The sequence below is a fragment of the Capricornis sumatraensis genome, chromosome 8 (genome assembly GCF_032405125.1).
Source record: "Capricornis sumatraensis isolate serow.1 chromosome 8, serow.2, whole genome shotgun sequence".
Classification (NCBI taxonomy): Eukaryota; Metazoa; Chordata; class Mammalia; order Artiodactyla; family Bovidae; genus Capricornis; species Capricornis sumatraensis.
Genome location: NC_091076.1, coordinates 64,557,961 through 64,622,930, shown reverse-complemented (window position 1 = coordinate 64,622,930; position 64,970 = coordinate 64,557,961). Strand labels below are relative to the sequence as shown.

Below are 64,970 nucleotides of genomic sequence, written 5' to 3'. Positions count from 1 at the left end.
CCTGCTTGGGACTTGAACCCACATGACTGGGACTCAAACCCAGCCAAAACCCCACCTTGTTCCTGGTTTCAGGAGCTAAAGAAGCTCAGGTACTTGATGTCTCATTGCAGAAAGAATTCAGTGAGAGACAAAGTCATAAGTAAGTAGTTGATTTATTCAGATTTAGAGAGGAGCACACTCCACGGACAGATTGTGGGTCATCGCAAAGGGTGAGTGTGGCAGGTTAGTTTTTATAGGCTGGGTAATTTCATATGCTAATGAGTGGGAGATTACCCCAGCTATTTTTGGGATTTCCAGGAATTGGGCCACTGCCCACTACTTGGCCTTTTGACAGTGCCTTGGAACTGTCATGGTGCCTCCGGGTGTGTCATGTAGCTTGCTGATTGAGAATCAAGGTCTAACCAAAGTCCACTTGTCTGCCATTTTGGACCCATTTGATTCTAATAGGTGGATGTTGTGTCCTTCAGTCAGTTCAGTTCAGTCACTCAGTCGTGTCTGACTTTTTGCAACCCCATGGGCTGCAGCATGCCAGGTTTCCCTGTCCATCACTAATCCCCAAGCTTGCCCAAACTCATGTCCATTGAGTTGGTGATGCTATCCAATCAACTCAGCCTCGTCATCCCTTTCTCCTCCCGCCTTCAATCGTTCCCAGGATCAGGGTCTTTTCCAATGAGTCAGTTCTTGGCATCAAGTGGCCAAAATATTGGAGTTTCAGCTTCAGCATCAGTTCTTCCAATGAATATTCAGGACTGATTTCTTTTAGGATTGACAGTTTGATCTCTTTGAAGTCCAAAGCATTCTCAAGAGTCTTCTCCAACACCACAGTTCAAAAGCATCAATTCTTCTGCACTCAGCCTTCTTTATGGTCCAATTCTCACATTCATACATGACTACCAGAAAAACCATAGCTTTGACTAGACAGACCTTTGCCAGCAAAGCAATGTCTCTGCTTTTTAGTACGCTGTCTAGGTTTGTCATAACTTTTCTTCCAAGGAGCAAGCGTCTTTTAATTTCATGGCTGCAATCACCATCTGCAGTGATTTTGGAGCCCCCCAAAATAAAGTCTGTCACTGTTTCCACTGTTTCCCCATCTATTTGCCATGAAGTGATGGGACCAGATGCCATGATCTTCGTTTTCTGAATGTTGAGTTTTAAGCCAACTTTTTCACTCTCCTCTTTCACTTTCATCAAGAGGCTCTTTAGTTCTTCTTCCCTTTCTGCCATAAGGATGGTGTCATCTGCGTATCTGAGGTTATTGATATTTCTCTTGGCAATCTTGATTCCAGCTTGTGCTTCATCCAGCCTGGTATTTCGCATGAAGAACTCTGTAGATAAGTTAAATAAGCAGGGTGACAATATACAGCCTTGATGTACTCCTTTCCCAATTTGGAACCAGTTTCTTGCTCCATGTCCAGTTCTAATTGTTGCTTCTTCACCTGCATACAGATTTCTCAGGAGGCAGGTAAGTTGGGCTGGTATTTCCATCTCTTTCAGAATTTTCCACATTTTGTTGTGATCCACACAAAGGCCTTGGTGTAGTCAATAAAGCAGAAGTTGATGTTTTCCTAGAACTCTCTTGCTTTTTCTATGATCCAACAATGTTGGCAATTTGATCTCTGGTTCCTCTGCCTTTTCTAAATCCAGCTTGAACATCTGGAAGTTCTTGGTTTATGTACTGTTGAAACCTAGCTTTGAGAATTTCTAGCCTATGAGATGTGTGCAATTGTGCAGTAGTTTGAGCATTCTTTGGCCTTGCCTTTCTTTGGGATTGGAATAAAAACTGACTTTTTCCAGTCCTGTGGCCACAGCTGAGCTTTCCAAAGTTGCTGGCATATTGAGTGCAGCACTTTAACATCATTGTCTTTTAGGATTTGAAATAGCGTAACTGGAATTCCATCACCTTCACTAGCTTTGTTCTTAGTGATGCTTTCTAAGGCCCACTTGACATCACATTTCAGGATGTCTGGCTCTAGGTGAGTGATCACACTATTGTGGCTCTCTGAGTCATGAAGATCTTTTTTTGTATAGTTCTTCTGTGTTTTCTTGCCATCTCTTCTTAATATCTTCTGCTTCTGTAGGTCCATACCAATTCTGTCCTTTATTGTGCCTGTCTTTGCATGAAATGTTCCCTTGGTATCTCTAATTTTATTGAAGAGATCTCTAGTCTTTCCCATTCTGTTGTTTTCCTCTATTTCTTTGCATTGATCACTGAGGAAGGCTTTCTTATCTCTCCTCACTATTCTTTGGAACTCTGCATTCAAATGGGTATATCTTTCCTTTTTTCCTTTGCCTTTCACTTCTCTTCTTTTCTCAGCTATTTCTAAGACCTCCTTAGAAAACCTTTTGCCTTTTGGCATTTCTTTTTCTTGGGGATGGTTTTGATCACTGCCTCCTGTACAATGTCACAAACCTCCACCTATAGTTCTTCAGGCACTCTGTCTATCAGATCTAATATCTTGAATCTATTTGTCACTTCCACCGTATAAGCATAAGGGATTTGATTTAGCCCACACCTGAATGATCTAGTGGTTTTCCCTACTTTCTTCAATTAAGTCTGAATTTGGCCATAAGGAGTTCATGATCTGAGCCACAGTTAGCTCCCGGTCTTGTTTTCGCTGACTGTATACAGCTTCTCCATCTTTGGCTGCAAAGAATATAATCAATTTAATTTCAGTTTTGACCATCTGGTGATGTCCATGTGTAGAGTTGTCTCTTATGTTGTTGGAAGGGAGTTGCTATGGTTGCTATGACCAGCGCGTTCTCTTGGCAAAACTCTGTTAGCCTTTGCCCTGCTTCATTTTGTACTCCAAGGCCAAACTTGCCTATTACTCCTACTTTTGCACTCCAGTCCCCTGTGATGAAAAGGACATCTTTTTTTGGTATTATTTCTAGATGGTCTTGTAGGTCTGCATAGAACCATTCAACTTCAGCTTCTTCAGCATTAGTGCTTGGGGCACTGACTTGGATTACTGTGATATTGAATGGTTTGCCTTGGAAACAGAGATTGTTCTGTCGTTTTTGAGATTATACCCAAGTACTGCATTTTGGACTCTTTTGTTGACTATGAGAGCTACTCCATTTCTTCTAAGGGATTCTTGCCCACAGTAGTAGATGTAATGGTCATCTGAATTAAATTCACCCATTCCAGTTGATTTCAGTTCATTGATTCCTAGAATGTCAATGTTCCCTCTTGCTGTCTCCTGCTTGACCACTCCCAATTTACCTTGATTCATGGACCTAACATTGCAGGTTCCTATGCAATATTGTTCTTCACAATATTGGACTTTACTTCTATCACCAATCACATCCACAGCTGGGCGTTTTTTTAGCTTTGGCTCTGTCTCTTCATTCTTTCTGGAGTTATTTCTCCACTGATCTCCAGTAGCATATTGGGCACCTACCGACCTGGGGAGTTCATCTTTCAGTATCCTATCTTTTTGCCTTTTCATACTGTTGTGTTCTTGGGTTGTATCATTCTTTCAAAAGTTGTGCCATGCCCCTTTCCCTTCTCTTACAGCAGCAACTACCTATTACCATCAGGAGGAGGAAGTCAGGGACCCAGGACAAAGGCAAGAAGGGGAAAGAAGTGGGAAAATCAAGGGGCACATTGTATAGGAAGAAAAAGTGCAGGGGGGCATCTCAAGTGCCAGCTCTGTGCCTACTCACACTCTTGCCCTCCAAATGCACTCCTCACCCTTCCCGCAAGCCTCCTTTGCTGCTGCACACATCTGTATTCACCAAGCTGTCTTGCCGGGCACATAATGAATGCCCAATAATACCAATAATACAGAGTTCCTTTCATTTAAAGGAGAAGCATCCTTTAAAATGAAAAGCTGCTGGGGACTTCCCTGGTGGTCCAGCGGTTAAGAAGCCATGCTTCCAGTACAGGGGGTGCAGGTTTAATCCCTGATCAGGAACTAAGATCCCACATACCATGAGGCCAACATTGAAAAAATAAATGAAAAAATAAACAGAAAAGCTCTCACATCTGTGGAGGTTTAAACTAACAACCTTCTTAGACATGAGGAATCTTGAGCCCTAGAGAAGGCATGACTTAATCGAAGGTCACACAGTGGTGACTCTGACAATTAAGCCTGGGTTCCTTGAGTTACGAGCAAGATTCCTTTTTAAAATAAAACTCTCTTGAATCCTTGAAAACAGCAACATTTGATGGGTGTTTGCTATCTTCCAGGCACTGTTCTGAATATAATTATTCAATTGAATTCTCACTCAGATCTGGTATGTGGAACAGTCATTGCTGATTAGAAGCCGCTATTGTTGCTGATCATAATGTTATGAAAACTCTTATTGGGAGTGGGAACTCTTTGGGTGGGGACAAATCCTTCCAGACACTGGCCAGGCTCTTGAGCATCTTTTGGAAAAATGATGATTGTCTGTGACTTAACTGACCCTCCTCTAGCTAGTGACTCTTTAGACAGAAATTGGTCACCTGCTAAGCTTCCTGACCTCCATACCAGAATCATGAACTCACAGATAGTCACTGTGCTGACAGTAATACCAGCTTAAGCCCCGGAGTCTCTTCATGATTCAGTCTATAATTCCCAGCAGAATAAAATATGGAAAGATTCTGATTCCTCTTTCTTTAGTGGTATTTCCTTAATGAACTGATACACTTTGGCCTGAGTTGTCTGCAGGTGCCCTAATATAGGAAATAGAAAGGCATACATTCTCTTTCACAGAAATTAATAATAGTAGCTTCCAGTTCTGAGGACTGTATACATATAAATCCATACACATCAGTCTGTCCAACAACCCTATGAGGAGTTGTTGCCTATGCCTGCTTATCAGATGAGGAAGCAAAACCCAGAAAAGGAAGGCAATTTTCCCAAGGTAAAAACACAGCTAGCAGGTAGTGGAGCCACATGTAAATTGGATCTGTCATACTCTAGAGTCCTCTTTCTTACCTACACTACTGTATAAGCATTGGTCTTATTTTCACAACCTCAGAATGACCGAGTGAAGAGCCACGAATAAGGGCCATCTGTTGTTCCTTAACTCTCCTAAAATCAAAGTTACAGTTTTAGGTGGATGAACCCTCCCTTTGATCTGACTATGTGCTCAGAATCTTCCCTAGCTCAGAGCTGCAGTGCTCTGCTAATGAAAGCTTGATGATTATTCCCTACGAGGTGAAGTAGAATTCTGTGTCCTCAAAAGCTCATTTATCTGTGCCACATAGAGGAAATTTTCTAAGAATTTGGACTTAACCTGATGGTAATGAGTTCTAGAGAAGAGCACTATCTTTGAAGTTTAAGCTTGGTTCTGCATTAAAATGCTGTTTGGGGGATGTTAATAAACCTCTCCGTGACTTAGTTTGCTCATCTGTAAAATGGCAATAATCCTATCTGTATTGGAAACCATATTGTGTGTCTTCCTAATTATAATGTCTCCCTGAATCCCCCTCCAACACACACACACTCACACACACACACACACACACACACACACACACACACACACACACACACACAGTCCTCAGCAGCTTTGTTTGTGTTGTTAGTTTGAGGGAATGGAGGTGACACCTGACTCAAACCAGGCCAAGGAAATTCTCTCCCCTGGCATTTTAGATTTGGGATTAGGAAAAATCTAGCACTTTCTGGACTCATCTTGAACTTGAGGGCTCAGAGGAGGTCATATTCCCCCTACCAAATGGTTTGACAAACTGAGAAAGATGGTCAGCAGAGAAAAAATGATGAAATAGATGTGAAAGTGAAGCAGAGATGGCTCCTTTGCATTTTCACACTTAATTTCCTCTTTTAGCAATCGGACTCCTAACCAACAAACCCCCTCACAGCCTTGTTAGAATTAAATACGAAGAGGTCTTTAAGGAGCCAAGCCAGGAATAAAACCAGTGCTCACTAAATGTAGAAGTTGTTATGCCCTTTGCTCACATCTGCGGTGGGCTTCTATTCAGATACAGGTTTTGTTGACATTTTTTTGGTGACAAAGCAAAAAACTTTTTTGACTTTATAGACCTATAAGGCTTACATGTCTATTTAGCTCACAGCACCAAATACCTGCACGCCAAGGCAAATCCAGGGAAGACTAAGGCCTCGTTACCAAGGCTCCGAAGGCCCTGCTCAGCTCTAAGGAATCTAGAGGACAAGCTAAGCATGTACCTTCAGCACCAGCAAAACAAAGAACCCAAAATAAAATCAAAAAAGAGAACATCTAAAAGGAAATGAATTTAATTTCAACAATACTTTTTTCAGCTTAGGGCAGTTTTTAAAATTTTTTAGCCTTTTTTAAAAATTGAAATTGCATATAGAGTGATATTCTTTTCACTGTTTAGCATCTCTAAAAGTTTTTTGGCTCTGAACTATCACAGAAGTTAGACAGCAACCAATCTTACCTTTGGGATAGGTAGGATTGAGTTCAGGTAATTTGCCAAATTGCTTGATGAATAATCCATAAATGTAGCCCTTAACCCACCTAGGGGTATTCGCAATGAATGAGGTCAATGGTTTGCCCAAAGGACCTCTGACAGGTGTATTTCAAGAATTGTGACAAATGGAGCATAACAGGGCAGATCGCTTCCTGTAGCTGCAGAATTAGGGACCAGGGCCCCTGATGAAACGTCGAGTACTGCACTCTCTAAAGGGAAGTCAGCCATCTCGCCGAGGCCATACTAAGAGACTATAAACTGGTCCTGCCATTAGCAACCAGTCCAGTCATCCTCATCTCACATTACGATAGCGATCATACGGGACACAGTATTGATGACCAAGATTCATACATGCCTCCCCTCCATTCCCGCTAACACTGGGGAGGGAAGATGGCCCATTCCTCCAAAACCCAAGGGGAGTGTGTGTTTCAGATGAGGAGTGGGGAATGAAGTTCACTCCCTAGCTGGTTGGTTACTGTAGCCCTCCCTCAGTCCAGTGCTTCATGATGAGAGACACTCTGGAAGAGTTGAACACATGTATTGGGAATCTGCGTTCTCAGAAATGAAGGTGGACAGGATGAGGTGGAATGCCATGCCAGGAAAACGACACTGATCATCCAGGCAAAGGCTGCCATACCATACCACCTTTACTTAGGTCCCCAGCAGAAGAGAGAAGCAGACCCCACCCAAAGAAGACTGGAGTCACCTCCTTGCCACCAGCAGGTGGCCAAGCAGCACCCCTGTGGCTGTCTTACCGCTCCTCCCTGCCCTCAATTCCAGAAGTGCCAGGGCCCAGAGCAAGGCGGGGTGAAGAAGAGCAGGGTGTAGCTTCCCCAGCTAGCACCCCGCTCCTACGTTGTAATCACTGTCAGGACCTATCCCTCATGCCCAGCACCTGCCTGGCCCAGAGAAGACATCTGATACTTGTGTTCAAAAAAGGAGTGAATGAAAGTTCCCCTATTTCAGTTCACCCCCTTTCTTAGTCACTCACTGCTTTCCTGGTTTAGAAGTCTTATGTGTTGGTCAGAGGAGGGTGTTTCCTTGGCTCAGAGACTTAGGTAATAATGTGGCATTACCCAAGGTACACATGGGGTGTGTGTCACATTTCTCAGGAAATGTCAGCTTCTGGGCAGGGCTTAGTTCCTAGTCCCACCCCCAGCCTTTCATTCCAGCTCAGAGCGTGAAAGAGAATAAATTTCTGCTCTTCTGAGCCTTGTTGCATTTTTATCCGAAGACCTCCAGCAGCAGCATGAAGTTGGGAGGCTTCCTCCTGCTTGTGACCCTAGTCACCCTCAGCTCAGTGGTGCAAGAGCTTCAGGCTGCAGTGAGACCGTTTAGAGTTTTTGGTGAGTCCATGCAGAAGGCAGCCCTGTCTTTTTGCAACGAAGGAGCCAGAATGTAAGCCACTGGGGGCCAGTGGGTACAGGGGAAGGAGGGGAAGAAAAGAGAGAGGGGAAGGTATTCCAGGCAAGCAGTCACTGCAGGGGCCCACCTTGACTGCAGGGTCTCTGTGCTTCTGCTTTTACTTTCTCCTCTCCTTTCCTCTGATCATCCCTCCATCTGGACTCTCCAGAAGTGAAGCCTTTTGCCCTCTCATTGGCCTCCGTCCATTTCCCCAGCCTCTCTCTCTCTCCACCGGTTTGTTTGTCTCTTGCTACAAATAAGTTGGATTGCTTACAGAAAATATTTTCTTAAATACATGAAACATGATTCATCTTTTCCTTTTACTGCCAACATTCTCAAAGGAGTAATCTTCATTCTCTGCCTTTTCTTCCCCGTAACTCATCCCTTAATCCCCTGAAGGCTGACCGTAGTCTCTATTGCTGCCTCTACCACTCTCCCAGATTTTCTCCTTCTTCACCTTTTTTTTCTTAATTTTTTTTTTTTAATTTACTTATTTGGGCTTCCCAGGTGGCGCTAGAGGTAAAGAACCTGCCTGCCAATGCAGAAAACGTAAGAGACTCAGGTTCGATCCCTGGGTTGGGAAGATCCCCTGGAGGAGGGCACAGCAACCCACTCCAGTATTCTTCCCTGGAGAATCCCACAGACAGAGGAGCCTGGTGGGCTACATAGGGTCACAAAGAGTCAGACATGACTGACATGACTTAGCACACACAGGTTTACTTATTTACTTGGCTGTGCCAGGTCTTAGCTGCCGCACACAAGATCTTCCATCTTCGTTGCAACATGCAGCATCTTTAGTTGCACCATGTTAGATCTAGTTCCCTGACCAGGGATTGGACCCAGGCTCCCTGCAATGGGATCATACTGTCTTGGCCACTGGACCACAAGGGAAGTCCATCTCCCAGATCTTCTTAACAAACCTCACGACTGTCTTGAGGAACCAGTTAAAGGTTAAAAGTCTTTAAGCTCTGCAGCATCTTTTTGCTTGCCAGTCCGTCAATTCTCCAGCTTTTTTCTCTCTTAGATTATCTTCACTGTATCTTCTTCTCCCTAAGTGTCATTGGAAACTCTTGCCCCTCTCTTCTTTGTTCTCCTTCCCTTACATTGGTTGCCAAATACCAGTCATTCTTTGCAACTGGTTCTTACACGTGTTCCTTCCTTTCCGACCCTCATTGTCACACTGCCTTTTCAGCCCTGATTACTCCACGCCCGGCCCAGTGCGGTGGCTTCCTGACAGCCCTCCTTGCCCCTCTCTTTCTTCTGAAGGTTGCCTGCTTGGTGAATCCCGGTCCATGCTGTGCTCTCACACCATCACATCTCTCTCTTGACCTACCAAGTGAAATCTCAGTCCTAGGTCCCTCTATAACTTTGTCCTCTGCCTGCTGTGGGCTTGTCTAGAAGCTCAGACAGTAAAGAATCTGCCTACAATTCAGGAGACCTGGGTTCGATCCCTGGGTTGGGAAGATCCCCTGAAGAAGGAAATGACAACCCACTCCAGTATTCTTGCCTGGAGAATCCCATGGACAGAGGAGCCTGGCAGGCTACAGTCCATGGGGTTGCAAAGAGTCAGACATCACTGAATGGTGGGGAAGGGAGGTGCTGCAAACCTGTCTGCCTTGACTTCCAACTATTCCCTAGTACTTATCCAGCCTTCCGTTTGCTACTCTTCCTGTATTCCTTGTATTTCAGGGTGAAGAGTGAGGAGATGAGGCACCTAGGGTGCACAATTGAAGGAGGCGCTCACTCTCAGAGTTGTTCAAAGGCCTCCTTAAATGCTGTGTCCTGGGTGCCTCATGCACTTTTCTCTAGTCCCACCCTGTTGCATTTTCCTCTTGTGAAGTTTTCCTAGTAATTCTTTTCTCTTCTCCACCCTCCCTCTCAATTCTGCCTTTAAAAGATTCCCATACTTCAAGACTTACCTTTCCTGATTCATTGGAAGTGATGTCCTCTCTTTTGCAAGCCCCTTTAGTCCTTTGGATAAACCTCTCTCAGGACATGTGCCAAATACTGCTTTGCTTTTAGTACTTTAAACATAAACTTTATCGCCACTGTGAGGCTCTAAGCTGCTGGAAAGTAATAACCTAGTCTTACATCTCCATGGGCTTCGCAGCTGGCTCAGTGGTAAAGAATCTGCCTGCCAACACAGGAGACTCATATTCAATCCCTGGGTTGGGAAGATCCCCTGGAGAAGGAAACGGCAACCCACACCCGTATTCCTGCCCGGGAAATCCCCATGGACAGAGGAGCCTAGCAGGCTATAGTCTGTGAGGTTGCAAAGAGTTAGACATGACTTAGCAACTAAACAGACCAATTCAATCCACATATCCATACTTCCTGTATAACTTAACCTCTGTGCTTTGTACATAGTAAGAAATCAACAGGTATTAATGAGTGACCAAACTGCTGTGAGTGGAGACAAGAATTCTCCCATTCTCTCACCATAAATCAAAACAGCTAATAAAAGCATGGAGGGACTCTATTGATCTTCTCTGAGGTCAGCAAGTACATAGTAGACATCCCACCCTGCTCCCGTATTACATCATCAGACATTGCTAATCAATTATAGCACTCTTTCTCTTTGAGCCTTGACAAGGCAATCCAACCTTCTCCACACAGCATCAGAACAGTCACCTCCATTGACTGGAGCTGACACTGGAGAGTGAACTTCATCCAGCCCTCCTGGATCTAAGGACTTCATTTTACCTTTGAGAAAACAAAGGCCCAGAGAGGTTCAGAGAGAGAATCAGGTAGAGAATCTCCTGATCACAGCTGAGTCACCCACCCAAGCACAGCACATATTCATCCACAGCTCTGCACACATTTTGTTAGAAATGCTTGCAGGGTCTTAACCAGCTCTCTGGACCTATTTCATTGGTCCTCAAAGACTAACCTTGAGGCTCTGGGAGTGTGGGGAGTCTCCACTTGGGTCAGGAGTGACTCCTTGAAATCTGGAGATGGACTTTTCATGCCAGGGTCAGTTTCACCCTCTGGGATGGCAGAGGGAGGTTGGCCTAGGGGCCAGAGAGTCTGGGCTGGATCCGACTTCTGTACTGACTAGTGGGAAAGTCACCTCAGTGCACCCCAGCTGCCATGCCTGTAAAAAGGGGCCAGTCAGACTCATTGCACAGAGTGACTACAGGGCACCCTTGATGACATTCAGCTAAGTGTAAGTCTTCCCGTCTCTGCCCCTTTCCTTGCAGAGAGAAGAGAGGGCACTGAAGTGGGCTTCTCTGTACTTCCCCTCCACAGATGCAATTATCCTCCTTTTCAAAAAAATTTTTGAGTGTAGTTGATTTACAATGTTGTGTTAATTTCAAGTGTACAACAAAGTGAAATAATTATGCACGTACATATATACACTCTTTTCTTTTAGATTCTTTTCCCATATAGGCCATTACAGAGTATTGAGTAGAGTTCCCCGTGCTATAGAGCAGGTTCTTATTATCTATTTTCTACACAGCAGTGTGTATATGTGAATCCCAATCTCCCAATTTGTCCCTTCCCCCCTTATCCTCTGGTAACCGTAAGTTTGTTTTCTACATCCACGACTATACTTCTGTTTTGTAAATGAGTTCATTGGTACCCTTGTTTTTTTAGGTTCCACATATAAGCGATGTCATATGGTATTTGTCTTTCTGTGTCTGACTTACTTCACTCAGTATGACAATCTCAGTCCATCCATGTTGCTGCAAATGGCGTTCTTTTATTCTTTTTTATTGCTGAGTAGAATTCCATTGTATATGCGTGCCATAGCTTCTTTACCCATTCCTCTGTTGATGGACATTGAGATTTGGCTTCCATGTCCTGGCTATGGTAAACAGTGTGGCAATGAACACTGGGGTGCATGTATCTTTTTGAATCATGGTTTTCTCTGGGTTGGAGAAGGAAATGGCCACCCACCCACTCCAGTGCCCTTGCCTGGAAAATCCCATGGACAGAGGAGCCTGGTAGGCTACAGGCCATGAGGTCACAAAGAGTCAGACACAACTGAGAGACTTCACTTTTTTTCACTTTTCCTCTGGGTATATGCCAGGAGTAATTAATTATTCTGTTCTTTAAAGTAGATCTTGCTTTGTTGAGATTGTGTGAATGCCTTGCTTTTCACTGAAATACATAAGATGTTAATGAGTACTATTCTGTGATTAATCATTTATAAATTATATTATGTATTGAACTTGAAGATGGAATTGGCTCCTTAATCATGGGCTGGCCTCCCTAACACCTGTGTCTAGAGCATGGCACTTTTCAGCTGGTCTGTTCTAATGCAGGCACCTGTGTTGACCTCTGCAATGGCGACTGGGACTGTGGTCCAGAAGAGCGCTGTGTCAGCAATGGCTGTGGCCACGTCTGTGTTTCGAACTAAGGTACAAACGTCAGGTCCTTCCCTGCTTCCTCATTCCATGTTGGAGCCAGGCAGGCAGTACACTTGGCCCTAGTGGAACTTCCCAGAAGTAGATGAGACAGAAGCCTATCGCTTATGACTTCTCCCTCTTCACTCACCCTTCCTAAGGAAAAGAAGCACCTATCCCAAGATGGTGGTTTCCAAATAATTTCATTTAAAATAATTTCATTACCTGATATATCCTAGAGAAAAATCAGACTATTCATTTGAGAGGAAAAAAAAAAGATAAAAATCACCCACCCCCAAATGATGTTTGCTTAACACTTCAGTGCATATTTTAAACACATGACACACATGTATAATATCTATGTGGAAACAACATAATCGTGTACCTATTTTGATTTCTTGATTACTTCACTTAGAAATAGCTAGTGAGAGAATTCCCTGACAGTCCAGTGGTTAAGATTCCATGGTTCCAATGCAGAGGACACAGGTTCGATCCCTGGTTGGGGAATTAAGATCCCACATGTGATACATACAGCCATTTTAAAAAAAGAAGAAATAGCTAGTAAACAACTTTTAATATCAACACTGATGTTTCTATTCCATCATCTCTAATGCCCTTCATGTGTGCTTATACGTGTGTCTACCATGTATGCTCATATACTTAGCAAGCTCCATAAGACACATTAAACACATTTCTTATTTTTAATATCATTAAAATGGCTGTAGTGAATACTGATTGGTGTACACACTGTTATTAATTTATTTGGAATAAATTCTAAGGTGTACAATTGATGACCAAGGAGTACGCTTATTTTAAGCCTTGGATGACATTGCCATAGTAAATGATAAGAGCCTCTTTCCTATAAAATATTTCACAGGCTTCACATGATAAATCCTTTACTGTCAGTAGGATCGACTGAAAACAATGCAAAATAGAAAAGCTAACCAGGATTCAGTTTTGATTACAAATTGTGTTAAACACAACAGAATCAACACATACTTTTGAGATACTCTGCTTGTGTTCAGAATGTATTATTTGTCTTATCCACCAACAATGCCTAGGGCATTTATGGCCTTGTTGGTTCCTGGCAGGTTCTTATCTCGTCCCAGAACTGGAAAATCTTGTCTCTCAATTGTATTCTGTGGATCCAGGTCCCCAAACAGCAGTTCTCACGCATAATTGTTTTGTACATTTCACAAGATGAAGACTTACCCTAAGGGTCCCCTTTCTCTAGTAATTGTTCATTGCTTCCTAGAGTTCCTATTTCCGAAGATGTGATTATTCAAAGGTCCTTGCCCAGGAATACAGATGAAGACAGGGACCTATGGATGGAGTGGACAAACGATGCGGATGGGAAGAGAAAATACTTGTTTCTTTCAATAAATCATCATCATTAAAAGTACCCACAGTACCTGATTTGTTTGGTGAGGGATGATAAAGAAGAAGATGAGGCAATGGAGAATAGATGACATTTGTTGGGCAGTTGCTATTCAACAAGGACTGTGTTATACACCCCACAAGTATCATCTAATTTATCCTACAACAACCTTGTGACTATGCTTATTATCACTACCACTTTACATATAAGGACACTGAAGTCTGAAGAAATTAATTTGCTCAAAGTCATCAAACAGACAAGTGTCAGGGCTTTAAGAATATTTCCACATCAAACTTTAAGTCCTATACATTATGGCATAGTGGTTAGGATATCCAACTTGGAATTTCAAACCTAGGCCCACCATGCAACTGTGGGACCTTTAGCATATGTCCTAACCTTTCTGTACTTCAGTTTCCTCTACTATATAACAGTTTATACTTTATAGAGCTGCAAGGATAAAAGCAGCGAGTTTACATAAAGTGCACTGAATAGTGCCTACACATGGGACACATCCAATAACTGTTAACTAAATGATCATTATTATTATCAAATTGATGAGCTGATGACTCTTAGTCCTAATTTTTTAAGACTCTCGAACAGAACCCAAGGCTAATTCTCCTTCCTGGTCTCTCCTGCTGCTGCTGCTGCTAAGTTGCTTCAGTCATGTCCGACTCTGTGTGACCCCAGAGACAGCAGCCCACCAGGCTCCCCCGTCCCTGGGATTCTCCAGGCAAGAACACTGGAGTGGTTTGCCATTTCCTTCTCCAATGCATGAAAGTGAAATGTGAAAGTGAAGTTGCTCAATTGTGTCTGACTCCTAGCGACCCCATGGATTGCAGCCTACCAGGCTCCTCTGTCCATGGGATTTGCCAGGCAAGAGTACTGGAGTGGCTTGCCATTGCCTTCTCCACCTGGCATCTCCTAGTTTATCTCAATATTAAAAGCCAGCCCCCCCACCTCCTATTTTCCCAATTACAAAATGTGGGAGGTTAAAATCGACTTAAAATTTCTTATCTATGTTTTTCACAATCACAGAGTTAAGATTCAACTGGTCCTGGGACATTCCCGGCTATCCAGTGGCTAAGACTGTGCTCCCAATGCAGGGGGCCTGGGTTCAGTCCTGGTCAGGGAATGAGATCCCTCACATCACAACAAAGACAGAAGATCCCATGTGTTACAACTAACCTAGCACAGCCACGTCAATAAATAAATTAAAGTTAATATGAAAAAAAAAATGATTCAACTGGCCCAGGCTGTTTGTAGTCTGATGTTGACTTATTTACTGCCTTTGTAGCCCCTGACAAACCATTTAAATTTTCTTTCAAACCACTTAAACTTTCTTTAGCTGTAAAAGGGAGAAATAATAATATCCACCTCATTTGAATCCTAAGGTTTATAGAACTTTACAGTATACAGAGCATTTGATTTTCACATTAACCAAGAAATGGCAAATAGGGGCCCTGAATAAAATAGTGAATCCATTCATTCTGTCAACAGATATTGCGGGTTGCCTGTTACAACCCAGGTGCTACGCGAGCAATGAGGATACAGCAGTGAACCAGGCAGATGGTATCTGTGCTTTCATAAATCTTACATTCTAGAAGAAGAAACAGGTAATAAACAAGTAAATAAAGAAGATAATTACACATTATGGTCAATGTTCTGAAGGAAGTAAGGATGTGAATTAGAAATGGGGAAAGGGGGTAAAATAAAGCCTACTTCCATTAGAATGATCCAGACCCTAACGAGGTGATAAATGAAATTTTAACAGGGTTCCAAAACGTGAAACAAGTGAAGGACTTCCTTGGTAGTTCAGTGGCTAAAACTTCACCTTCCAATGCAGGGTGCAGACTCCATCCCTGGTTGGGGAGCTATGATCCTACATGCCTCTGAGTCAAAAAATAAAATAAAATAAACAGAAGCAATATTGTAGCAAATTCAATAAAGACTTTAAAAAATGGTCCACATCTGGATTTCCCTGGTGGTCCAGTTGTAAATAAATCTGCCTGCCAATACAGGGAACATGAGTTCAATCCCCAGTCGGGGAAGATTCCACATGCCTCAGAGCAAGTAAGCCCATGTGCCACAATTACTGAGCCTGCACTCTAAAGCCTGTGCTCTGCAATAAGAGAAGCCACTGCAATGAGAAGCCTGTGTACCATGACAAAGCGTAGCGCCTGCTCACCACAACGAGAGAGCCTGAATGCAGCAGTGAAGACTCAGTGCAGCCAAAACTAAAAAGAAGTACTTTTTAAAATGCTTTGGAAAAAAAAAGGTCTGCATAAAAAAAAAATCTTTAAATAAAAAAAAAAAAGCTAAATTCCAGAATAAGGCTCTAGATCACTTTATGCAGAATTTATGAAAGGAAATGTCTGTGAACTTAGCACCCATTAAAGGCTCACAGTCACTGCAGGTTTATAAAAATATTGAGGGTGAGGACAGGTGAGGATGTGTGAGATTTTCTAGGGAGGGCTTTTATCAAGCTGTGAGCGTGATAGTTTGGAGGTTACTGTGTAAATACAAGCCAATTCCAGGGGGTTTCAAAGCCCTCCCTGAGAGTTTGATATGTTTCCTTCAGTTGGTAATCACCGTGGAGTAGGAATGTTCATTTCCTTTGAGAAACCACACTGCCATCCACAAGGATATGTTCCATCAGAAATCAACAGACTGGTATGGTTTACAATATTTGAGTTGTTCAGTCCTGAATAACACGAATTGTAGGTCATCCCCGTGTCAACCTAACACGAGCCACATCAAACCTCGGTTCTTTCCATGGTTTCTTTCACTCCACCTTCACTATGGTGAAGACCAGGCCTCATCTCCTTCTAGCCCAGTGTGTTGGACATCTTTTATGCACTGCTTCAAATATTCTTGCCCTTTCAGTCTTATCCTAATTCTTGCTATGTGCTGTGCTTCGTCGCTCAGTCATGCCTGACTCTTTGTGACTACATGGACTGTAGTCTGCCAGACTCTTCTGTCCATGGGGATCCTCCAGGAAAGAACACCAGAGTGGGTTGCCATGCCCATCTCCAGGGGATCTTCCCAACCCAGGGATCACAATCAGCTTATTTGCTGCATCTACTTGCTCAGTTCAATTCAGTTCAGTCACTCAGTCGTGTCCGACTCGTTGCAATCCCATGAAACCCAGCACACCAGGCCTCCCTGTCCATCACCAACTCCCAGAGTTCACTCAGATTCACGTCCACCAAGTCGGTGATGCCATCCAGCCATCTCATCCTCTGTCGTCCCCTTCTCCTCCTGCCCTCAATCCCTCCCAGCATCACAGTTCTTTCCAATGAGTCAACTCTTTGCATGAGGTGGCCAAAGTACTGGAGTTTCAGCTTCAGCATCATTCCCTCCAAAGAAATCCCAGGGCCGATCTCCTTCAGAATGGCCTGGTTGGATCTCCTTGCAGTCCAAGGGACCCTCAAGAGTCTTCTCCAACGCCACAGTTCAAAAGCATCAATTCCTCAGTGCTCAGCATTCTTCACAGTCCAACTCTCATATCCATACACAAGCTAAATTGTCAGACTTCTGACCCTACTGGCTCACACTTCTCACTTTTGCCTCAGGACTTCGTCTATGCAAAGGCACACTCCTGCAGGAACTGCCACACACAGATGTATGCTCAACCCAGAAGCTCTGCAGAATTCATGTTTAGTGGGGAAACACTTGACAATAGAGGCCAAAGACTGGCAAACATAAGCTCCCCACTTCCATTCCTCAGGACAGGGTTTCTGAGAGGATTCCATAAAGCTTTTCATAAACATCCCAAAGATTCAGCAATCATTCACCCCTTGCAATAATCAGCTTCATAGCACATATATGTATAGATTCTCCTTTCCTGTTCATTCCTGAGGAAATCACTCACATATCAACCTCACTTGAGGCTCTGCTTTAGAATTCAAACTAAAACATCAGTGACTAGTTCTCAGCTCCTGTTCTCTGAGCAGATGTTTGAATATCATACATAATATGTATGTATGATACGTATTATCACACACATACATAAGTATACACACACCCCAAGAATAAACAGTAATAGACAAGCATAATGAAATCCAAATTCAAATGTAAAATAAGTATTTCTTCCCAAATAAACCCAGTCTTCAGATAACTAGCTTTTAAAATATATATATTTATTCCTTTGGCTGTACCAGGTCTTAGTTACAGCACTTGGGATCTTCAGTCTTCTTAGGGAGATGTAGGATTTTCTTCAGTTGTGGCATGTGGAAACTTTAGTTTCAACACGTGGGTATCTAGTTCCCTGACCAGGAATTGAACCCAGGCTTCAAGCGTTAGGAGTATGGAGTCTTAGCCACTGGGCCACCAAGGAAGTCCCACAACTACCCCTTCTAAAACACAGCCCCTATTTTCATTGCTAAACATGTGTTTTATAAAAACATGCATATTTAGCCGACTTCGAGGGTTTCTCTAAGAGTCATGGGTGAGAATTTGTTTTATATTTGCATAACTCAAATCCCTCGAGTTGTTTTTCCCAGTCGGCCCAAATGCAAATTTCAAGCCTCCACCTGTCCGGTGACTGAAAACTGTTAACCGCTTTTAAATGTTTATTTATTTTGTTCGCCTCTTTTTAAATGGCTATTTTCTTTTTCTTCCTTTCAACGTTTCAGGAAATCTTGGGGCGTCCAATCTCAACCAGGTCACCCTTAGGCAAGTTACATTTTACATGGTTCAGTTTGAACTCCCAGATTACTTTCGTGCGGTGAGGCTGCTTTAAGATCTACAGGATTCACGGTCAGCTGCAAAGAAGACTGGGGAACACAGTCTTAATTCAGAGTGCTTTTGTTTCTGGAGAAAAAAATTAGGGGCTCCAATACGATGTAAGAAGAGAAGAATGTCGAACTAGTAGTTTCGGCCACTCCTATCCACAGCGGCCCCTTTGCAATCCTAGGCCAAATCTGAAACGCTTAGTACTAAACGGGAATGTCAGCCCCACGCAATAACAAACCTTCCGGGGGGGGGGGGGGGGGGGTAGGGACACAAATAACAGTCCTCGCTTTTTAGCCAGGGTTCAAGAAGAGGCGGGCGCCGAAACAGTCTCCCAGAGAATTTCCGATACGCTTTCACAAAGTACTAGTCCAAGGAAGGAGCCGGTAGTCTCAGAAACCCTCCCACCTCAGGTTCCGATCCGAAACAGACATTTCCGGAACTGGCTCGTGAAGGCGGGGGGCTGCCCCGGAAGTGTTTGTCTGTTGGCCTACGTAGGAAAGATGGCGGCGGCGCAAGTCGTGGGTTCCCTGCCAGGCGGGCCGCCGTCAGAGACGCCGGGGGAGCCACCCTTCGAGCAGGGGCGTGGGTTTCGCTGTTTGTCGGCCAGGCTCTGCGCCCTTCGCCCGGATGACAGCAGTTCCGGCCGCACGGAGATCCACTTGCTCTTCGACCAGCTCATCTCCGAGACCTACAGCGAGGGCAGCGGCGTGGCCCCTGAGGTAGGCCGGCTGGCCTGGGCCCCGCCTTTCAGGGAGCTCCGCCTGTGGCCTTTTCCCACCCTTGCTTCACGGGGCTTAGTCGCAGGCTTGTTTGCCCCCTTCGACCGTGGTACAGTCTCTAGCCTCCTCTTTCTGGAAGACACTGCTGTGCCTGGTAAAGTCGCTTCTTTAAAATTCCAGCTTGCTGACTTGTGCTCTGATAACATCGCAGGTGTCATCTCTGGTGCCGCTTTCCCGTCCCTCCGCTCCCCGCATCCGGAACTCTGTGTGTATAAAGTTCCTTACTACCACGGTCTTCACTTCAGCGTGCACAGTTCCAGGGATTTGGGAACCTTGGATGTTATTGGGTCTATTTTATTGATAAACATACGGACGCTTACAAGGGTCCACTCAAAAGGCAGAACTCGAATGAGAACTAAGTCTCAGAGTTTTGGCCATTTTCTTTTCCTCCATGCTAGTTCCACCCTCTCTGCCTGTTTAGAAGTACTTTTCATATATATTATTCACAAGCATCAGGCCTTGGATACGAGTTACTTACTAAATTCTGTAAACCCAGTCATAAGCTGTCTTCTGGCGCTCACAGGCATCTCAAACTTGACAGTTCTCAAAACTTGGTTCATTATCCCCATACACCCACTCCATCCCCAATCTGTCGCATGCCCCAACGCATACAAACACATAGAGTGTGCCCAGACACATAGGACACAGGTTCTTCACCCTTCCTTCCAGATCCTTCCAACCTGGATTCTTCAGACTCTATTTAGGAAATATATCTCAGTTCCATCCCCTCCTCTCTATTTGCATTGCCAATGCCTTAGGCAAGATGACTCTCCTGGCCTGTTCACCAGTCTCCTCTTATTGTTTGCAGCCCTTCTGCAAACCATTATTTGCTCTCCTGTGGGAATGGTCTTTTCTTTAGTGGGAAAGCTATCTCAGTAAAACTCTGACCAGGGAAGATCTTCAGTGCATATTGGTAACTGGCCAAAGCAAAGTTACAGTATGAGACCAGTATAGGGTGGGGAAGGCTTGAAAATAAATATACATTTATAGATACAAAAAGTTCAAAACAATGTATGGGAGAGTTTACAATGCAGTAATAGTTTGTGTCACCAGGGAGCGGAGTGGAATTAAGGGAGGAGTGGGAGACTTTTGCTTTGTTTGTATAATTTGTGCCTTTCCAGTCTTCTGTCACTCTTGCTTTTGTGCCTTGTGTGCAGTCGTTTGAAACTTGCTGTTCTTCAGGCAGGTACCTGTTTGTTCCAGACCTGCCCATTCCATTCCCTTTGCTCGCGTTGTCTTTACGGCCTTGACTGGCAGTTGTACTCCTCCTTCAGATCATTCTAGGTTCTGTTTAAAAATTGTCTCTACAGGACTTCCCTGATTACTGTTTCCCCATAGAATTTGCAGTTAATTCTTTCAGCACCCAATTCACTTCAATTATTTGTGAGCAGTATTTCTGTCTCCCTCTTTGAGGTTCAGGAATATGTTCATGTTTGGAGCCCAGAGACCTGGCACAAAGCAGGTGCTCAGAGCCTTTTAGTTCAGTAAACATCAAGAGATGAATGAATGGTGTGATTTCCAGATAGTTTCAGATTTTCTAACCATTAAATTCATGCAAGTGTCATTTCTGATTTTCCCAGTGGCATTGCAAATTTGGTTTGCTTACCTTTGGTATTTTTAATTTGGATGTGTGCTATTATATTCTGGAATCCTTTCTTAGGTTATTTATTTGTACTGTCTCTACATATGTAGAGACTCTGTGGAGTCCTTGACTGTATAAAAATTACTGATTCTTTTCCTTCTTTTTGAGTACCTGCTGTTTTTATGCTGTCATCCCACTCTCTGCCTCAAATTTCATCTTAACTCATTTTGACTGTGAATGTTCACTTTTAGTTCTCATTTGGCTGTTGGGGGCGGGTCTTCCTTTGACTAAATAGGTGTAGCACCTTTTCATTGTCTTTTGTTTGTTTGTTTTTTGTAGGATGTCAGTACTCTTCTTGTCCAAGCATGCCGACTCGTGCCTCTTAATCAGAATCATCTTGTCAGCAAACTGTCTCAGCTTATCCACCATTTACTTAACACATTACAGGTAATCATATAGGTAACTTTAGAATTCAGATCATGAATTTTGAGAATGACTAATTATCTTTGAGATACTAATCTGTGGTAGGAATGATAGGCTGGTCTTTTCAAAAGCTGTGCAAATATGAGAAACAATTGCCTTACTAAGAATTATATCAAAACAAATATAACTGACCAAAAAAAAAATTTTTTTCTGCCAGTTTGTCCATCAGAGGGATTCCTGTCTGTCTGTTTCAGGAAATGAATATCATTCAAGCCCCCAGACCTTACAGTTTTTCAGGAAAAATGTATTAATATTTGACTAAAGGTATATCTAAGAATAAATTGAAATATCCCCAGCCTCTTTCCTATCAATATTTTTTTCCCTCTCCCACAGCTACCATTTTTGTCATCTAACCTAAGAAGTTGCTTAGCGGGGGTGGGGCCCTAGATAAAAAGATCCCTGGTATCTTTTTTAGGAACAGGTCAAAAATTGAGGCTGTTACTGTAAACTACTACATGAGTATCTGAATGTAGTTAGCACAAAACTTATCAACTAACATTATGTAATCTGAGGTGCTTCTGGTTGCAAAAAACAGAAGAGACAACCCAGAATAGCTAAATAATTTTTTTTTAATTATCTTACATCACACATCCCAAGGAATGCAGCTTTAAGATCACTTAATAATTAAGACTGAAATTGAAGAAAGTAGGGAAAACCACTAGATCATTCAGGTATGACCTAAATCAAATCCCTTATGATTATACAGTGGAAGTGAGAAATAGATTTAAGGGACTAGATCTGATAGATAGAATGGCTGATGAACTATGGACGGAGGTTCGTGACATTGTACAGGAGACAGGGATCAAGACCATCCCCATGGAAAAGAAATGCAAAAAAGCAAAATGCTGTCTCAGGAGGCCCTACAAAAAGCTGTGAAAAGAAGAGAAGTGAAAAGCAAAGGAGAAAAGGAAAGATACAAGCATCTGAATACAGAGTTCCAAAGAATAGCAAGAAGAGATAAGAAAGCCTTCCTCAGTGATCAGTGCAAAGAAATAGAGGAAAACAACAGAATGGGAAAGACTAGAGATCTCTTCAAGAAAATTAGAGACACCAAGGGAACATTTCATGCAAAGATGGGCTCAATAAAGGACAGAAATGGTATGGACCTAACAGAAGCAGAAGATATTAAGAAGAGGTGGCAAGAATACACAGAAGAACTATACAAAAAAGATCTTCACGACCCAGATAATCACGATGGTGTGATCACTTACCTAGAGCCAGACATCGTGGAATGTGAAGTCAAGTGGGCCTTAGAAAGCATCACTATGAACAAAGCTAGTGGAGGTGATGGAATTCCAGTTGAGCTATTTCAAATCCTGAAAGATGATGCTGTGAAAGTGCTGCACTCAATATGCCAGCAAATTTGGAAAACTCAGCAGTGGCCACAGGACTGGAAAAGGTCAGTTTTCATTCCAGTCCCAAAGAAAGGCAATGCCAGAGAATGCTCAAACTACCACACAATTGCACTCATCTCACACGCTAGTAAAGTAATGCTCAAAATTCTCCAAGCCAGGCTTCAGCAATACGTGAACCGTGAACTCCCAGATGTTCAGTCTGGTTTTAGAAAAGGCAGAGGAACCAGAGATCAAGTTGCCAACATCCGCTGGATCATGGAAAAAGCAAGAGAGTTCCACAAAAACATCATTTCTGCTTTATTGACTATGCCAAAAGCCTTTGACTGTGTGGATAAACTGTGGAAAATTCTGAGAGAGATGGGAATACCAGATCACTTGACCTGCCTCTTGAGAAACCTGTATGCAGGTCAGGAAACAACACTTAGAACTGGACATGGAACAACAGACTGGTTCCAAATAGGAAAAGGAGTACGTCAAGGCTGTATATTGTCACCCTACTTATTTAACTTATATGCAGAGTACATCATAAGAAACGCTGGGCTGGAAGAAGCACAAGCTAGAATCAAGATTGCCAGGAGAAATATCAGTAACCTCAGATATGCAGATGACACCACCCTTACGGCAAAAAGTGAAGAGGAACTAAAAAGCCTCCTGATGAAAATGAAAGTGGAGAGTGAAAAAGTTGGCTTAAAGCTCAACATTCAGAAAATGAAGATCATGGCATCTGGTCCCATCACTTCATGGGAAATAGATGGGGAAACAGTGGAAACAGAGTCAGACTTTATTTTTGGCTGCTCCAAAATCACTGCAGATGGTGACTGCAGCCATGAAATTAAAAGATGCTTACTCCTTGGAAGAAAAGTTATGACCAACCTAGGTAGCATATTTAAAAGCAGAGATATTACTTTGCCGAGAAAGGTCCGTCTAGTCAAGGCTATGGTTTTTCCAGTGGTCGTGTATGGATGTGAAAGTTGGACTGTGAAGAAAGCTGAGCACCAGAGAATTGATGCTTTTGAACTGCGGTGTTGGAGAAGACTCTTGAGAGTCCCTTGGACTGCAAGGAGATCCAACCAGTCCATTCTGAAGGAGATCGGCCCTGGGATTTCTTTGGAGGGAATGATGCTAAAGCTGAGACTCCAGTACTTTGGCCACCTCATGGGAAGAGCTGACTCATTTGGAAAGACCCTGATGCTGGGAAGGATTGGGGGCAGGAGGAGAAGGGGACGACAGAGGATGAGATAGCTGGATGGCATCACTGACTCAATGGGCGTGAGTCTGAGTGAACTCCAGGAGTTGGTGATGGACAGGGAGGCCTGGCTTGCTGCGATTCATGGGGTCGCAAAGAGTCGGACACGACTGAGCGACTGAACTGAACTGAATAATTAAGCTTTCTGGCATCTTTCCATTCTGCCATGCTAGATGGGTTGTCGTGAGCTAACATCTCTCACAGTCATAAGATGCCTAAAATCCGGGAATCCCATGGGAAATAAGTAAACAACACCCAGCAGAAGCAAAATAACTATTTATTTTCTGTCTTTTTTATATAAGAGTGAGGACACTTACCCCCCAGACTCTCCAGGAGATTTTTCCTGATACCAGGCTGGAGAGACCTAGGTGGTATTAGGACCCCTCTGTAGCAATCTAATCAGGGAATGGAATTACTGTGAATGGCTTAAACCAGGGATTTCAACCTTGACTGCTCATTAGTATCACCTGGAGGACTTCTGCTCCCTAAATTATTAACAGTATGCAGCTCAACCCTTCTATCAGGGTTTCTCATGTTCAGCACTGTTGATATTTTGGATTGGGTAAATCTGTGTTATGAGGGATTGTCCTATGCATTGGAAGATGTTTAGTGGCATCCTAGCCTCTACTCACCAGATGGCAGTAGCATCCCTCCAGCTGTGACAGTCAAAAGTGTCTACAGACATTGCCAGGTGTTCCCTGGGGGACAAAAGCACCACTGATGGAAAACCACTGTCTTAGCAGAATTGGGATTTACCTTCAGGTCTCATGTGGGAAAGGTGGACATCCAAATAAGATCAGTCCTCTGCCAGTGAGGAAAGAGGAGGTGGAATTCTGCAGGTGGCCAACTGTGTCTGCTACATGTGACTTCCTAAATGAAATACGATGGTTTAAGAATTTAGAATTTTTCAGACTAATGTGGTGGCATCTGAATGTTGGCTGTCCTTAGCTATGTGTGCTAATAAGCCGCTTCAGTCGTGTCCGACTCTATGGACTGTGACCCTATGGATTATAGCCTGCCAGGCTTCTCTGTCTGTGGGATTCTCCAGACAAGAATTCTGGAGCGGCTTGCCATTTCCTTCTGCAGGGGATCTTCCCAACCCAGGGATCAGACCTGCGTCTCTTGTATCTCTTGCATTGGCAGTTGGTTTCTTTACCACTAGCACCACCTGTTCTTGCCTGGAGAATCCCAGGGACGGGGGAACCTGGTGGGCTGCCATCTGTGGGGTCGCAGAGAGTCGGACATGACTGAAGCAACTTAGCAGCAGCAGCACCATCTGGGAAACCTACATTCTTAGCTATATCATCTTTTTAACACTGACAGTTAGAAAAGTTCCTGATCACGCATGGCACCCACAGCCCTGAACAAGTTTCTGGCATTTGAAGACAGTTTATTTCAGTTGTCCATGAATTGATACTTGTATTAGTGTACTTTATCCAATAAAATCATAAACTCCCTAAGGACGGGAATATGCCATTTCTTCCTGTTATATTCCCCACGTCATAGCAGAAACATAATAGCTATTTAGCAGGCATATTTGTCACAGTGTGTTTGTCAAGCATTTACCAGGTATAAAGAAACATAGTTGAAACCAATACAACATTGTAAAAATTTTTTTTTAATTAAACAAAATTTTAAAAAATTTCTTTTCAGTGGATCAGGACTTAACATCTGTGTAATTACAACTGCCACTGTCTGGTTCAAGAAAAAGTTACAAGGACTTTGCCAGGTTCTATTTGGAGTGGAAGGAATAAAGGGGAAGAAGGGAGCAGGCACGGGGGCAAGGAGAAGTTTCTCTTGATTAGACTTTCAAGGTCTCTAAAGCTGATCTTTTTCACAAAAAAGAAAATATGGACACAGGCATGCTCTCTCACACACAGCTTGATTCAGGTGAGCATTCATGTCTGAAAAGGAATTTTTTTTTAAAGTTAGATCATATATATTTTTTCTCTCAATAGGTGATTGTTGACGAGCAGAACCTGGATTTTCTGTTGGCATATACTATTTCTGCTATTCAGCAGTGCAGTTCCTGGACACACATGCAGATTCTCCAAGCTCTGGCAGCCCTGGTTTACTGCAATGGCTCAAAGTGTCAAAAGGTAAACTGTGTTCTCTCTTTCCTTTGAAAGGTTGGGCGCATAGGCTCTAAACCCGCAGGCATGTGTTCAGATTTCTCTCCTGCCATTACTTAAATGTGTAACCTTGAGTCAGTCACTCAAAGTAATGTGTAACCTTACTCAGTCACTCTGAGCCTTGTTTCCTCATGTGTAAAATAGTTCCTCTGAGGGTGAAGTCTCACTTGTAAAGTGCTTGGGACTTGGTACATATCAATCGTTGTTATCATTACCTTTCATCTATTCAGCCAAGCCAAGACTAGAGAGCTTCAGCAGCAGGCCTGGCTGAGAGTACTGATCCTTACTGATGTTACTTGTCATATTTTTGTATGCCTATCTGACGGATTTACCTAGCAACTAGTCTTTTGGTACTTAAATTTCCTTTAGTTGAAAAAAAAAAAAAGAAATCTGTTTAAACAATATTTTTCTAGCAGCTTTCCTTCGACCAACATTGGCTGTGATTTTGTTTTAGTACCTTCCAGACTTGCTTGGCAAGAGTGGACTCTTGATGAAGTTGAGCGACTTGGCTCAGTCGGACCCTGAAGTTAGGAGAGCTGCAGTGCATTGTATGGCAAACTTATGTCTCAGGTATGTGGATTCAATCAGATTTCCCAAGCTGTGATAAGATAGGGCCTTTCGTGGGCCCTTTGTAGGTGGTTCAATCTGTCTGAAGCCAGAGCCAACTTAGAAAAATAATCTATGTTGCATTTCTCATGCTCTTTGCTAATAAAATCATCTTATGTTGTTTATTTTTAATTTTAACATTGCTTGTAAAGAAAGCTCATAAAGAAGTAAAGGAAAAAATAGACTAGGGCCTTATTTCTAAAATATGGTGAAAGTGATAATATGTGCAGTGTGTTGAGGTTTTGTTTTTCTGTTGGTATAAATTGTAACCATATTAAGTCTTTTAGAAGGATATATTCATACACATTTAAGCTTTGGTGAGATGTATCTGTCATGGCCAATTTATTCAAAGAAAACAGAAGCAATACCAGCTGCCCAGTTCTGGATTCATGCAATAGAAAGTGAGCAACCCAAGCTTGAACTGACTTGTAATATCTTGTCTCCACATTGCCGTATTGTCCAGTGGCTCAGGAGGCAGGTCCAGCAGTGTGATTCTACCTGGACATCTGTATTATTTCCCTCTAAGAACCAAAAAGCAGAATAAAAAAGATTTCTCTTTCTGCATACTTGTTGCCCTACCAGCTTCTGTAACGTTTCCCTGTGGAAACCATTCTTCTTCCTGTTCCTTCCAGCCTTGTGCCTGTCCACAGCAGTAGTTAACCAAAGCTCATAATCTTCTGTGATACAGTTTGATTCAGGATATATCCCAATTCTATTAGTCAGTGGTACTGTTACTGTTACTCTTTTGCACGCCCTATTTCAAAGGCAACTGTGTTTTGAGTTGCTTTCTCTGTGTGTGTTTTAGTGTGCCCGGACAGCCGTACTTGGAGGAGCGCTACCAAAATATCTGCTTCCAAGTTTTCTTGACCACTTTACAGTCTCCAAAATCATCTGACATGGATGACATCACGTACTGCATGGTGGGTGAGACTAGCTCTAATCTTATGATGGTTACCGATGTGTCTGAAAGCAGCAGTGGAATGAAAGCTGCTATTAAGAGTTTAATTTGGTTGCTGTATTAGTTTTGTCTAAAGATCCATGCATAAGGGGAATGTTTATAACCTAAAAAGACTGAAATCATCTTTCAGATTTAAATGACAAGAAATTGTTTTTGTTTGTTTTGTTTTGCCATTGTTTTTTGTTTTGCAAGTCTAAGTTCTTAAAACTGCTTTTCCACTCCTGACTTTAAAAGCTGTACAGTATCAGACTAGTGACTATCTTTTAGATGGAAGGGAAAGGGATGGATTTCAACAAAATCTGCAGTGTTTTATTTATTTTTTAAAAAATCTGATGCAAAGATGATAGTTTATTAATGTGATTTAAATTCAGTAACACTTTTCAAAAATTATAGATCAAAGATGGTGAAAATTTCTTATATAAAGTCTACTTAGATAAAACTACTGGGAGCAATTTGTTTTCCATGACCCCAGGTTTTTTTTTCTATATTGCTAAAAACTGGGCATATTTTAAAATTTTAAATGGGATCATATTTAGTGTGCGGTTTTACAACTCTCCTTTTTAAAGTTAATACATCTTGAACATCTTTTTAGTACCTGTTGATGTACCTCATGCTTTGCAGCTGCTATGGCTGGGAGACCTTGGCAAGATCTTGAGCCTGTGTGTTCTTCATCTCTGGAATGGGACAAAGGTTATAACTACCTTGTAGAGGTCTTATGAGGTGTATATGATCTAAAAGCATTTAAAATGCTTGGGAAAGTGCTTGCTGTTACTGTTAAGTTTCATATGTAGCAGAGAATTAGCTTCTTAAATAATCATTGTCCTAACTGATGGAAATGAAAGTTTTTTTCAGCATTTTTACTACTTTAAACAAGGCTACAGTTCCTATCCTCTCCCTGTAGAGAGTTTTCCTTCAGTACAGAATCCTATAAATGAGATTACTGGCCAAAAAGTTAATCCTGATCAGAATTGCCCTCCAGAATCCTGTTCCCACATGCACTCCTTTGCTTTTAAAAGCTGCTGTAATTTTAAAAAAAAAAGATAGCTCCTGTGGTTACCACATGATAAAAGAGATTTCCTGTTTCTGATCTCTGCCGCCACATTTTTATTCCTATCATATTCTTTCCATTAAACATCTTTTTTTTTGTTTTTCTTGCTCACCATTAGTATATGCTGGCTTAGGAACATGTACAAAAAGACTACTCGTACTCAATAAAAGCACTCTGTTCTTCTAGAAAATAATTGGTAGTCGATCATCAGCTCTGTTCGCTGGATCCTCATCTTTGCTTTTCTCTCCCTGTCCCACATCTAAAGTTTGTGGGTTTTTTTTAGTCACCTAAAGGCCTTTTCTTTTCCATCCTACAAACTGCTAGAAAGTTGATCCCTGAACAAACAAATTGCATTTACTTTTTAACTTTTTCTCTTCTCCCCCTAGTTGTTGCAAAATGCCTTAAAAGGTATACAGTCTCTCCTAAATGGTGGGAAGATGAAACTGACACAGACTGATGAACTGGGAGCTCTCCTAGCTGTGCTGAAGGTAAGGCATTGCCTCTTTAAACCCCAGGTCCTCACTGTGGTTAGTGTCTTTCCTGTTTACACCTCAGGCATAAGGACTGCCTTACCTCTTTACTCCAAGGCTAGCTTTAGAATATCATATTTTAAGAGAGAAGAATAAAATGTTCATTTTCAAACATATTTAAAACTAAGAACTGAAAAGAGTAAATCTTGCTTTAGTAGAGTTATCAAAATTCTAAAATTTTATCAGGACTAGTTAATGAGGTATGATCTGAGATTATTTTAGATTATCTTGAATCTGTTTGGACTTGGAAGAAGAACCAGATATTCTCCTTGCCTTTAGCTCCCATGTAGTAGGCAGGCCAGTCAAGATGTGTATCATTAGGGGGACTTCCCTGGCAGTAGAGCAGTTAAGACCCCACATTTCCAATGGAGGGGGCCCAAATCCCATTCCTGGCTGGGAAACTTAGGATTCCACATGCGATGAGGTGCTGCCCAAAAAAACGACATGTGTATTAGGCTGTCATCCTTTGGCTTCTGAGCCTGCCAGTCAGTGGGAAAGTCAGGTCAGCCTCTCTGAGGATCCAGCTGTCTTTGTTTCAACTAGGAAATAGTAAGAAATTTGTGGTGGTCTTAGATCAAAGCCACGTATGATAACTTAGCTTTATCATGACTGAAATTTTGATTTTTTTCCTGTGCCATCTTCCCTGCTTCCAAATACATAGAGAGCTAGATTTGGATATGGGTATGAGAGATGAGTTTTTAAAAAATCACAGATAAAATAGTTAGGTAAAGCTTATTGGATAAAAATTTTAAATTAATAAGCAGAAGTAATAAGTAAATAAAGTTAAACCCAGCCAAACCAGATCTCTCTGGACTAGATGAGATTAAACTCCTCTTTAAGCTCTAAACCTTCAGGGTATCTGTCTTCTATCCCATTTTAGTTTTCTTTGTAAAGCTTTTAAACATCAGTCTGTTCATCTGTGTGATTCAGAATATGGTGAATAACCTTATTTTATGATTCATTTTGTGTGTGTGTCTCCTTAATCTTTATTAGAAATCCATGTTCCATGGACTCCCTGGACTGAACATCGAGATGCCCACTGTGTTGTACCCCACTCCACTTCCTCAGTACGATGGACGGCCGCCCATCCAGCCACAGCAGTCAGAGTCCAGCACTTCTCGCCCAGCTGTGGTACACTTAATGTCTATTTAGGTTTAAGCTATGGACTGTTTTTAGTTGCTTGCTCTATGTGTTTTCTGTGATTTGCATCACTGCTGTGCCAAGGCTCACCTTGAATTTTATTTCAGCTTAGGATTTTTAGCAAAGTAAGTTTAAATTCATCAGGTGGCTAAAAATACCAGTTAGAGCATCTTAATACTTCTAAGTGGTTCAGGCAGTATAACAGCTATAAAAATGGGCATTCACTTGATACCCATCATCGTCACCCCTCAAATGCTCCAGACCACAGCTCAGCAGATGTTTTCTCTAAAAAAGGCTGGCTGCAAAACATTATAGGCCCCTGTTGCCACTGTCAGATTTCTCGGTCTTTCCAGACAGCTGCCATTTCCCTCATGTTTCTGTTGGAGAACCGTACAGATACACGGCCTAGGTGTTGCACGTGAAAGTATATTACCTGAGAAATGCTTATAATTAGACATTATTTCACTCACTGACTTACTCAACATTTACTGAGCACCTGTTAGATCCCAGACATTGTGCTACGCATTAGGAACATTGACTCTGATTTTAGGAATTTGAGGGAGAAGGTGAAGGTGGATAAATAAACAACCATATTGCAGTCTTATGATTTCTTTGATCAGAATATTCACAGGGTATTCTAGGGGCACATTCAGGGCAACCAACAGACGAGTAAGGAGTGCTTTTTTAAAAGATACAGTGGCTCACCTGAGCCTCAGGAACAAGTACAGAGAAGGAAGGCGAGTGTTTTTTCCCAAGAGAGCAATGGGTAACCACCATGGGGAGTGTGAATGCATGCAGCCTGTTTATTAACCAGTGGGCTAGAGTGTCAGGTGTGCAGAGGGAAAGGTGGGGCAGATATGTAGCAGAGGCCAAATCATAAGGGTCTTCAACTGTGTGCTAAGGAGGTTGGGTTTTTATCTTAGAGGTGGTGGAAATGAGGAATCTTTTGTAGAGAAGTGATATTATCAGATTTGCATCTAGAAAGTAAAAGGATAAGAAGTCTGGAGCTACAGTAATAACCCAAGGTAGAAGTGATGAGGTTAGGGACCTTGGGCATGCAGAGGAGGGCACAGATTCCAAAGATCTTGGAATGTCTGAGAGAAGGAAGTAGAAGAAAGAAAGAAATTGGAGTTTACATTGTATTTACACAGTCCCAGTGGACTAAAACATGAATTGTATGTAATGGAGTCACGTTTCTCCTAGGCATCTAGAGTGGTACTAGCTGTGTATCCTATTTGGGAGAACTGAGAAGACAGTCACCAAGGTCATTTTCTGTAGACCTCAATCTCTTGCAGAACCTCTGTTGAGAAGCCTGAATGCTTTCACAGCCGTGCAAGGCAGGTGGCATTAGCCCGTACTTAAACAGATGAGGACGGGTAAGCTCAGCGAGGCTAGATGCTTTCCCCGGCTCACAACAATAGTATTTAAGCCCAGGTGACACGTTTTGCTCTGTATTTCATACCTTGTTGCTTATAGTCTAGTAAGCACTTAGCGTCATACCTGACGCAGAGATTGTTGAGTAAGTGCCCCTTTTTTCTCTTCTCCTCTTCTTTGTCCATACTACATGTTGGGGATAATTACTAAGTAATTATCAAATGAGAAGTTACCAGTAGCTATCATGTATATGTTTTCGTTTGCTCCTAAAATCAGAATAAAAAGAAAAAATCAAAAGTAAAAGCGAAGAAAATCCATCAAGGAGAGAAGGAGGAGGAGGAGTCCAGTGGTGAAAGAGAAGTGGCCCCAGTCACTGGCACAGGCAGACTGAACCTGCACAGAGGGAACACTCAGTGCCCCTCCCCCCCGGGTGCTCAGAGTTTGCCGTTAGCTGCAAGTGGAGCTGCAGGAAAAGACCGAGTCTCTTCACCCTTCAGCTCTTCCAGTTGGAAGAGGGTCAGCAGTAGTGAGTCAGACTATTCTGATGCTGAAGGAGGCATGCAGAGTAAAGTGAGGTAGTAGTATTTTGTTATATTTTTATGCTTTATATTCTAAGTTGAGTGTATAAGCTTATAACCTTACTTTAACGTCTGCCGCATGTGATGTAACTTGAAGATTCTCATTTATGTGAGAGTTTGCATTACTCTAGAGTTTGCATTGTGCTCTCCTCTGCCTTTGTCCATGTGGTTCCTCTGCTTGGGTTTATTCTTTCTTTTACTAGTTTTGCCTCTTGCCTTATTAACCACTACTTATCTTCTATGTGAGCTCAACAGTCATGCTCTGAGAAGCCTTTTCTGACTTCCTGTTCAGTCACTCCCTTATGTGACTCATCCCTGTTTACTGTGCTATAGTCTCTTTAACTGTCTGTCTTTGCCATAATAAGCTTGTCAAGGGCAGGAGCTTTGTTTATGTCTGCCAGCCTCAGCACAGTGCCTGGCACATACTTAGGTATTCTCAGTACCTGTCTGTTAGATGAATGGGTACTCTGGAGTATCTCATTGTATACTGATTTCCTGATATCAAAATGTTGCCCTCCTATTTGCTAGCTAGTAGGGTTTTTTTTTTTAATTATCGACCGTATTAACTTATTATGTAAACAAATTGCTTTAACATGTTTTGACCACATTTTGAAATAATTTTAAAAATATGTTGGCATCTTTCAGGCTTATGTGGAATGCTGAATTTCTCACTGTATCATTGAGTTGCCTGTAAAAAATAGCGTTTCATGCTCATGTTTTTAAAAGCAATTAAAAGACTTTTTTCTTCCTTCTTTTGGGTGTTAAAGGTCTTACCAAGCCAAAGTTCGCCAAGGAGCATTAGCCTGTTTTCTTTCTACTATAAAATCAATAGAAAAAAAAGTTCTATATGGCTACTGGTCAGCCTTTGTTCCTGATACACCAGAGCTTGGAAGCCCACAGTCTGTGTCCCTGATGACTCTTACGCTAAAAGATCCTTCTCCAAAGGTAAGAGCATTTAAATTCTAAGTGTTACAACTAGGACGACTTCACAAGTCTTTGTTGTTCCCTCTGCCCCATCCGATCGTATCAGAGCAAGGCTGTTACTAATACTGACCCAAGTCCTGACTTGAGAACCACTGGTGGGGCAGGGGGATAGGAGGATAGGGCTTACGTGGCTGTCAGGTTGAGGGAGACCACGCTGCGGTCTCCTGCCCCAGGGCTGGCTTGAAGCGTGAGCACGCTGAGTTGCTGCTTCAGTGTCCTCTCTGAACTGCACTGAAGCAGCTGTGCGTCCGTTTCTTTTATGAAAGTGTTGCCATGGTGTTTACAATAGAAAAAAAATTCAAAATGGCTTAAATACTCACTGGAATATCGTGATATATAGTGGTTATGAAAGATATGTAAGGCTGGGGATTGTGGATGATGTTTTATGAAAGTATTGGATAGAGAATTTTATGATCCCAAGTGGTTTTTTTCTTCCAACTTTTCCGTATTTTTCAAATCATAGTAATAAATAGTAATACATAGTTTAATGAGAAAAACTGGTTTTTAAAAAAGAAGAAAAAATAACTTGGCAGTCATGGATAACTACAGCAAGGTAGCTGTGGCTGATCAGATATTTCCCTCTTCTTGGATATGTTAACTCTTCTCCTGAAGTTAGCTTTTTACCCAAATAAGGAAAGTAGTCTGCTATTTAGATTTCCCTTACGATAATGAACATTAAAAAGTCATGCTGAATGGTATCTCATGTCCTCCAGGTAACCAACCTACTTTCTCAGAGTAGATAGTTTTAATGAGGTCAATAGAAATTATTTCTTTTCTGTTTTTAGAATTTCTCCCTTAAAAGCAAGGAAGAGGGCTAGCAATTCATAATACATTGGAACTCCCTTTGATCATCTGCTAATTACTATATAAGAAAACCTCTAAATGACCCTTCAACATTTTTTACAGGGTGAAGAAAAATAAACTAACCTCAATTATGAGCACAAAAAATGTTTTATAGGGTGATTTCAAGTACTCTATATACTAAATAGTTAAACTGCTAAAAATGTTTCCGACTGACTGAATCATTAACAAATGAGAACCTGGGTGGAAAATGGAAAATGATGGTGGCAAATAAATAACTAATGAGGCCATTCTAGTAATTAGAAGGAAAACTGCTTTAAAAATTGAAAAAATATATATGTATTTATATTTTTGAAGACCCTCCAGCTGAAGGGGACTACAGTAAATAGCTGAGAATATGGAGAAGAAAGTAGGTTGACATAATTTTCATGATATTTATATCCTTTTTATTTTCGAAATGTTTAATGATAGTAAGAAGTGTTTTATTGGTGAGAGAGGCTTTTTAGAGACTGCTAGAAAGTTATGTGTGAAAATTAAAAGTACTAGTTCTTGTCATTGGAATGGAATAGCATTCAGGATTGATCAGAGCTAGGTTTAAAGGTGCAGCCATGTGTCAAAGCTGAGTGGTCATTTTCTCGGCTGCTTGTTGAGTATGGAGTTGGCGAACATAGACTGCAGTTTCCCCTAGCCAGGATGAAGCGTGACAGGACAGCAGTGTCATACCTTCTCCTGAGGTGCACGCTGATGATGGAGTTCATGGCAGCTCTGGTATAAACCTGTGGTGGATGCAGTTGGAAGCACAGTCGTCACTGACATACTGATAAATTTTTTATGTATAATTTTATTTATTTACTTCGGCTGTGCTGGGTCTTCTTTGCTTTGTGGGCTCTTCTCTGCTGCGGTGAGTGGGGGCTCTTCTCTAGTTGCGGTGCGCAGCTGGCGTCTCTTGCTGCGGAGCATGGGGTGCAGGCTCGACAGTGTGGTGCACAGGCTTAGTTGCTCTGCACAGGCCTGTGGGGTCGTACGGGGCCAGGATGTGGACCAGACTGTGTCTCCTGCATTGGCAGGTGAGTTCTTTACCACTGAGCCACCAGGGAAACCCTCATTGACATTCTTCTGTTTTCATCTGTGATAGTTATGCTTTTTCCCAGTTAGGAAGCAAAGTTAATTGAGCTGAAAACTTTTTATTTTGAGTATTAGTTTCTTTTTACAGGTTGGCTTTTAATTTTGTTTGGTTGGCGAGCTCTTGAAATTGTAGATTTTACATTTTACAGAAATGGCAGTTTCTTTAGCACAACATCTACCTTTTTCAGTTAAGACCAGCCAGTCGTCTAATCAGAGGGTTGGCAGACTATGGCCAATGGGCTGAATCTGGCACAATACCAGATTTTATATAATCTATGAGTTAAGTGGTTTTTAATGCTTTAATTTTTTTTAATAAAAAGAATATTTTTGTGACATGCAAAAATTATATGAAATTTAGATTTCACTGTCTAAAAGAAAAATTTTATTTGAAAACAGCAACATTTATTTATTTATACAGTGTCTGTGCTGCCATAGCAGAGTTGAGTGGTTGCAACAAAGACTGTAGTGTGCAAAATCTAGAATATAAAATTTGTACTGCTGGCCCTTTACAGAAAAGTTTTGGTAGCCCCTCATCTAAGTTCTTGGATCAGCTGACTTGTGCTTGAGATCTTCCTCTCCCTCTCTCTCTCCCCCCTACACACTCACACACACACACACACACACACACACACACACACTCTCTCTCTCTCTCTCTCTCTCTCTCTCTCTCTCTCTCTCATGATTCTACTCTATAAAAGGCATGTAGAAATGATTTGTTTCGACTTAACTCCTGAACAACAGCAGCAATTTGGAGATAACATAGTTGAAGATTTTCTGGAAAACCTTTTTCACACCAAACTCCAATGTGCTTCTTACTGAGTAAATATTTAGATTAGATCCTAAAGTTATAATGTTGATTCCTTGCTTTTAAAAGTCTTTTCAGTTGGCATTTTGGGGTGAGCTGGCCAGAGAGGGTACAGTACTGTTTCATTAGTAGTCCTGCATTTATCGCCTGCATTCCATTTTGGTTAAATTTGGCTTTCTTTCCATTTATTTTTTCCTTTCTGATTTTTAATACTGCAGAATTGTCAGCGTACCAATTAAAAGTAATTAACCTTATAAAGAAAATCTTGATGCAAAGGCACTATTCCTGATAGATAACAGCAGTCCACTGACAGAGGTGCACGTATTTTCCTTTCCATCCTTAAGGTTATATTTAATAGTATTTCTTTGCGTATCAAAGGTTTTTATTGCAGCTAGTGTTATTTTCTGTACCTAAGAATATTTTTGAAAGTTGGTCACTAATGGTGTCTGCCAAGCTGAGTATGCATGGAGTTCCAAATATCCTATTTAATTAACACTGAGCGCTCATGGATGCTTTAGGGTAAAATGTAAGGCAGAACGTCCTCAGGAACTTTGCTGTGAAACAGATTGTAGATGGGTCTATCTTTTTCCACCCCATAGGCTGTTGACTTGTCTCTTGTCCGTTGGCTTTATCCTTGACTAAGCTAGGCTTCTCGTCCTTAAGTTACTTTCATGCTCGTGATTTTAGGTTTTTATACTATGGCATAGCTTAGACTTATTCCCTATAGTAAGAAAACCTAACAGCAATGTGATTTAAAGTTCTTTCTTTTTTTTTTTAAGTGAGGGTAGGGAATGACGGTGCAAGTGTCTTAGTCCACAGCTACTTTTAGGACCTGATAGAAATTGCATTGCCTTTATTCGTCTAATTAAAATGATCTAAATACTTTGAAAATGAAAAGTATATATAGGAAGAAGGGGATTTGACTCCTGATTTTCAACTCACTGAAGTGAATCCTTCTGAAATTTCAGACACGTGCTTGTGCCCTGCAAGTTTTATCTGCCATCTTGGAAGGCTCAAAGCAGTTTCTTTCCGTTGCTGAAGATATCAGTGACCACAAAAGGGCTTTCACTCCCTTTTCCGTAATGATCGCTTCCAGCATTAAAGAGTTGCACAGATGTCTTTTGTTAGCTTTGGTGGCGGAATCATCCTCACAGACCCTCACTCAGATAATTAAGGTAAATGTGCCAAGATATCAGTGAATTGGCAGAGGCAGTTTCTCTATTTCAGTTTTGTGTAATGTTTATATTGCCCACAAATGAATTGACTTAAGAATATAAGTAATTTTATTAAAGATAACTTGATTGGAAGTCTGTTCTTCCTACTTGTCTAATCACAGCTATATGTGATCTTTGTATATGTGATCTCTTTGTATGTCCAAATAAATGATTTACTATGACAATTCCTTTTAAGTTGTACCAAGTGCCCTTTTCTCTTTAAAAAAGGAAAAGAAAAAAAAGACTGATTTTCAAATGAATGTAAAGACTTTTGTTTTTTAATTAAATGCTTTAAATTTTGTCTCTGTGCTGTGGCTTAACCAGGCCCATTAATGAGCTACTCTTTGTGTTTTGTAGTGTCTTGCAAACTTGGTATCAAATTCACCTTATACCCGTCTGAAACTCAGCCTGCTGACCAAAGTCTGGAACCAGATAAAACCTTATATCCGCCACAAAGGTTGGTGGTAGTTTGAAATTGATTGCTTCTTTATATCAATAAAATCTAGATTACTCGTTTAAAATATTCAGAACATTTTTAATACACTAAGATAATCCTGTTTATTATCCTCAAACTTTGAGGGGAACCAGCTATCGGCAGAACCCTACTTTTGATCCCTGAAGGCCCCGTAGGCACCACTGGAAAGAAATAACTTGGAGAATCAGCTGTACAGTTCAGTGCCTTTTCAGTGCATCAGCGCAGTGACTGGAATGTTCCTTTAGAGTTAAGGCCGAGCAGATCCCAGGGGCTCTGCGCTAGTGGGGCTTCCCTGGTGGCTCAGCTGGTGAAGAATCCGCCCACAACGCAGGAGACCTGGGCTCGATCCCTGGGTTGGAAAGATCCCACGGAGAAGGGAAAAGGCACCCCATTCCAGTATTCTGGCCTGGACCATTCCATGGACTGTATAGTCCATGGGGGTCGCAAAGAGTTGGACACAACTGAGCAACTTTGAGTTCACTTCTTCACTTCTGCTCTGGTATATAATAATTCATAGTCTTTAGATATAAGTAGAAAATGGATAGACAGACAGACATCTTCCTCTTTTTGGAAAGAAGTGGAATATAAAACCTAGTTTTGCTATCAGGGTAATGTTGGCCTGATAGAGTGAGTGTGGAAGCATTTCTTCCTCTTCAGTTTTTTAGAATAGTTTGAGAAGGATTGGTATTAAGTCGTCTTTAAATGTTTGGTAGAATTTACCTCACCCTTGAAGCCATCTGGTCCTGGGCTTTTGTTTTGGGTGGAATTTGTTGATCAGTGATTTGATTTCATTACTAGTAATTGGTCATTGAATGTTTCTAGAAATTTATCCATTTCTTCTTGGTTGTCCAATTTGTTGGCATATAACTGTTAATAGTAATCTCTTATAATCCTTTGTGGTGTTGGTTGTATCTTCTCTTTCATTTCTAATTTTACTGATTTTGGTTCAGCTCAGTCGCTCAGTCATGTCTGACTCTGCAATTTGGGCCCTTTTATTCAGAGTCTTTTTATTGATTTGGGCTCTCTATTTTTCTTGATGAGTCTGGCTAAAGGTTTTTCAATTTTGTTTATCTTTTTGGGAACCAGTTTTTGGTTTCATTGATCTTTTCTATTGTTTTGTGTGTGTGTGTGTGTGTGTGTGTGTGTGTGTGTGTGTGTGTGTCATTTTTATTTATTTCTACTCTGATCTTTATTTTCCCTTTGAGTTTGTTTTTCTTTTTTTAGTTCCTTTAGGTATAAGGTTAAACGGTTTGTTTGAGATTTTTCTTACTTTCTGAGGTAGGCCTGTATTGCTGTGGATTTCTCTTTTAGAACAGCCTTTGCTTTACGCAGTAGGTTTTGAAACACTGTTTCCATTTTCACTTGTCTCAAGGTTTTCCTTTTTGACTTTTTTCAGTGACCTATTGGTTGGTTGGTGGCATGTTGTCTAGACTCCAGTTGTTTCGTGTTTTCTCTAGTAGTTGATTTCTTGTCTCAAAGGATTTTAGTCTGAAAAGATGCTTGATATGATTTCAGTCTTATTAACTTTATTGAGACCTGTCTTATTTTGCCTAATCCTCTGTTTGTTTGTATTTATCAGGTAGATCAGCTGCATCTCCTGTTTTTGGTAGAGTGGCTAAGTGTAGAAGGTGAACTCGGAGCCCCAGTAGTATGGTTCCCCCAGGTCACCAGAGCCCAGGGCTCCAGGAGTGTCCCCTGTGTGAGTGGCGACTGCCCTTCTGTCGTTCCTGGGCCGCACTTTCTGCAGGTGTGTTAGTGTATGGGGTTGGCTCCCAGCACAGCTGGCTATAACTGGGAACTGAATTAGATGAGCATGTGATGGGTGGGATCCACAGATGCATGCTAGTAAATTAGATGGCGAGAGTCAGAACAGGTACCTGCCGGTGCCTGGCTGACTAAGTAGAGAGAGACGAAAAAAAAAATTTTTTTTTTAAGTGGCACTCGCTAGCTTTTCCGAAACCCTCAGGCGCATGCTTTATTATTAGTCAGTGAATCTCCCTCTTTGATCAGCTTCTTTTCAAACTGCTGTCTGTGTGCCATAACCTGGAGCCAGTGAGTTTTTGTGCACAGCCTTTTGGAGTGGATTCACAATTCTCTATAGCCCTCCGACTCTCTCTCAGGTGTAACCCCCACTGGTTTATGGGGGAATCATCTTCCTGGTGCAGGTCCCCTGGGCTGGGGAGCCCAACATTGGGTTCAGAACCCTCACTCCTCAGGAGGACCTCTAAGGCTGTGAAATCCCTCCTGCCTATGGTTTGTAGCACTCAAGGGGTGTAGGTCCCTCCCAGACCATGTCTCTGCCCCTCCTACTTGTCTCAATATGGCTTAAAAAAAAAAAAAAGTTTAGTTGTGGAAGATTTTTTCTGCTGGTCATCAGGTTGTTCTCCGAGATGGTAGCTCTACATGACTGCAATTTTCCTCTCTATGAGAAGAGAGCCCAGCATCTTCCTACTGTGCCATCTTGTCCTGTCCCTTCACTTTAGCCTTTTGGACTCTACAGTGGCCCACCACTCTTTTTGTTTCTTTCATGATTGATTTTGGAAGGGTCTAAGCCAGTTGTCTTTTTTTTGGCTGCACTGGGTCATCTTTGTGGTGTGCGGGGGCATCTCCCTAGTTGCTCGAGTCACATGGGATCTTAGTTCCCCAACCAGGGGTCTAACCCGTGTCCTACATTGGAAGGTGGATTCTTAACCACTGGAACACCAGGAAGTCCTACCAGTTGTCTTTATAGTATGTCTCACCCTCAATTTGTAGGATATTTTCCTTATGATGTTGTTTAACTTACACATGTGTTTCCTGTAAACTGGAAGTTCTGTCTGGAGGTTTAATTAGATTCAGGTTAAACAAGAAAGTCATAATTCTTAATTGCCTGCAGGGATAATTATGATCTCTGTGGTCACCGTTCCCATGGTGATAGGTTCTTACTGTTCCCTTTGACAGACGTTAATGTTCGTGTGTCAAGTCTCACACTGTTGGGAGCCATAGTGTCCACTCACGCACCTTTACCTGAAGTCCAGCTACTTCTACAACAGCCCTGTTCTTCCGGACTCAGCAGCAGCAGCTCAGCCACTCCTCACCTCAGTCCTCCTGAATGGTGGAAGAAGGCCCCTTCAGGACCCTTTGTAGAAGAAGGAACTGTTAGCTCACCAAAGTTGTCTTCAGAGCCCTGCTGGCTCATTCGACTTTGTATTTCTATTGTTGTTCTGCCCAGGGAGGATTCCTGTTCAGGTAGCGATGCTGGTTCTGCAGGAGGAAGCGTCTATGAGCCGTTCCCCATGCGGTTGGAGGCCTTGCAGGTAGGAGGTTTCATTTCCTCTTCTCTGAAGTGGAAGTAATCATTCTCTCTTCACGGGGCTTACCTGGTGGCTCAGCAGTAAAGAATCTGCCTGCAGTGCAGGAGTCACAGGAGACACAGGTTTGATCCCTGGGTTGTCAAGATTACCTGGAGGAGGGCATGGCAACCCACTCTAGTATTCTCACCTGGAGAATCATCCGGTCACAAAGAGTCAGACACAACTGAAATGACCTAGCGTGCGCGCGCACACACACACACGCATACACATTGTTTCTTCACAGGGTGATTACTTCAGGAGGAGTAAGTCTGAAAATAATGTAAAACCAAGCCATGTGTCATTGGTATTAGTGGGAATTGTGCGTGAATTCACGTTTTAGGTGTGAATGCTTTGTTGCTTTGTTTTAGGGGGGTAGGTGGAGGGGCTTGGTTGTAAAATGTCAGATTCATCCGGTTTTGTTGGAAGCCATTTTAGTCATCTCAGGTGTTATATGGCCAATAGGTGTTATAGATTATATAATAATTCTGAAAGAAATTATAGTTAATCTTTGATATCTGCATCTGAAAATTAAATGTTTACTTTACTTCTCTTTGGTCATATATCTGCTTCAGTTCAGTTCAGTCACTCAGTTGTGTCCGACTCTTTGCGACCCCATGAATTTTAGCATGCCAGGCCTCCCTGTCCCTCACAAACACCTGGAGTTCACTCAAACTCATGTCCATCGAGTCAGTGATGCCATTCAGCCATCTCATCCTCTGTCTCCCCTTCTCCTCCTGCCTCCATTCCCTCCCAGCATCAGAGTCTTTTCCAATGAGTCAACTGCCGCATGAGGTGGCCAGAGTACTGGAGTTTTAGCTTTAGCATCATTCCTTCCAAAGAACACCCAGGACTGATCTCTTTTAGAATGGACTGGTTGGATCTCCTTGCAGTCCAAGGGACTCTCAAGAGTCTTCTCCAACACCACAGTTCAAAAGCATCAATTCTTCGGCACTCAGCTTTCTTCACAGTCCAACTCTCACATCCATACATGACTACTGGAAAAACCATAGCCTTGACTAGACGGACCTTTGTTGGCAAACCTGTGTCTTAGGTCCTACCTGAATACAGAAAAAACAAATACTTTAATTTAGGGTGGTTCTCTTCCTTTGAAGGAATAAATATTTTGTTATATCTGCTTAGAGACAACAAAATATTTATTCCTTCAAAGGAAGAGAACCACCCTAGATTAAAGTATTTGTTTTTTCTGATTCAGGTAGGACCTAAGACACAGGTTTGGTCTTGGGGTCTGCTGCTAATTATTGGGTTGATATTACACATGTCCTTTAACCTCTTAGGGCTTGCCTTGGTGGTTCAGTTAGTAAAGAATCTGCCTGCAGTGCAGGAGACCCAGGTTCGATCTCTGGGTCAGGAAGATCCCCTGGAGAAGGGAATGGCAACCACTCCAGTATTCTTGCCTGGAGAATTCCATGGACAGGGGAGTCTGGTGGGCTACAGTCCATGGGGTCACAGAGTTGGACACAGCTGAGCAACTAATGCACAATACTTTAACCTCTTAAACTTTTTCAGTCATAGTTTCTTCAGCTAGAATATTTAGTTAATACCACCTTTGAAAAATTGTTCCCGGGCTTAAGTGAGACAATAATGATAATCTTAAACACATTTTGTAGATTATAAAGCACCATAAAATTATATGATAGCACTTAGTTGAGTTTAGTCATAAAATAAAGATTATGGTGGTTTTTCGTTTTATTCAACTTCAGGTTTAAGCCCCTTGTTGAGCGTGAGTGATTTCTGAAATACTGGAACGCGTCTGGATCTTGCGGTCCTGCATTCCGTTCTCAGGGCTAATCCCGTTTTCTTTGCAGGTGTTGGCTTATCTGGCAAGGGGCTACTTTTCGATGACACAGGTCTACTTAATGGAGCTTGGAGAGGTGATTTGCAAGTGCCTGGGGGAGGCAGATCCGTCTGTCCAGCTTCATGGGGCAAAGGTAATTTTTGTGAAAAGCCATGTGCTTTTTTCTTTACCTGCTCTTAGGTTCTTTCCTCTGCCACATGTCCATGGTTCTGAGTTTCTTTAGGACGTTTCAGGTAGGGAAGTGATACGTTCTTCTATTTTAAGCCCTACGTATAAACCAAAAAAATTAATTTGGTAATAAATTAATGAGATATACCTGGTGATTTTGCTCCTGTTGAGAATGGCTCTGAGATAGGAGTTGCTAAAGAAAGAAAGAAAAGCAACTGGAAATTATTTTTCCCCTTGAGTTGAAGCAATCTGTAAATTGAAGTTGCTTTTTACCTCCATGGTTCTAATATTCATCTCTGATAATCTGTTTCTTTTATCTTGGCAGCTTCTGGAAGAACTGGGTACCAGCTTAATACACCAGTATAAACCAGATTCTTCCGTAGCACCTGATCAGAGAGTTCCAGTCCCCTCGGTAAGTAAATGTGTGTTCATGGTTTTCTCTTTTCTTAGTGCTTCAGTCAGTTTTATTTTGAGGTTCAGTGATGGTTTCTTTCGGTATCAGAAAGTATCAGAGAGTTTGGTTTCTTTCAGTATCGGAAATTATGGTTTATAATTTAGGATGAGTAGGTTTTATTTGCATTTTATTTTATTTGCAGTTCAATATGTGGTAATGTGTAACATAGAGCCAGCAATGGAAGAACCAGTTTTGTTGCACAGAACCTAATTCTATTACTCAGTATGCCCAAGAGACAGACTAGAATGCTGGGAAGAGCCCAGGATTTGGAATAAAAAGTCATGAGATTAAACCACTTAATGAATATTATGAATAATATTATAATTTCCTTGTTATAAAGAGGAATAAAAATCCTTGACTCATGGGACTTTTGGAAGATTGAATGAGATGTGAAAACTAGCAAATAGATGTTCAATGAATCTTAATTTCCTTAACCCCTTCACTGCCAGCCCCCTCTCCCCATTATTTCCATTAGATTTTGTGATCTTAGATTCTCTGTGTTGCCCCCACGCTGTGCCAGTTATTCTCTGGAGGAGGAACACATGAGCCCACCAAAGAAACCTTCTACATAGTGCCAAAAGCAAAGTCAACTCAACATGAGTGAGGTTTTCTCCCTCTGCCCTCCTCAGCCTACCCGTTCCTTTTCTCTTCACAGTTTCTGTCATCCTTACAGGGAATTAAGAATGTCTAGCCCTAGTCCTTCCCTAGACAGTCACTAAAACTGAAGTGTCACCATTTGCAGGGAGTTGTGTTGAGCTTCGCCATCAGACAGACCTGGGTTTAATCCAGACTTGTTCTCTTGCTCCATGTGATTTTGGGCAAGACTTAACCACTCACGCTTTAGTATTATTTCATATGTCAAAAAGGGATATACTTTCTGTATTACTGATATACTGTTGACTGATAAATTATACTGATAAACACTTAGCAGCTTAAAGCCGTGTCCTACATTTATTCTCTCACATAGTTTCTGTGGGCCAGGAATTGGGAGCAGCTTACCTGATGGTTCTGGCTGAGGTCTCATGAGACTACAGCCAGGATGCTGGCAGGGGCTGCAGTCAGCCGAATTTGACGAAGGTGGGTGGCGCCTCTTCTGCGGTGTCTCACTCAGCCACATACCTTGCAGCTTAGCGCTGCCTGCTGGCAGATCTCATTTGCTCCCTCCGCTTGAGGACCTCCCCAGAGACCTGCTGGAGTCTTCTCTGTACAAGGCAGCTGGCCACCCTTGCTCAGTTGCTAAGTCGTGTCTCACTTTTTGTGACCCTAAGAACCGTAGCCCTCCAGGCTCCTCTGTCCATGGGATTTCCCAGGCAAGAATACTGGAGTGGGTTGCCATTTCCTTCTCTAGGGGATCTTCCTGACCCAGGGGTTGAACCCACGTTTCCTGCATCTCCCACAGTGGGTTCTTTACCACCAAGCCACAGGGAATGTCCTGGCCACCATTACGGCAGTTTAGTTAAGAGAGAGCAAGATAGAGCTATAGGATTTTTATGATCTAGCTTTGGAAGTTCCTCACTGATCAGCCCAAGTCAGTGTGGAAGGGGATGGCCTCCTAAACATTAGGAGGTGAGGATCCTTGGAGGCCAGCTTGAAGGCTAGCAACCACACCTGGCTGTCATCTTCTGGTTTGGGGCAAGAGGGCCCAGATTGGGGGTCTTGGTGATAAGATTGTGGAGGTGAAAGAACTGGCACATGGGTACATGGCAAAATTTATAACTAAGTCCATGGGGAGGAAATGGAGACACCAAAACCCCAGACAGATTTGCATCTGGGGCGTGATTCTTCAGGGTTTTTCAAAACATGAGAAGGAAACTGTTAAAGCACTTGCAGATGCCTCCCTTGAGGGGCACTGAAGTGAGAAAGTTGTTCTTCATGCTCAAAACAGAGCTTATTGTTCGGTCGAAGAATCTCCACTATGTACCCGGCGCTGTGCTAGAGACTTTACACACAGTCTTACATTTTATTATCACACAAACTCTGCCAAGTAGACGTCTTTGCCCTGCTTTACTGAAGAGGAACCAAAACTTGGGTTCAGCGACCACCCGAGGCTGCAGAGACTGGAAGCAGCGGCTGGAGGCCTCAGCCCCAGTCTGCCTTTCTGGATCCAGCACACAGCCTCTGGGCCACCCTGGAACTCCGACCCTGTGCCCACCGAGGGGCAGGTTGAAAGAGCGCCTGGCTGGGGGTCAGTTGATCTGATTCTAGTCCAGCCCTGCTGCCCACCAGCAGGTTACCTCTTTGTGCCTCAGTTTCCTTGTATGAAAATGGAGATAATGGTGTATTCTTCATTTAGTTGGGCTGAAATTAAAAAAAGTTGATGGGGGGACATCCCTGGTGGTCCAGTGGCTAAGACTCCATGCTCCCAATGGGGGGCCTGGGTTTGATGTCTGGTCAGGGCACTAGATTCCACACGCCACAACTAAGAGTTCACATGCCACGAGCAGGAGAAGATCCCAGGTGCCTCAGCTAAGACTCAGTACAGCCTAAATAAATAAATGTTTCTTAAACATGCAGGGCGTTGATCCGTGGCAAGCACGTGGAGCAGCACCTGGCGCTGGGAAGCTCTGGAGAGTATAAGCTGATGCTGTCCTCTTCTCGTCCCCATTGCTGCTGTCACTGTTGCTGCCTCACTGAACCAGACTATGGAAGCACTTAACTAGTTGCTTTCTAAAGTTCCTTTCAGTGCTGCTTGGGAAGCACTAGTGAAAGCGTTCACAGCGAGCGACTCCTTTATGGAAAGTGTGCCATCACTCTGGTCCCGGGCGGTAGTGTGAGCAGCGTGCTGGCTCCTCTGTCATCTCTCGGCTGCACTTACAGCTGTGCCCCTTCCAGGTGGTGACCTTCTGGACTGCGATGCTCAACGGTCCTTTACCCAGAGCCTTGCAGAACGCAGAACATCCGACGCTGCAGGCCAGCGCCTGTGACGCCCTGTCTTCCATCTTGCCGGAAGCCTTCAGCAGTCTGCCGGTAACCTTCAGGGTGTTTTCTCATCTTTAATTTGTGATGCTAAACATGAGAGCTTGAGTTTGATTTTGACTCTTTTGAACCAGTATTCAACATCATCACTGAGGAAAAGGTGCATGTTCTACCTGAGTGTAGGGTGAGGGCAGAGGAGAACAGTGCTGAAATCTTAATGTCTCAGGGGAGCTTTTCCTCCCTGTTCTTAGAAGGCGGGATTGGCGGGGGAAGGGAGAGTAGCAGAGGCTTTGAAGTCACATTTTAGCATTTCAGATCTATAAGTTAGAAAATCCTAGCTCTTTGGATTTGAATCCTAGCTGGTTTAAATCCTAGCAGCTCTTCTGCCTTCTAGCTCTTTGGTTATCTAACTTCTATAAAGTTTAGTTTTATCACCGGTAAGATGGAAATGATGTGCGTGGTAATGTGAAGCATGTGAAAATGCCTACTTTGGTGCCCAATACATGTTGTGCTTAGACCGCTGCTTCCTTTAGCCCTTAATGGCATTTGCATCCCTTCTTATTTATATAAATTAGTTTTTATAAGGAAGGCACCATGATTAAAGGAGGAGAATAAAATGACCTGATTCCCATGGTGGTAGAGGTTACATGTAGTCACAAGGCTGTGAGCCCTGTCTCGAGTGGGTCCTCTGATGTTTATTGGATCTGAGTTGAACCTTTGTTCTCTGCCAAGTTAGCCTCAAAGACTCAGTTGTGTTCACCTCCCTGACTGTGGATTCAACACAGACGTGTCATAGTCACTTGTCGAAGGCAGTGGCTCATACTCTTTCACTCACGCTTTTGCGTGGCCTCCCTTTCTCATTGCAGAGCGACAGGCAGATCCTGTGCATCACGATGCTGTTGGGGCTGAACGACAGCAAGAACCGTTTAGTGAAAGCTGCCACCTCACGAGCCCTCGGGGTCTATGTGCTTTTTCCTTGTCTCAGACAGGTCAGTGAGCCCACATAGCTCCACCGTGCACTTTATAGTCATTTTATTACTCTTTGTGATGATGTAGAGCTCCTGAAGTGCACAGTAAAGGCGATTAAATTGGTTTATAATCTGGTTTCCTTAATTGCTACTAAAATATGCTAATGTCTATAAGAGTTGACTCATTGGAGAAGACTCTGATGCTGGGAGGGATTGGGGGCAGGAGGAGAAGGGGACGACAGAGAATGAGATGGCTGGATGGCATCACCGACTCAATGGACGTGAGTTTGAGTGAACTCCGGGAGTTGGTGATGGACAGGGAGGCCTGGCGTGGTGCGATTCATGGAGTTGCACAGAGTCAGACACGACTGAGTGACTGAACTGAACTGAACTGATAGTTCATTTAACTATTTTGCACACTGCCCAGGACCCTAGGCCAGTGAATGTTTAAAGTAATATACGGTGAAAAAAAGAAGTGAAATGGGACGTTACCATACAATAGTAATAATTTAGAAAGTTAATAAATTTTTAATACACAGAAACAAATTTCTCCTTCACTCTTATTTGTGATCTTTATCTCACTGAGAAGTGTGTAAGTGAACAGAATGTGCTTACAAGTGTGTTTCATTGTCCACATCTTTTCCCGAGGTGGACATCAAGCCAAGCGCAGGATTCAGAGATAATTGTCACAGGCCAGGTTATAAGATGTTTGCAAGAGCAAAATCTGTAGTCTCCTTGAGTGTGTATGGCATGTATCAGAATCATGGGAGACCTTCCCCTGGAATTTTAATGAGTGTCTAAATTGTCATATAAGAAAACAGTAAATTGATTAAATGAATTTTGATTTACAAATACAAGTTTGTGGTAAAGGCTTATATAGCTTTATCTGAAAACAAATTTGAGAACTTTGAAGGTAGCAGTGTGAACTCTTAAGGTAACTACAGTGTTTTGTTTTGTTTACCTTACAGGATGTCATATTTGTTGCAGACACAGCCAATGCAATATTGATGTCACTTCAGGACAAGTCTCTTAATGTCCGGGCCAAAGCAGCCTGGTCCCTCGGCAACCTGACCGACACTCTGATTGTTAACATGTAGGTGACTCAGCTCACTGTCTCTGGTTGACTTCCAAGACCAAGGTCCCAAGAGGACATCTTTGATCCTACTAGAAAGCAATTAGCAGTAATTCCCTTACATTATGTAGTCATTCCTGCTGCTTTGTTTTGTTTTATCTTCTGTATTTATATTTATATTTGTTTTATATACTATTAGTAACCTGTTTTTAATATATATATATAAAATACTATATGCTGATATAAGTAATATATCCACATTATAGAAAATGTGGAAACTATAAAAGTAGAAAATCAAAACCTTGGTAATAGTTGCCTATTTTTCAATATTGTATTTGTATATTTTTAAGTAATGTATTCACAGCTTTATCCTCTATAATTTCCCTCTCCAGAGGCCACTGCTCTTACGCATACACAAGTATCTTGCTTTTTGTTCCTTCACTCTAGACATGTAACATGTATAAGCATTCTGCTGGCTTCTGTAGACTTTTTATAAATTGTTATTTGTTATTACACAGTCATTTCTATGTGCTCGTTATTTTGCCGTTCCCTTGTAACTGAACATTCGTGTTAGTGTAGGCTTTTATATGCATTGAACATTTTTATGCATGAAATCTCCATTGTGAGATACCCTTTTTGGTTATATCCCTAGATGTAGACCTACTAAATCGAAAGGTATAAACCCTAAATAAGTTCTCAGTATAATCTGAACAGATTTGTGGAACTGTTTGTATAATTACACTGAGTGAGTATATTTGTACATGTTTAGGCGGGTTTTACAGTTAACATGTTTCGCTTGCTTTGGGTGGGACAGGGAAACACCAGACCCAAGTTTCCAGGAAGAGTTCTCAGGCCTCCTGCTCTTGAAGATGCTGCAGTCAGCTATAGATGCTTCCAAGGATAAAGACAAGGTACACGGACAGCACAACCTCATATTTCTCAGTGAGACACTTAGTGTATTACGGTTCTGTCTCACCAAATGTATCCCTGTTCAGAGGAGATCGAGAGTGTGCTCAGGGTGTATAGTGTGCACTCCACACTTGACGCTTTCCTTCCTATCTCGTGAGAAATACCAGTGCCATTTGTACGACTATCCCATGCCTATTCTTCCAAAAATCTCTTGGTAGAATTGACAAGTCAGGAAGATGAGCAGCTTGGCTTTGAATATTCCCTGTTACACTATTAAGTTTTAAAAGTGTAGATGTGCACTTTAGGGTCAGCAGACATCAGCCAAGTTCAAATCCTGGCTTTCCCTTTAATAGCTGAATGACCTTTGGTGCATTATTAACTTCTCTGAAGGTGAGTTTCCTCATCTGTGACCTGAAAATCATTCCATATACCTCACTGGACTCCAAAATGCCTTTTATTATAGCACCTAGCATAGCACCAGGCCCAAACCAAGTGCTTGACTTAGTCAGTGGTTCTGAAGACCCGGGAAGCCCTACCATAGGTTAATTCAGTCAGAATTGGTTTTGTTTTCTTAAAAAAAAAAAGCTCCCCAGATGATTCTAGTATGCTGCAAAGTTTGTGACTTATGAAACCTAGGTTTTCCAAGCCTTGCTGCAAATCAGCCGTGTCCTTTTGCCTCTGGGCCTTACACACCATCTCTGTAAAACAAGGAAGATAGACCTCTCTGAAGTCCCATCTGACATTTAAAAAATCAGGGCAAGGAACTATAGAACCTCATCTCTCTGATGACACAGAATGTTGACCCCACAAGACCTTGCAGAGTTCTAAGAACTTGCACCTTTACAAGCTACATTTTTCATTGTCTCATTGCTTTAAGATGTTTTGGGCCTCCTGTTTGGTGTTTTTTGTTTTTTGTTTTTTTAATTAAAATTATACTTTCTGACACACATCTTTGGCAAAACAGATTTCTAATGCTTTTACATCTTACTCCAGGTAAAAAGCAATGCAGTCCGAGCCCTTGGGAATTTGCTTCATTTTCTGCAACCTTCTCATATAGAAAAACCCAGATTTGCTGAAATCATTGAGGAGGCTATCCAGGCCCTGATTTCTACTGTTCTGATTGAGGCTGCCATGAAAGTCCGGTGGAATGCCTGTTATGCAATAGGAAATGTATTTAAAAATCCTGCTCTTCACCTCGGTAAGAACGTCTCCTTCTCTCTGATGGAGGGCTTCTTTGGACAATACACACCAGTCTCCATTATTAATAAAACCACGCTGTTATTCATGGTATTTTACTGAACACCCCAGTTTAAGGGAAAGGTGAGGTAAATCATGGTCTCTATATTTAAAGGGGTATTGTGTTGCCACTTAAAATTACATTTACAGAAAGTTCTTGATAATCTGGAAAGATAGTTCTGATGTTAAGCAAATGAAAATGAGATATGAAAATTGTTTCTACAGTATGATCTCAATAAATGGGTAGAAAAAAGACTGAAAGGAAATTAACCTAAATATTGACAGTGATTGTCTTTCGATGGGATGATAAGTAGGATTCTTTTCTGCTTTTATTTTTCAAAATTTTCTGCAGTGAGCATACATTGTTTTAGCAATCAGGAAGAAAGTTAAAAGGGAAACAGACATGAGAGAAAGAGGGTTTAACTGGAAATCCCGCAGGAGATGTTGGCTCCGGGGTGGAATGCTGCAGGCAGGGAGGGATCTGCCTCTGAGGATGACAGGCCCTGCACCTCGGTACATCAGCAGCAGCTGATAGCTGTTCTGGGGTCTGGATCACAGCTTCCAGATCCCACTCGCTTGAATTGCCAGCATTTCTGAAACACAAGGGTGTCTTCCTGGAGAGGTGACGTTCCTCTGGACCAGCAGAACCAACATTGCCTTAGGGAGGTCTGTCTCCGCTCCTTGTACTCCCAGAAGCGTCCAGGCAGACCAGTCAGGCGGGAGCCCCATGGCTTCATCCACTGAGGAAGCAGCCTGAAGTGGCCTTTGGCATTGGTGTTCTTTGAACTGGGTATCTGCCTCCTGTCTTGAGAGGCAGCAGAGGAGTCGGGAAGGGCTGGGAGCGTTAAGGAAGCTGCATTTTACTCTGCTGCCCATCTTAAGGAATAAGAACTCCCAAAACGGAGCGGGTAGTGGTAGCTCTGACAAGGAGTAAAGCTGGCTGACTTTCTGGGGCCAACAGGAAGGGAGCAAAGACAGAACTCTGGGCATCATCTTCTCAGTATTAGGAATTTGAGTCTCCAGTTAATCTGAGCACTCTGTCCTCCAGTCACTGGCTAAACAGTATTTTCTTTTCCTTTGTAATAAAATGCAGGACCCACTTTTTAAGTGAGAATTAAATGAAAACATGGAGTAACTTGAGCACTAATGTATGTGCTTCCTGCAGGCCCCTTCTGTCCCCGCACCCAACTTACTTTTAAACTTTAATTTGCTCTAATGACTATGGATTCTTTCTAGAAACAGCCCCGTGGACCTCCCAGGCCTACGACGCCCTGACATCAGTTGTGACGTCATGCAAGAACTTCAAAGTGCGCATCAGATCGGCCGCTGCCCTGGCTGTCCCCCGCAGGAGGGAGCACTATGGGTCGGTCAAGCAATACGCTCAGATCTGGGATGCCCTGGTCACCGCCTTGCAGAAGAGCGAAGACACCACAGACTTTCTGGAGTTCAAGTACTGTGCCAGCCTGCGGACCCAAATCTGCCAGGCACTGATTCACCTCCTGAGCTTGGCCAGCCCCTCCGACCTGTCCTGCATCAGGAAAACCCTTGAACTGCACGGGGATATGCTCCAGTCCTATATCCTACAGTTTTTAAAATCAGGAACAGAGAGAGATGACACCGGAGCACCCCACCACCCACAGGAAAGAGATCAGATGGTCAGAGCGGCCCTGGGGCACATAAACAGTGTCCAGGCACTGGCTGGCGACCCAGCCAAAAGGGCCATCGTGGCCTTTTTAGAGGATACCCTGACCATTTATTTTGACTCATCCGGCTCTCAAGTAGCACTCTTAGGATTAACCCATCAGTGAATGGTTTACCATACTTTCCAGGGGTCAAGTGGAAACAGGAAGACCTGAGTTGAGCATCAGATGTGTGGGGTTTAGTCTTAGGGGCAGAAGCAGTCCTTTCACTATTTATTTAGAACAGGTTAGCAGCTGTTGAAATTTTTCTCAGCAGGTTCATCCATGTTGCAGAGTGGTTTCACTGCCTTGGCTGTGGCTGCTGGACCCTCTGACTTGTGCTCTGGGAGCCAAGGAGTTGGGTTGTCCTGTGGATTGAGTAGGCTTGGGTTCTGAAGAGTGGTCTCAGAAGAGTATTTAAAAAAGGAAAAAGCAAAAGGATTTAGGAGTTAGAATGTTGTATATGGTATCTCTGGGAATTGTTTTTCTTTTGTAATAAACTCATGTAAAGCAGTGTGCCCATAGTCTACCATTTTTGTCAAGTTGCATTTATAGAAAGCTGTAAGTAGAGCTGCTGTTCAGCCAATTTGTGCTGGTTCAGCTGCATCGGTTGCTTTCAGGTTGATAAATAGCTGTTGCACTGAGCTCCCCGAGTGGCACCCCTGGAAGCCCCCTCCATGCCTTCCCACAGCCCTGTAAAGATGAACTGACGTTCAGGGCCCTCTGGCCGAGGCCCATGTTCATTTCAGCCTGGCTGTAACATCGGCTTCTATTTGAATTTCCTAACGTCCCTTAGGAGAATGTGGTCCCCTTTGGTGAATTTTTGGTGATTTTGCGACCTTTGGATTTGTGCCTTAAAAAAGATTATTTGTTTTATTTACATGATTACAAGGAGAGGTTTTTAGATTATATTTTGATAATGCCCAAGCAGTTATAAAAGTCTTTTCTCACTGAAACATTATTTATGTTTAAATTTTGCATGTGTGTCTTGACCACCAACTTTATTGTAAGTGATTTGTCAGGAATTTAGAGATATATAATAAAAGATCCCATACTTCCACTTGATATGGATAATTAAGAATCAGGGTACATAGAGTGAGTTTGGGCAGTATATTACAACTCAGACGGTAAAGAATCCGCCTGCAGTCCTGGAGACCAGATTTGATCCCTGGGTTGGGAAGATCCCCTGGAGGAGAGAATGGCTACCCACACCAGTATTATTGCCTGGAGAATTCCAGTGACAGAAGAGCCTGGTGGGCTACAGTCCCTGGGATCGCAAAGACATTACTGAGTGACTAACAATAGTTGGCAGTATATTATTTAGCTGCAGTTACTTAACTTAAAATACATACTTCAGAGCATCCGTGTGTCATTTTTTTCTCCTTTATCCTTAAGTTACTCTTCCCCTTCTATGTTGCTGTTTGTTCAAAAAATGTGTTTAGGCAGAGACTAGGGAACAGAGTGTTCAGATAGCTGAAGTCTCACTTTTTTTTGTTGGTAGAATACCAATTTCCAAAGCTTGAGACTGCCAGCACAGTAAAAACTACCATATGAAACATTCTCTAGACTTGCTTTTCTTTGGAGGATTCTGGGCAAGAATTGTTACAGAGCCCATAGAACTGAGTTGAACTTGTACCAACCCTGTCTTGAATCTTTGAACTTCCTTTTCTTGAAGGAGTATATTCTTAGTAGCAGCCTGTTTACTTGCTATTTTCATAAAAGTAAAAATATGCCATATATAACTCATTCCTGGTTCTTTGAGCTTTCACTGGTGGGTTTCTTGATAAAGTATCTCTGAAATGATTTTGAATGGTTTCCCTTGCTGATTCACTCTTACCATTTGCTTACTTTGAATAAAATTTTTTTCTTTCTAAATCTTTCAGTGCCTTTGAGGTTTCCAGGTTTCTGAAAACAGATGTTCATATGCAGGAAGAAACCAAGGCTAATAAGCACTTCCAGAAATCCATAAGTGTAGACTGAGGGCTTCTATCTGGGTCGGATGCTACCTCTCTTCGCCCTGTGACTTTGTGGCTATACACCCAGGCTGAAGGCTCAGGAAAGCTGCCATCATGGAAGGAAGCCACTCAGAGAATAAAGGGCCAGGATTTATTTGCTGCAGAAACAGTAGGAAGTCTGGCTCTGATTCAGAATGCCAAATTCTGAACTTTCTTTTGATACATGATACTGATGTTTCTCTTGATACTTAAAAGAAAATTTGGAAGAGGAGTCAGCTTGGCACAAACTCATTGAATCAAGAGCATTAGGAAACATCCCTTACCTTCCAACCTTTCCTGTGAAACTCACTGATAATAAGCCCACTTCCAGAGCCCAAGGAAGATGCACACTATAGCCTCTAGCAGATTTAGTTAATGGTAGAGTCAGTCCCCTTAGGAGATGAGAAGTTAGACACTTCGTCGAGGAAACCAGAGCAACAACTTCCCTCATTTTGATATTTGTGCGTGAATCCAGACAGGAGCAGAACCTCACCACCAGCTTAAGTGAGCTCTAGTTACTCTGGTTCGTTCGGCCTTCATGTCATTAACAGGGTGCAGTGGTTGAGAGCCTGGGCTTGAATCCTGGCTCTGTTCTCCATCTGTGAACGTCGTTTCACCTCTCACGCCTGGTTTTCTCATCTGTGAAATGGGGATGATGGTGCCTACCTCATAAGGATGTTACAGCAGTGAAATTTGTTAATACATGGAAAGTTCTTAACTTTCGGTACTAAATAAAATCAGATGTTTGTTTTCCTTGAATTTTCAGAGCACTGGGCAGAAACGGTATCAACACACCATGCACTTCTATGATGCTGGTTGGACAGCTGGAGTCCCCTGACTGCACTTCTAGGTAGTGAACCTGGATCCAGCAGGGTGGGATGGGCACTGCCCCCAGGACCTCTGTGGCCAGCCAGAAACAGCCTGCTGTGGGTCCCCACAGATCCCTAATGGGCAAAGGCAGGGACTGCAAGTGAGTTCTGCCTCGTGACCCATCCCTGAGGGCCAGTCTTCAGAAATTACATACCCAGTTTACACAAACTTCGGAATTACACCCGTTTAACAACTCTTCTTAGTAATTATGTCCTTGGGCAAGTTTCTAGACCTCTAGTCGGTAAAAAAGGGAAAACTACCTCATAGGGTTTCAGGAGTCTGTCACATAATACGTGTAAAGCATTGTCTTGGAGCCAGCACAAAGCAGACACTGCCCTCGTTAGCCTTTTCTTTAACTTCCTCCCTGGGCTGACTGTCTCCTCATTAGGGTGAGATCTCTGGAATGGGATCTTGGGGAAGGAGCTTCTAATCTGCTTCTAGTACAGTCCTTGAGTCCTCAGGTCTAAACTAAAGCTCAGCTCTAGTGGGTAAGGATGTTATATTCAGTCAGTTCAGTTCAGTTGCTCAGTCGTATCCGACTCTTTAACCCCATGGACTGCAGCACACCAGGCCTCCCTGTCCATCACCAACTCCCAAAGTTTACTCAAATTCATGTCCATTGAGTCAGTGATGGCATCCAACCATCTCATCCTCTATCATTCCCTTCTGCCTTCAATCTTTCCCAGCATCGGGGTCTTTTCCAATGAGTCAGTTCTTCGCATCAGGTGGCCAAAGTATATTAGGATTGGGCCAAATTCTCAGCAAACCAGCATTCATTTGCCATTTATGCCCAACACTCCCAAGGACCCTCCTGCCCTCACCAGTAACAGTAACTAGGGGGAAGGTGGTGGTGGTATGGCCTCTCCAGGGACATAATTCAAAGAAAAGCACCTGTGTTGGGGCAAAGCCCTTCCCTTGAAAATTAATTGCTCTGCAATCTATTCTGTGACCTATTAGGAGTGACTATAGGAACACAGGTGTTTTTTTTTTTTAATTTAGAACTTCTATTAAAATATTACCACATTAATAGGTCAAGTAAGAAAATGCAAATGGTCATTTTATGGATACTGAAAGACTATTTGATAAAACTCAGTGTCCTTTTCTGATCAAAATTCCTTTAAAAAAGAATTTTAAAAGATATTTCATCAACATCATGAAATATTTCTATCTTGAAGAGTGACTTTGCTAAAATCACAACCAAGACAAGTCTATCATCACCACTGTTACCTAACATTGTGTAAGATTTCATGGTCAATATGATCAAATAAAAGCAGATTTTTTCGGAAGTTTTTTCAAAGATTCCAAATTAGCATTATTTGTAAAACACCAGTCTGAGAGACTGAATTCACGAATCATTATTTGTAGAAAATCAAGAAAATCAACTCCAAAAATAACAAAAGTTTTGTAAGGTAGTTGGTTACGAATTAGGCCAAAATCAATAGCTCTTCTATATATCAACTATAACCAATAAGATTTATGTTTAAAAGATCTCATCGCAGTAGTGACAAAATATCAGGAGTAATCTAACCTAATTCTAACACAAGGGTTTTGTGGAAACAAAATTTTTAATTGAAATTTTTTTAAATGTCATTGAAGAAGACATTTTTAAAAAATGAGAAGATATACCATATTCCTAGATAGAAGGACCCAAAATTATAAAAAGACTATGTCTCTCTGAATCCAGAAATTTGGCTAAATTCCTATCAAGATAAAAAAAAATACTTTTAATGGCAAAATGATTCTAAAGTTCATCTGGAAAAATGGATGTAAAAATTCAAACCAAGGAATTTGAGTTTTAGCCACCACACCATGCTTGGGCAGAGCAGGGTGGGGGATCAGGGGGGAGGGTGTGCAGGCAGAGAATTTATCCTCAGGGTGCCCTAAGGGTGCATCGCGTTTTTCAGCCTTTGTAAATCCTCGGCTCTGTGATCTCACTCCAGGGCTAGTCCACCCTCTCCCTCCCACTGAACACAGCTAGAGTGCCGGGACTCAATGCATGCAGCTGCTATCTCGAAAAGGAAAGCATAACAGGCAGACCAGGGAAGGAAAGGGGAACTCAGCACACCCAGCTGACAGCAAGTTCGCTGTTATTGCCCCCTGGTGTCTCCTGGCCTGGACCCCAGGCGGGCAGAGTCCTGGACCCGCGCACCACGCTCCCAGAGAAGCTGTCTGTTTCTGGCCCTGGGATGGGGCACGAGGGACTGTGTGGGTCAGGGAGAGAGGGCGACACCCCTGTTTGTTGCTTCTCTCCCCTCCCACCCCTGCCCCTTGGCAATCCCAATGCAGCCGTGGCCATCACAGCCAGGCAGGTGCCTAAAGCTTCAGGGAGGGGAGCCCTTCTCTGACCAGAGGAAGTGTGGTCCCAACAGCAAGAGAGTGACGCCCATTGCTTCTTCTTCTTGCTCTCTGCGTTTTTCTCACTTGACCTCTTGATGTGGGAACATTTTGTGGATAAAGCTATGACACCAGAGGGGAATTTGAAACTTTGGGAATGAAGGAAGAGCAATAGATGTGGGAAATATGTGGGTAAATAGACTGTTTTTCTTGTCTTAAGCTTTTCATAACATGTACACACTTCTAATATTCCCTGATAGAATCTTCAGTGAATATAGGTATGTGTGTGTGTGTGTGTGTGTGTGTGCTCAGTCGGGTCTGACTATGCGTGACCACCTTGGACTGAACCCCACCAGGCTTTTCTGTCCATGGAATTTTCCAGGCAAGAATACTGGAGTGGGTTGCCATTTCCTAGTCCAGGGGATCTTCCCAACCCAGGGATTGAACTCTCATCTCTTATGTCTCCTGTGTTGGCAGGCAGATTATTTACCACTGTGCCACCTGGGAAACCCTAATTATTCACATAAAAATTACCATCTAAAGAGGAAGGGTAAAGAGATCTATATGGTAGTAAGATTTCTATATTTCACTTGAACAATAAAATGTTAATTCTAAACATCCTATGAAAGTTATTTTGTAGTCGCTAGAGAAACCACATGCACACACACAGATTACACAAAAGAAATATTCAAAAACTCACTAGGTGATTAAGGTGGAGTATTGAAAATTATTCAAATAATCCAGAAGAAGACAGGAATGAAAAACATAGGGGACAAATAGAAAACCCCAAATAGTAGATCCAAGCATATCAACAATTACATCAGGTTTAAACAGTCTAAATAGACTGATTAAAAGAGACTGTCAGAATGTAAAAATACCCAAGATTTGTGCTAAGGCTAAGTGGTTCAGTCGTGTCTGACTCTGTGCGATCCTGTGGGCTGTAGCCTGCCAGACTCTGTGCATGGTTTCCCAGGCAAGAATACCGAAGCGGGTTGCCGTTTCCTTCTCCAGGGGATCTTCCTGACCCAGGAATTGAACCCACATCTCTTACGTCTCCTGCACCAGCAAGCAGGTTCTTTACCACTACTGCCACCTGGGAAGCCCATCCAAGATCCGACTATATGCTATTCATAAGAAACCCATTTAAAATTAGTGAAGTTTGAAAGGAAAAAAGAAAACCATGCAAATATGAGTACTAATAAAAATTTTGGAGTAGCTCTATGCTATCAGACATGATAGACTTTGGAGCAAGAAAACTTATCGGGAATAAACAGGGAAATGGCATAAAGATAACAGTGTCAAGTCACAGACAAGGCCTAACAATCCTAAACAGCTGTGAACCTAACAACATAACTTCAAAACACATGAAACAAAGACCGATAGAACTGAAAGGAGAAACAACGACTCAGCAATCGCCGGTGCAGACTTCAGCACTCACTCCTTTCTCAGTCACCAACAGAACAGCTAGACCATATTCTGCATCATGAAACAATTCTGGACAGATTTGAAAGAGTCGAAATCATGCCAACGCTGATCTCTGACCATATGGAATTAAGCCAGAAATCAATCACCAGGAAATCTCTTAAGTACTTGAAATTAAATAAGATACTTCTAATTAATCCATTAATTAGATGGATTAATTATTCCATAGGTCAAAGTGGGACGTCTCAAAGCAAATAAGAAAATACTTGAAACTTAACAAAAATGAAAATATATCAAAATGTATGGTACAGTTAAAGCAAGGCTTTGATGGCAATTTATAACACTCAGTTGTGTCTGATTCTTTCGACCCCAAGGACTGTAGCCCTCCCAGGCCCCCCGTCCATGGGATTCTCCAGGCAAGGATACTGGAGTGGGTTGCCATGCCCTCCCCCAGGGGATATTTCCAACTCAGGGATCAAAACTGCATCTCCTGAATTGCAGGTGGATTCTTTACCCCATTGGTTGCTTTTTATTTGGCAAGCACAGAAAAGATCCTAGATGCATTACATTACTTCTTTTTTTAACACTTAAATCATCCTATTATAAATAATAAAATATTTTGCAGCTATTTCTGTTACTTAAAGGTTTTAACTATTTTTGGTTCTCTGATTTCTTTCAGTAAATACTCTTTTTTAAAAGTTGAGATATTTTTGATATATAACATTATATATTATATGATAATATCAGTTCAGTTCAGTTCAGTCACTCAGTCGTGTCCAACTCATTGCGACCCCATGAATCGCAGCACGCCAGGCCTCCACGTCTATCACCAACTCCCGGAGTTCACTCAGACTCACATCCATAGAGTCAGTGATGCCATCCAGCCATCTCATCCTCTGTCGTCCCCTTCTCCTCCCGCCCCCAATCCCTCCCAGCATCAGACTCTTTTCCGATGAGTCAACTCTTCGATGAGGTGTCCAAAGTACTGGAGTTTCAGCTTTAGCATCATTCCCTCCAAAGAAATCCCAGGGCTGATCTCCTTCAGAATGGACTGGTTGGATCTCCTTGCAGTCCAAGGGACTCTCAAGAGTCTTCTCCAACACCACAGTTCAAAAGCAGCAATTCTTCAGCGCTCAGCTTTCTTCACAGTCCAATTCTCACATCCATACATGACCACTGGAAAAACCATAGCCTTGACTAGACGGACCTTAGTCGGCAGTGTAATGTCTCTGCTTTTGGATATGCTATCTAGGTTGATCATAACTTTTCTTCCAAGGAGTAAGCGTCTTTTAATTTCATGGCTGCAGTCACCATCTGCAGTGATTTTGGAACCCAAAAAAACAAAGTCTGACACTGTTTCCACTGTTTCCCCATCTATTTCCCATGAAGTGATGGGACCAGATGCCATGATCTTCGTTTTCTGAATGTTGAGCTTTAAGCCAAGTTTTTCACTCTCCTCTTTCACTTTCATCAAGAGGCTTTTTAGTTCCTCTTCACTTTCTGCCATAAGGTGGTGTCATCTGCATATCTGAGGTTATTGATATTTCTCCCGGCAATCTTGATTCTAGCTTGTGCCTCTTCCAGCCCAGCGTTTCTCATGATGTACACTGCATGTAAGTTAAATAAGCAGGGTGACAATATACCGCCTTGACATACTCTTTTTCCTATTTGGAACCAGTCTGTTGTTCCATGTCCAGTTCTAAGTGTTGTTTCCTGACCTGCATATAGGTTTCTCAAGAGGCAGGTCAGATGGTCTGGTATTCCCATCTCTTTCAGAATTTTCCACAGTGTATTGTGATCCACACAGTCAAAGGCTTTGGCATAGTCAATAAAGCAGAAATAGATGTTTTTGTGGAACTCTCTTGCTTTTTCCATGATCCAGCGGATGTTGGCAATTTGATCTCTGGTTCCTCTGCCTTTTCTAAAACCAGCTTGAACATCTGGAAGTTCACGGTTCACGTATTGCTGAAGCCTGGCTTGGAGAATTTTGAGCATTACTTTACTAGTGTGTGAGATGAGTGCAATTGTGCAGTAGTTTGAGCATTCCTTGGCATTGCCTTTCTTTGGGATTGGAATGAAAACTGACCTTTTCCAGTCCTGTGGCCACTGCTGAGTTTTCCAAATTTGCTGGCACATTGAGTGCAGCACTTTCACAGCATCATCTTTAAGAATTTGAAATAGCTTAACTGGAATTCCATCACCTCCACTAGCTTTGTTCATAGTGATGCTTTCTAAGGCCCACTTGACTTCACATTCCACGATGTCCGGCTCTAGATGAGTGATCACACCATCATGATTATCTGGGTCGTGAAGATCTTTTTTGTACAGTTCTTCTATGTATTCTTGCCATCTCTTCTTAATATCTTCTGCTTCTGTTAGGTCCATACCATTTCTGTCCTTTATCGAGCCCATCTTTGCATGAAATGTTCCCTTGGTGTCTCTAATTTTCTTGAAGAGATCTCTAGTCTTTCCCATTCTGTTGTTTTCCTCTATTTCTTTGCATTGATCGCTGAGGAAGGCTTTCTTATCTCTTCTTGCTATTCTTTGGAACTCTGAATTCAGATGCCTGTATCTTTCCTTTTCTCCTTTGCTTTTCACTTCTCTTCTTTTCACAGCTATTTGTAAGGCCTCCTGAGACAGCATTTTGCTTTTTTGCATTTCTTTTCCATGGGGATGGTCTTGATCCCTGTCTCCTGTACAATGTCATGAATCTCCATCCATAGTTCATCAGGCACTCTATCTATCAGATCTAGGCCCTTAAATCTATTTCTCACTTCCACTGTATAATCATAAGGGATTTGATTTAGGTCATACCTGAATGGTTTAGTGGTTTTCCCTACTTTCTTCAATTTAAGTCTGAATTTGGCATATAATATATATGATAATATGTATAAACATAAAAATATATAACACATATATATGTTATATATATAAATAAACTTATATAAGAAGTTTCAGGTGTACAACATAGTGGCTCACAATCTTTAAAGGTTATACTGCGTTTATAGTTGGTATAAAATATTGGCTATATACCCTGAGCTATATACAGTATATTCTTGTGGCTTATCTTATACATAGCAGTTTGTGCCTCTTAATCTCCTACTTGTATTTTGCCCCTCCCATCACTTTCCCGATTGATAGCCACTAGTTTGTTCTCTGTATCTGTGAAACTGCTTCCTTTTTTGTTATATTCACTAGTTGACCAACATTCTCAAAAGTAAAAACAGCAGCGTGTCTTGGAAACTCAAACTGTAAACTATAGCAATGTAGCAGAATGGCCAAGAGATGGAGACAGAGGACACAAAATGATTCAGACACAGGCTTTTCACCAAAGCTGCGTTTCTCAGGCTCAGGAGCTACAGCACCTGAATTTCAAGTTGCTTTCATTAGAACGATGGTTCTCAAACTGGACTGCACATTGGAATTACTTGGGGGACTTAAAAAAATACCAATTCCGAGTTTAGTGGTCTGTTGTTGTCAGTTGCTGTGTCCAGCTCTTTGTGACCCCATGGACTGCAGCACGCCAGGCTTCCCTGTCCTTCTCTGTCTCCCGGAGTTCGCTCAAACTCGTGTTCATTGAGTCAATGAAGCCACCCAACCATCTCATTCTCTGTCTCCCTCTTCTCCTCCTGCCCTCGATCTTTCCCACCATCAGTGTCTTTTCTAATGAGTTGGCTTTTCACATCAGGTGGCCAAATTATTGGAGCTTCAGCTTCAGCATCCATCCTTCCAATAAATACTCGAGGTTAATTTCCTTTAGGATGGACTGGTTTGATCTCCTTGCAGTCCAAGGGACTCTGAGGAGTCTTCTCCAGCACCACAGTTTGAAAGCATCAATTCTTTGGCACTCAGTCTTCTTTATGGTCTGCCTCTCATATCCATGCACGACTACTGGAAAAACCATAGCTTTGATTATACAGACATTTGTTGGCAAAATTATGTTTCTGCTTTTTAATATGCTGTCAAGATGTTTCATAGCTTTTTTTCCAAGAAGCAAACGTCTTTTAATTTCATGGCTGTGGTCACCATCCAGAGGAATTTTGGAGCCCAAGAAAATAAAATCTGCCACTGTTTCCTTTTTTTTCCCCATTTTCTGGAGTGTACTTTTGCCATGGGGAGGTTTAAAATCGCACAAATGATTCTAATTATAGCAAACTGTGAGGCCCACTACTTTAGAAAACACACCAACAGGAGGTCTCAAGCTGATATGTTTCAGAATCACAATCACGTAGAGGAACTTGTGAAAAACAGACACCCAGGCTATTGTAATCTTCATTCTTCCAAGAACCAGTGCATACTGAAATGTTGATGTTTCAACTTAGTGTGAAAGTGAAAGTTGCTCAGTCATGTCCAACTCTTTGTAACTTTATAGTCCATGGGATTCTCCAGGCCAGAATACTGGAGTGGGTAGCCTATCCCCTCTCCAGGGGATCTTCCAGACCCAGGGATCAAACTGGGGCCTCCTGCCTTGCAGGCAGATTCTTTACCTGCTCAGCTGCCAGGGAAGCCCACCAACTTAAGACAGTTGGATATATAATCAAGAATAAATCTGGGATTTCCCTGGCGGTCCAGTGGTTAAGAATCTATCTTCCAGTGCAGATTCAGTCCCTGGGTGGAGGACTAAGATCCCACATGCTGCAGGGCAGCTAAGCCTGCGAGCCCCCACCTAGAGAAGCCTGCACACCGTTAACTGCTGAGCCCGCCTGCTTCAGAGCTGGTGCTCCACAACAAACGAAGCCCAGACACCGCAGCTGGAGAAGGCGCCACACCTAACCGCAGTGAAGGGCCTGTGCTTTGCAGTGAAGACCCAGTGCAGCTAAAAAAAAAGGACTAAATCTGGTACAGTCTCAAAACTGGATGCTAATATATCAGAGCAACATCAGGCATCAAATGTTTAAGAACATTTTATAGGAGAAAATTTTTAATTGAGAAAATGCTAACCATGAACTTAATTCCCCCCCTGGAAACGGAGAGATGGTCACCCCTCGACTGTCTGGTGTCACACAAGAGCAGGTTCCTAGACTGGGCCAGCAGGTTCCCTCAGCAGAGAAGCACAGCCTACACACAGTGTCAGGTTCCAGAAGTTTATAGCCGTGTTTAGTCATTTGGCCGCAGGAGATCAGGAGGAAGTAGAGCTCCTCCGGCAGCTGCAGCCCAGCCTTTAAGAGGGAGGCTCCCCCAGCTTGCTTCTACTCCCCTTCACCAAAGGGTTTAAATCATTTTAATATTAGGTTTATTTTCTAAATAACATTTATCGATTTTTCATATTATACAAGTGATGAATCTTCATTGTGGAAGTTTAAGAAAAGAAAAACAGTAAGTCTATGTAAGTACTCTTGAAGGCAGAAGGAGAAGGGGGTGACAGAGGATGAGAAGGCTGGATGGCACCACTGATTCAGTGGACATGAACTTGGGCGGACTCTGGGAGATGATGAGGGGCAGGGAGGCCTGGCGTGCTGCTGTCCATGGGGTTGCAAAGAGTTAGACACGCCTGGGTAACTGAACAACAAGAGCAAATATGTAAGTAAAAATGTCTTGAGATTAGCACTATTATCAGGACTTCCCTGGAGGTCCAGTGGTTAAGACTTCGCCCTCCAGTACAGGGCTCGATCCCTGCTCCATGGGCTAAGACCCCACATACCTTGCAGCCAAAAAAAAAAAAAAAAAAATAGTGTAACAAGTTCAATAAAGATGTGAAAAAAACTGTCTATACAAATCACTGCCATTTTTACAGGTTTCATGGCATAGGGTACATGTCTGTGTATGATATACACTATATATATGGATCACATACACTTTATGTGTATATGCACGTAAACACTCTTCCATGTATATGGATGTAAACACTCTTCCAGATATATTGTGGGAAAACAATCAACAAAATTGTGGTTATAACATGTATACTTTCTTGTAGCCTGTCATTTTGCCTAATAATATACCATGAGCACTAAATATTCTTCTAAAACCTGACTTCAACGATTTGATAATAGTTCATCGCATCAGTATCTCATAACATATCCAGTTCTCTATTGGACATTGTTTTCCAGTTGTTTGTTGATTTACATGCACTCGTTCATAGATGTTAGAGTTTTGGGGGGGACGTGTGGGGTGGGGCAGAGAGATAACTCCATGCCTTCCCAAGCAGGTCGCCGGGTGCTGAACCACCGATGTATAGTAATAGAAACAGTGATCACGCCATCCTTCCCCCCGGGTCTGCCATGCCTCCTTGCCCAATTACCACACTCTTATCCTCCCACAGGACTGTGTGTGCTCCCTGGTCTTCATCCCACTGCTCCTCTACCCTCATGCCAGTCCCA

General features: G+C 42.4%; 1 protein-coding gene and 1 long non-coding RNA gene across 2 annotated transcripts; both read left to right on the top strand.

Annotated features, from left to right (window-relative positions):
- The first annotated feature begins 7,607 nt into the window (after positions 1 to 7,607).
- LOC138082850 (uncharacterized) lies at positions 7,608 to 13,502 on the top strand. The gene is made up of 3 exons (XR_011145152.1): positions 7,608 to 7,749; positions 12,076 to 12,171; positions 13,412 to 13,502. It is a non-coding gene; the product is annotated as an uncharacterized lncRNA (long non-coding RNA).
- A 5,266-nt stretch (positions 13,503 to 18,768) lies between these two features.
- On the top strand, positions 18,769 to 53,849 carry HEATR6 (HEAT repeat containing 6). Its single transcript, XM_068976924.1, has 20 exons — positions 18,769 to 18,987; positions 20,969 to 21,076; positions 25,672 to 25,812; positions 26,300 to 26,415; positions 27,257 to 27,371; positions 28,844 to 28,945; positions 29,981 to 30,118; positions 31,778 to 32,076; positions 32,847 to 33,024; positions 36,763 to 36,969; positions 37,366 to 37,465; positions 40,424 to 40,779; positions 42,642 to 42,764; positions 43,125 to 43,211; positions 46,086 to 46,220; positions 47,036 to 47,158; positions 48,106 to 48,230; positions 49,024 to 49,120; positions 50,112 to 50,316; positions 51,591 to 53,849. Exons 1-20 carry the CDS (start codon positions 18,769 to 18,771, stop codon positions 52,160 to 52,162), a joined length of 3,546 nt encoding a protein of 1,181 aa, XP_068833025.1. The 3' UTR covers positions 52,163 to 53,849.
- The last annotated feature ends 11,121 nt before the right edge of the window (positions 53,850 to 64,970 follow it).

Bases quoted from the DNA above. Each gene is read 5' to 3' on its own strand.
- HEATR6 (XM_068976924.1), top strand. From the start codon at position 18,769: ATGGCGGCGGCGCAAGTCGTGGGTTCCCTGCCAGGCGGGCCGCCGTCA. The intron at 40,780-42,641 runs GTAGGAGGTTTC...TTTTCTTTGCAG, and splicing joins TGCGGTTGGAGGCCTTGCAG to GTGTTGGCTTATCTGGCAAG. The intron at 43,212-46,085 runs GTAAGTAAATGT...TGCCCCTTCCAG, and splicing joins AGAGAGTTCCAGTCCCCTCG to GTGGTGACCTTCTGGACTGC.